Raw genomic sequence first — 71519 nt, 5'->3', positions numbered from 1 at the left:
ACATACTGATTTCCCCACAGCTGCTTAGCTCGTGACCGTCCCTAGGATAAACCGTCTTTGTCTTTAATCACATTCATTCTTTTACAATTTAACTAGAGGAATCTCTTCATGTCCTTTCTCATGAAGCCATTCTGCATAAACACTCTCCACAGTAGGGTGGTAAAATGGTGATTTATTGAAGCATACACGACCTTATATAACCTACGTCCATTTCGTCTACTCCCACTGTATTACACGTCAGTAAGATTCTTCCAGAATATGGGGGAAGGGCCTGTCACGTCACATCTCGATAAGATCCCCGTATTTCGCCTAATACTACACTTAAAAATAAATAAATAAATGAAACAAACAAATGAGTAATAAAGGTCCCACCAGAAGCTGCCATGTATTCCTTCAACACGCACACAGAGAGAAGAAATTAAAGAAAAATATTGAATGAGGAAACATAAGACAGACTGCAGTAATCAGGCATTGGACAGACAGACAAGCTCACTGATCAGCCTGTTCTTCACATGATATGTTCTTTCACAGCCTTTCCTACCTATCCTACCTTGTTCCTCCTGCTGCCCTTCTGCCCTTCTCACAACCCTATTGATTATCAGAATTTTGCAGATTCTGCAGGGCCCCTCTTGGTTCAGAGTTTTATCAGCTGTGAAGTCAGGACTGGTCTTTCTGGAAGTGGCATCTATGAGTTGCTGGTGCACCAACTAGTGAGGCTTGGAAGTTTGTTTCTTGTCATTGACTCCATTTTCGCTTTGTGTGGTCTGTGTCTCAGCATTTTGCCAGTGATTCTCCCTTCTTTTCTTCTTATCAGCTCTACCCAGAGTTCCTCACTCAAACAATCTTGCTTGAGTCAACATTCTCACAGAGCATCTCTTTCCTTATCAATCAGAACAAGTGACTGGCTGTGTATCTGGTCATTCCACCTTACAAGTCTTCAGTAAGATCCTCCTGACAGAATAAACCTTCCCCCATTTTCATATGCCCTCAGTGAATTAATGTCACTGAGCAAAATTGGTTTCTATCACAGCCTCACATTCTTATTAACCCTTGGAAAAGGTTCTTGGCCAGACATTCTTAAAGGAGTGAACTCTCTCCTTCCACACATTATTGCTCTCTCTTAGTCATTGCCTCAAAGCCACCTTATTAGATATTCTGGGTGTGGCTCACCAACCTCACTGCAAAGCTTAACTGAAAGATGCAAACTGCTTGATGCAGTAACTGGCAATACCAAAACCAAAGCCAAACTCCAAAAACCCATCCCTTTGTCTCTCTCTAATAGAAAAGCAAACTGTCATCCATTTAGCATACTTCAGGTCCATTAAATCTCTAATTTCAATGCTTATGTTATGGAGAAACATAGAAGTTCCTCATCCAAAGTAAACTTCAATTATGATATCAGACTGCTATTTCCATGCTAATATACGCATAATGCAAGATGGCATCTTATATTGCAAGTACTGGGACAGAGTATTGCAGGATCTGAAGGCTTCAGATGTGGCAGTTGTTTCTCTCAATAGCCATCTGATTGTAAGTGATTTTACATTATTTAAACTGATTGAACTATTTGAGACTTAAATAAAATTGTTCGCTTTTTTTCTATCAAACTGATATGTTTTGAAAATTGAGAAGGGAAACCATAGCCCAGGAGGGAGGAGAATAGAGGGACTTCCAAAAAGAAATCCTGTTTTGAGCTTTGTTAGTACTCACTGAAAATCAATTTCCTGAACCACAAGTATTTAGCTTATGTAGAACATAGGTTTCTTCCACTCCTGAGTATTTAATCCAAACAACATTATAAAACTTCTGAAACTGGTTTCAGAAGTTTAAGCCTCATTATTAAAAAATGGTCTTTAACTCAAAATGCGATAAGTGTCTGCACACACCTTTCAATCTATTTGGTAACTGCACCAGAGATCAAAGTTCATTTTAACATGGGAATTATATGGATCATTTTATTAAAACTGTTAAAGGAGCCTAATCAAATTAAATATTCTGCACTATGTCCAGTTTGGGGCTCACCCAGAACAGGATATACATGAGAGAGACCAGTAGTGACAACCAAGATAATCAAGGATCTTAAACATTTCAAGTGTGAGCAGAGCCTGGGAGAGCTGATTAGTTCAGCATAAGGAGGAAAATCTAAAAGGAGACCTTATTACTGTCTACAAGTGCTTAGTAGAAGGGTAAAATGAAGCAAAATTCATCTTGGAAGATCACAGAGGTAAGATGAAAGACAATGGACACAAGTCATTACACAGGACAAAACAATTAGACCAATTAATATACATTTTTGAAATCATAGGAGTGGTTTTTAAAACAGAATAGTGATCTGAAGGGACTGTCATATCTTCATCTTTGAGATCCTTAGAAGCCATCTGGACAGATGATGTTGGAAATTACAAAAGCAGGTTGCTTTGCATCTCATACCTCAAATTAAAGAACTCATTGGAAATGTCCATCCAGTCTTACACAAACCTGAATTGCCCTTATACAACCATTCTAATGAAAGGAGAGCAGAGTTTGTATTTTCTAAAAAAGTGTGTTTAGCAAAGTTAGGGGTGAAGAACTCAGCTACATGCAGAGCCTCACCTTTAATTCTGTGCATGTTATGATATTGCAACAGACTTAGCAAATGCCAACTATGTTAATTAAATTTCAGCCTCTTCCTGCATAGAAGCAAACAGACAATATTATCAAACTGCTCAAGCAAAGAGGGAAAGAAAACAAAGGAGAGCATCATATCAGTACAAACTCCTTTCTTAGCTCTTCCTAGATATCCACTTGGGTCCTCTGACCAGTGACAGATCACTAGGCCTAATCTGAACCAATACACTTACTTATATCTTGACAATTTCTAGCTATGCAGGCAAAAACCTGATTTTGTCTCTTTAGTGGGGAGACTTAAGAAACTCAAGCTTTGTGCTTACAACCCACAGTAGCTCTGGAACAGGTAGAACAGGTAAACAGTTTCAGAGAATGGTTGATCTTATCACAGCTCTACTTCAGTTGTTGGAGGAAGGTACTAGTTCTTGAGCTACAAAAATATCACACAACTTTCCAGCCCACACTCCAGAGACATTAATCACCTGCAAATTTTCAGCTTAATCAGACACGTGACCCTGGGTAGAGGAGCAATGTAATCGCCTTGTCATTGTAAGCACTGCAGGAAAATAAACAGAAGTGATACTGATAGATCAGAATCTATCTCTGAAGCGTGAGTTTGCATTGAATCAAATAGTGAAGAACATTCTCACAGAATTTCCATTTTATTAAAGCCAGAAAACAGCCTTATCACTGCTTTCAACATCTGCAGTCCTTGTGCTTGAGCAAGGGCTTTTGGAAAAGCATTCTGGTCTCTGCCAACATTAATCGAGAAGAACTCACTGACAGGAAGTATTTCATTCAAGAAGCACAGCGACTGCTTGCTTGTTTGGCAGGGCTCCCTAGGTAACCCTAAAAGCATTCAGCCATTAAATTAAATTTAGGAACAGAAAAAACACTGGAAGAAACAAAGCAGGTTATTATGTTCAGAAGTTCAAGGAAATTCTTACTCTTCATACCTCATCTTTAAGAAATGTTTCAGCCAGCAAGATTCCCATTTTTACAGAGAAGAAAAAAAAAAAAAAAAAAAGTTGTCATCTACATACTATTGAGCAGAATTATCATTTAAAAGGATTAAAAAAAAAGAGAGAGAGAGATAGATATTTTTGCATATACTCGGAACACAGATATTTACTCTTGGTAGGATAAATGGCTATGATATGAAATACTGATGGTCAGACAGTGATATTAGGCCAAAATGCAATGGAAGACAAGCCTAAGAAAGAGAATGATGAAGGCAATGCTGTGTCCTTAGTGTCACCTTCTCGTAACATCTGAGCATACTGTCATGTCTAGACAGTTGGAAGAGGGTTATCAGAAATAGTCAACATGAGTTAAGCAAGGGGAATTCATGCTCAACCAAACTAGTAGCCATCTACAATGGCTGGATACATGAGGGGAGAGCAATGGATGTTGTGTACTTTGACTTTAGCAAGGGTGACGCTGGCTCATGTAACACCCTTGTAAGTATGGGACAGATGAGTGAACACTGAGGTGGAATTAACTGGCAGAGCTCAGAGGGTTGTCATCAGTGGTGCAGAGTCTCATTGGAGGCCTGCAAGTAGTGATGTTTCCCAGGGGTCAGTGCTAGGTCTGGTCTTGTTCAAATCTTCACCAAAAGTCTGGGCTGAGATAGAATTCACCCTCAGCAACTTTGCTAATGATACTGTTGACAGTTTACGGGCTGGTTTGGCCTGGTTCTGTGACTAGCAGGGAGGAGGGATTTCACAAAATCTGCACATCCAGAAAAGGGAAAGCTGTAGCCTTACAGTATTAGTGCTGAAGCAATGTGTGTGGTCAGGACGAGCAATAGAGAGGAGAGCTGAAGGGGAAAAGGGACATCAAGTGACCTTGCCAGGGGTTCTACCTCCTCTCTAATCACAAAGCTCCCTGGAGAACATAGTTCTTCTCTTATGGACAGGTACCCGGAACTGGAGCATTGACACTTTAACTCCCAGTGCACTACATGATGTTATGTGTGGAATACCAGTAACCAAAAATCATAAAACCATGACAGATACAGAGGTGGAAGGAGTGGCTGACACAGAAGAGGACTGTGTGCTGTTCAATGAGACCTGAACAGACTGGAGAATTGGGCAGAGTGGAATCTCTCTGTAGGGATAGGACCAGGAGAGCTGAGGCATAGATGGTACTGAACGTGGCAAGGGATGTGGACAACAACAAGAGGAGATTCTTTAGATGCATTGGGCAGAAGAGACCAGCAAGGGAGAGTATATCCCCTCTTACAAATGAAAAAGGAGAGCTGGCTGCCTCAGACATGGAGGAGGCTGAGATATATATATAACAAGACCTTTGCCTTGGTCTTCATGGCCAGTCAGGCTTTTCACACCTCTCATGTTCCAAAACTTCCAAAAGGAGGTTGGGGAAGCCAAATCCCTCCCAGTGCAAGGGCTGAGAAAGTCTGAGAACAGCTCATGAGGCTGAATGTGTACAAGTCTATGGGGTCAGATTATATGCATTCTGGGGTTCTGAAGGAGCTGGCTGATGTGGTTGCCAAGATATTAATATATATGCATATTTGAAAAATTTGATGACCTGCTAGTACCAGTTTTGACTAACTGAACAGATTCAGTAGCATTGGTATAGGCTAGTATTAGGGTGTGAGAACAAAGCAAGAATTCAAACTGAAAAATGATTAACACATAAAATCAGGACAAAATAGTCCAATTTAACTGGTTTTTGTTGTTACCATCCTTCAGAGAGCTATAATAATATGCAGTCCAAGTACAAAAGAAAATAATGTATTATCTGAGAAAAATCTGTTAGTCTAGCCCACTAACTTGATAGTAGGTGCCGAACTGTGTCACTATGTGTCACTAATCATCATGAGAAGATATGGAATATTTTAAAAGTGATGAGTAATATGACAGTTGCAAACAGCATGAGTCATGGGGACATTGGAAATGCTGTCATCAGTTTTCCTTGCACCTCAGGTCGTTGGCAGCAATTAAGGAGTAAGAATATAACTAGTGCTTGGGTTTATATCGTGAGGGGCAGCTTCTTTCAGTCACAAATGTAACATAGATGAGACAGAGCAACAGAGTAATTCAGTAGGCAATGGCCCTATAATATTGAGCACCTCTGTAAGCACAGTGCATTAAGTTAAATTTAAATGTGGTGCGGAGAAGGCTTGTATATGGACTTAGGACTAGGAGTCAGTTCAAACCAAAGAGCTGAATAAAAACAGAATCAACAAAATCTGAGAGAGAATAAAGACGACTTGCACAAACATTAAAAAAATATGCAGAACAAAATCGTCACTGGTCTAAAATTGGTAGCCATTGATACACTATATCTAGAAAGGTTGTCAGGACCCTTTGGACTACCTGGTCCCACTCCTGCTTCCAGCAGGGACACCCAGAGTCAGATGCCAAGCCCACATCGAGGCAGCTTCTGGTGATCTTCAAGGAGACTTCATAGCCCCTGGGCAGCCTGTGCCAGTCGTCCATCACCTGCACAATTTCCTGAAGTTTAGATGGAGCCTTTTGTGTTCCAGTTTGTGCCTGCTGCTTCTTGTCCTGGCACTGGGCACTGCTGCAGAGTGCCTGGCCCTGTCCTTTTCACCCCCGGTGTGAACCTCAGTGTGAATGTGGGTACTGATTTGGCTCATTGAACTGGATGTAAAAAGTAGTTGGGGATAAATAAAACCTGGAGGGGAGCATTAAGGTTGGGATTAGGACTGGAGTTAATAATGAGCAGAGAGCAAACAGAAGAGTGATACTGAGAACTGCCACGATGGATGAATCACTTTATGTGGAGGTAGGGAGAATACTTTGGACTGCAACTGTTAGCAGCGGTGGCATATAAAGTGCCACTGGAAAATAAATCACAACTTCAGACAACTTGGAAACATTATTTGACATGTAACAAGCAAGCAGAAATAAGTTCTGAAATAGCATGATACCTAACAGTCCCAAAATGTCAGCCACAGTTAGCAGACTGATACATTTCATAACAGAGAGTTTTAACAATCATGTTAAAATCATGAGAAAAGATATTACCAATCACAATAACAAAAAGTAGATGTTACTATTAGTATCTTTAGAATTAAAACAAAACAAACAAACAAACAAACAAACAAAATTTGTTACAATCATTTGAAGGTGCATTTATGAGAAAGCATCCCTGCTGTCTTTTCCTTCACACCTGAAGGTGTGAAGTCAATGTGCTACTTGCCTATATCAGCTGCTTTGTACTCAGAATCCTAGTGTCAGTTAAAGGACAAGAGGAGTGGAAGAGAAAAGAGAGGAGAAGAAAAGGAAAAAGGAAAAGAAAAATGGAAGGGAAGGGGTTGGGAGGGGAGGGAAAGGGTTGGGAGGGGAGGGGAGGGGAGGCATCCAGGTGTGGGGCCTCCAACACAACAAAGGCATAGAGATATTGGAATGGGTCCAGGAGATGATCAGAGAGTAGGAGCACATCTCCTGTGAAGAGAAACTGAGGGAGCTGGAGAAAAGAAGGCTCCAGGGCAACTTCCCTGCAGCAGCTGAGTAATTAAAGGGAGTACTTATATACAGAATGGAGACAGGCTTTTTACACAATCTGATGACAACAGGACAAGGGAAAACAGTTTTAAACTGAAAGAGAGGAGATTCAGATTAGATATTAGGAAGAAATTCTTTACTGAAGGCATGAACACAGGCTGCCAGAGCAGCTATGGGTGCCCCATCCCTGGAGGCACTCAAGGCCAGGTTGGATGGGACGCTGGGCATCCCAAGCTGGTGAGGGGCAGCCAGCCCTGCCCATGCCGGAGTGGCTGGAAAAGGATGATCTTTAAGGCCCTGTCAAAGACATACTGTGATTTAACTAGCTTATAAAGCTATAACAAATTACAATAGTTGAGAGTCATAGAAATGAACCAAGACCATCAGGCATATTCTGCAAAGCTGACTATGAAGACCTCAGATTCATACCTTGTGAACTGTATCTCTCTTGAAAGATTACGGTGCTTAGTTATTTATTCATGCAAACTTTATAAAGCAGGTTTGTTATATCGCTTTGAATATCTACAGGACCATATTACTCTGTACTCATCATAGAAGCATTACTTCAATCAAACTGTTTCCAAGATTTTTGACACCTTGCCCAGTATCATAGTCACATAACATAGTCTACATCCCCAGATTAGCCAAGGAAATTTCTTTCCTCTGAAAAGGGTAGGTAAACTTTTAGATTACCTCATGATGGCATAGTTTCTACAGCTTACTCAACTTACAGACTTGCATCAAGCTTAGCAAGACTCAAATAATTTCTGTAATTATTTGTTTTATATATTTGCCCTCAAACTGGATCAAGTGTGCTTGACTTTCAACTCAGTAAAACACCTGAAAGCTACTGTATACAATTGTATGCAAAATTAATACCCAAATCTGCCTTATCAACTTTAACAATAAGTACCTAAATTACAAAATTTAAACATATTTTATTGTGATATTTGTATGAGTAGCAATTTAATATTCAGTCCTCTTCAAAATGCATGCTACCTACTGTATATTGTCAGTTGGTTGCATTATCCTAATTAACTATTGCCGCTTGTAAGCACATTAGTAATTTTAAAGCAATTTTCAAGATGTTGAGAATATGCACAAATGCAGATTTGAGGTTTTCCAAGTAGCCTTATTAAAACATATTCAAATGTAAGTTCTGAGACCACACCTACATGGCTGATTTTCTATTATTCAGGTGGTCTTCATGAGTTTCTCTGTGGGCACAAAATACTTCCCTAAAGCCTTAAATCTCTAAGATTCTGCAGGTCTTAGGGTTGATTTGTTTGCATGGAACAAAGACACAACTCACTAAGAAATCATCAGAGTAACATAACAGTCTAAATAACACACTACTAAATAATACACAAAAACACTCTTTTGGAGTGCATTAAGCAACAATCAAGTGCAACAGTCACTGTTGGGAAAGTTTTGCTCACAGAGGCTTGCACAATTATCTTTATCCCCAAAAAGAGACAGTCTTTAGCTTTCTTTATTCAAGTAAAGGGAGGCTGCACTAGGACATACCCCTGAGGGGTCTCTCAAAGTATTGGAATTCATACATTCCCTTTTACCCTAACTTCTTGATTGCACTGTCCCTTCCTCCTTTCCTCATTTGCTGAAGTATTCAGAGGCTACAGAATTCCCAGTCCACCCAAAACACATTCCTCTTTAATGCAACCTACTATGCCTGCAGTAGTCCAAATTCCCTATGTTCAAGTTGTCTACAGACCTTTGTAAGGTGAGAGTGTACATACCTCAAATGGAAAGGAATATGCAGGCTTCTGCACAACAACTTGTAAACAAGAGCATCTCATCCACAAGTCTCTATGTAAATGATTTTATTAGCAAGGGCATCTCATTTGCGAGCCTCTGTATAAATGATCTTATTAGCAAGGGCATCTTCAAACTTCTTTTATCTGCCACAGTTCAGAATCAGATAATAGTACCTAGCTCTCTTGAAAGTCAAGGGAAGATACATGTGTGTGTGTCCTCTAGCTTTTGAAGCTAGGTGGCTTAACATCCTGCATAAATATTGCAATAATACACTTTAAAAAAACAGGCTACTTTCATACATAAATTGAGATTTGCCATTGCTGTTGCTTGTTTGCCTATGAAATATGGAAAGGGCAGAAGGGAGATCAGTAGAACCAGGAGACAGAAACCATGACTGCATTTCTTGCAAGGACCCTACAGACACTCACCCACAATACACTCACCAAAAACTGTAACCAAGCAAACCCTCCAAACCAAACTATAGTCCAGAAAGCTGACAGTGGTTTATTACAGTGCTGCACACACAAGAATCTCACCACAAAGCATCCACAACTCAGAGCCAAATCACCCTCATTAAATACCTTTAACATATGAATATTCATATAATTTCCACAAAGTTTCCACCTATTTCATACACACTAAATCTAATGTTGTGCCTGTGTCTGTCAGTCGGGGGATTCTTGCAAGGGGCCTTTCAGCTTGCCCATAGATGGCATTGATTATTAGGTGCATAGATAGCTCTTTGACACTTCCTAGTCTTGTAGCCTGTCATTTGGCACTTCCATGTCTCTTAGATCTTCGGTGCTTATATCTCTGATATCTCTTTGGTGCCTCCCCATGATGTCTACATGAAGGGCCATAGAATCACAGAATCATAGAATGGCTTGGGTTGGAAGAGACCCCAAGAATCATGCAGTTCTAACCCCCCTGCCACAGGTAGGGCCACCAACCTCCAGATCTGGTAGTAGGCCCGGCTGCCCAGGGTGCTCCGTCTGGTGCATCAAGGGAACTATTCTTTAAATGCTAACTAAATTGTTCAAGCTTTTTGGTATCGGTGCTGCTCACGTGAAACAAATAATGGTGGTTATGATAGAGATTTGTTTCTTTAGCAGTAGGGATTAGTACATTAGTTTAAGAACCAATATATTAGTTTAGCAAAAGGAATCCGTAAGTGATAGCTCTAAAACTTTCAATTTCAGCTTTACTGAGTGAATAGTCTCGTTTTCCTCGATAATTCTGTACTGAGAACAATAATAAAATACTTCTGTCTTTTGCCTCAATGATTTTGCCTCACACAATAACATGCTTTTACCTTTTGCCTTGAAATGTGCGTGGACATTTTCCTCAAATTCCACATACGTTGCTTTTAAAAAGCTGTTCACTATGGCCTAACAAGCAATAGAGATCTTCCAAACTGGAGAAACGTGGATGGAAGTGGGTCAAAGATTTCAGTGGTGAAGCTGACGGTGAAAAAAGGGGAATAAATATGTGGGCACTAGACCACCCTAGATAGCACTGAGCATGCCCGAAGGGACACGAGCACGTGTACGAGTCCTTGAAAAACAATGAATATGTATACTACTGTACTGCATATGTATGTATTAACTGTTCAGGTGTAGGACCTTAACTCTGAATTCAGAGTGCATGCTTGCTTATCAAGTCGCCCGGTAGGTTCCGTGAGGAATAAAGTAATGCCACTTTCTAACCACGGTGGAGTTAGAGACTTTTATTCCCGGCTACCGGAAAAACGCAGCGGCGTTTATAGCACACTGCAGCTGGTGTTCCCGGGGAGGCTCGACAAGCACACACCACACTTAACCACGGCGCAGAGCCGGGTTTGGCTCTCTGGACGGCAGCCCCGCACCCAGGGCCGCCTGCCCACTCCGAGCTCCGCCGGCCGGCAGAGGAAGCAGCGGCGAGTCCCACGGCTGGAGCCGCCCGAGGCGGGGCCGGGCCCGCCCCTCCCGGCCGAGGCCGCACGGCACCCGGCGTCCGAGCCGGCCCGGCGCCGCGCCGCCCCCCGCCCCGCTCCGCTCCGTCAGCGCCATCCCCGCGGCGCCCGCCGCCCGCTGACCCGGAAGCGCTCTGCCCGCCTGGCGCGGCGCGGCACGGCACGGCACGGCCGGCTGCGGAAGATGGCCGAGTCGCCGGAGGAGGTGGCGGTGCTGGTGCAGCGGGTGGTGAAAGACATCCGCAACGCCTTCAAGCGGAACCCCGACATGTGAGCGGGGCGGGCGCCGGGCGGGCGGGGCAGAGGGGCTTGGGGCCGCCCGGCGGCGGGGCCGGGCGCCTGGGCCAAGGTCAGGGCTTGTGGCGCCGGGTAGCGAGCTGCCGGCGGTGTGTGGCTGTGCGGGAACGGAGCGGCTCCTGCTGGGTCAGGTGCCGAGCGCGGCAGCAGGGAGCGGTGTGCTGATGTGAGCAACACCTGCCAGGAGAATCCGGGCTGGGGCGCTGTGCGGTGCATCGTGCGGCCGACGTGGGGTGAGGCGGGAGCGGAGCCCAGCACAGACAGCACTTTCCTTCGCGTTGGACGGAGGCGAACACGGTGACTGTGTAGGTCGGAGCAGTTACTGCTGTCTTCCGTGAGCCTGGCTTATCTTCTCTGCTGAGCAAGAAGATTCATGTTTCGTTTTCAGTCCTGTTGCTGACCCGTATAATTACGTACCGCTCCCGTTTCCGTTTGCAGTCGTTTAAGATGCAAACTGCTTAGGGAAGCGTGGTGCTATCGATCCAGACTCCATATTAGTTGTAACAAATGAGGCAGCGGGTAATGGGTAAGAACTTTGTAACGTAAATGCAGGGTTTTGTGTCAGATGGAAGAGCTGCGGTCTCCAAGGCGATGGCCTATTAATCTGTTCCAGAAAATAGCACGCGAAGCAGTTATTTGGGAAAACTTTATGCACAGTTTTTAACGTGTCATTTTGCTGGAAGGAGAGGACTAGAATAAGTATCTTCATATTTCCATAAATGTAGCTAACCGCTCGGGTAGGTGGCCAGGTTTTAAAATACAGCATATGGGTACTTTCTAAAAAAGAACCATGTTTTGCCATGAAGTTCCATTTTTAGTCTCTGAGGCATAATGTGCTCCAAACAGCCAGTGTTTGTGAATGAATCCGCTGACTCCTTTTGGTTCCTACTCGTCAAAATTGTTTCCTGATAGCAAACTTAGAGCCTGTGCTTTTGAAAAATATGTGGCTGGTGTTTTCTTTCATTCTATCTGAGAGATTAAAGAGTTGTGTGCCCTGAAACTGGTGCACCATATCATGTGTAGTGTGAGAAAGGATGACCTGCTGCTGGTTTGCCTGCTGAGATAAAGAAGATGGGAATTCTGCCCGCTGGATTCCTGAACTCCAGTATTTGCGTGGCTAGGATGGGCTGCAGGCCATTGGCTACCACACCTGTCTGCATCTGGAGCAGCAGGCTGCAGCCCTTACCGCCAGGTGTTCTGGTTGATGTGAGGTATCTTGTATTCCTGCTATTGACCAAGACAGCTGTGGTCTGCCACAGTCCCTAGTAAATGCTACGTTTTTAAGGCAAGTTCACTTCTAGTTAACTATGCAGCGCTGGTTTAATTTTACCTCACCTGTCTGATCACTCCATTTTCTTCTGCAGGATAACTGTGTCAACTTGCTAGTTTTCAATTTTTGTAAGGCTGTGAAATTTATTGGTACTTGTACCCAGTCCTACCAGCACGGATCTGATAAAAGCATTTGCATGAGCTGTCCCACTGGAGTTGAATGGATTGTAAACACAGAATACATCAGTGCATGAATTCTTTTTGAACTTTGCTTTTCTTTTGCTTATGAGGCCAGTGAGAATAAAAAAGACTTACTTGTCAAAAAAAGTATGTTAATTTTATGGGCATAATTGGAAAAGATAACCCAACACTTGTGTGTGAAATCTGAGGATGCTTTATCTGGTTTGCCAGTATCACCTTAGCTCAGATCACTTTCTCTGTCTCAGTTTGTAGTGGACCAGGTTGCTCAAAGCCCCATCCCACCTGGCTTTGAATGCTTCCCGGGAGGGGGCATCTACAGCCTCACTGGGCAACCCGTTCCAGTGTCTCACCACCCTCACAGTAAAGAATTTCTTCTAGTATCTGGTGTAATTCTACCCTCTTCTGGTTTAAAGCCATTTTCCCTCCTCCTGTCACTACCTGCCCTTATAGAAAGTCCCTCCCCAGCTTTTCTGTAGGTTCCCTTCAAGTACTAGAAAACTGGTATGAATTCCTCCCAGAGCCTTCTTTTCTCCAGGCTGAAGAGCCCCAGCGCTCTGTCCTCGCAGGGGAGGTGCTCCATCCCTCTGATCATCGTGGCTCTCCTCTGGACCTGCTCTAACAGCTCATTCTTGTGTTGAGGGCCCAGAGCTGGACGCAATACTCCAGGTGGGGTCTCACAAGAGCAGAGTAGGTGGGCAGAATCACCTCCTTCAACCTGCTGGTCACACTTCTCTCAATGCAGCCCAGGATATGATCTGACTTATGAGCTACCTGCTCATGTCGAGTCTTTCATTGGCCAGCACTTTCAAATCCTTCAAGCTGCTTCTCCTTCCAACCTGTATCTGTAGTTGAGACTGCTCTGACCCAGGTGCAGGACTTCACACTTGGCCTTGTTGAATGTCATGAGGTCCACCTCTCAATCCTGTCCAGGTCCCTCTGTATGGCATCCCTTCCCTCTAGACTGTCAGCTGCACCACTCAGCCTGGTGTTGTCTTTCAAACCTGCTGAGGGTGCAGTCCCACTGTCCATGTTGCCTATAGGGACGTTAAATAGCATTGATCCCAGTGCTGGTCCCTGATGAATACCACTCCTCACTGGTCTCCACTTGGACACTGAGCTGTTGATCACAACTTTCTGAGTGTAACCATCCAGCCAGCTCTTTATCCAGAGGGTGGTCCATACATCAAATCCATTTTTTTTCCAATTTGTTGACCAGGATGTCATGTAGGACAGTGTTAAATGCTTTACACAAGTCCAGATAGATGATGCCGGTTGCTTTTCCTTTATCCACTGATACTGTAATTAGATCATGAAAGGTCATCAAGTTTGTGAGGTATGACTTGTCCTTGGTGAAGCCATGTTGGTTACCACCAATCACCTCATTTTTATTTTCCATGTGCCTTAGTAGGGCCTTCAGGAGGATCTGCTCCATGATCTTAACAGGTGCAGAGGTGAGACTGCTTGGCCTTTAGTTCCATGGATCTTATTTTTTTCCTTTCTTGTAAATGGGGGTTATGTGTCCAGTCAGTGGAAACTCTACCAGACTGCCATGACTTTTCAAATATGATGGATAGCAGCTTAGCAGCTTCATCCACCAGTTCCCTCAGAACCTATGGATGGATCTCATCATGTCCCATGGACTCATGCACCTTCAGGTTCTTTAGATGGTCTCGAACCTGATTTTAACTTAAAGTAGCCAGATCTTCTCCAAGTTCTTACCTTTGCCTTCTGCAGTTTGGGCAGTGTAGCTAGAGCCCTTCTTGGCAAAGACTAAGGTAAAGAAATCATTGAGCACTGCAGCTTTCTCCGTATCTCTCGTGCCCAGGTCTCTAGTTTCCTTCTGGAGAGGACCCACATCTTCTCTACCATTCCTTTTATCACTGATACACTTGCAGACATTCTTCTTGTTCCTTTTTATGTCCTTGGCTAGGTTTAATTCTGTTTCAGTTTTTGCTTTCCTAACCTGATCCCTGCTGCTCATATAATGTCTTCATAGTCCTCCCAGTTAACCCATTCCTGCTTCTACTCCCTGTAGGCTTTGTTTTTGTGCTTAAGTAAGTTCAGGAGCTCCTTGTTGATTCACAGTGGCCTGCTGGCATGAAATATTAGTGGGAAGGTTCAGCCTTTACTGCCATGCCACCAGCATCTGCCTCTGATGTCATGGACCAACATAAAATAGAAGACATTACTTTAAAAGCAGCCATCATAGATTTGAAACTGAATCAAGATTTCGTTTGGTGTGATTGCAGATTTCTCCTCTGGGAACCCAAAATGAAGCACACTTCATTAAGTCATTAGCTAAACATGAAGTTTGTTTTGCCAATATTTTTCCCTTTAAATTGTTAAATAACTTATTCAGCATTGATACTTAATGAATTTGCCATCTGTAGTAAATATAATTTGTTTGCAGTACTTAGTGAGAAGGGTAATCAGTGCAGAACTTTGAAGTGAAGATTAATGTGCGAACAAGCAAAAGGAAACTCCTAGATAATGTTAGTCCAATATTTATAGCTTCTTTGGAAACAAATATGAGATAGAAATAATTAGGATTTCAGTAGTATCTTACTATTCTTTCATTTACGAAAGATTTTGGTTGTACCAGTAAGTTAAAGACCAATTAACCAGTGACTAATGGTATTGATTTATTATTTAAAATTCTGAAGTGGAATCTACAGAGTGAAATTAAACATTAGTTTAACAGTAGGTAGTGTATCAGAAACACTAATGGGAGATACCACAGAACAACAGCCTTCAGTTGCCATTACCTTCAGTACTGTGAGCAGCGTGTACCTGAATATGAGCACCCTAAATCCTACAATTGGTTTGTGCAGTCCTATCAATATAACCAGGCACTCCTATGCTGGATCGCTGGGCTGTGGAGAGTTACATGACATGCAACAACTGTAAGTGTCAGGTCCTCCCCTGGGGTCACATCAGGCTACTGCAGTGATACGGGCTTGGGGAAGAGTGGCTAGAAAGCTGCCTGTCAGGAAAGGCCCTCGAAGTGCTGGTCAGCAGCCAGCAGTATGCCCGGATAGCCAAGAAGGCCGGTGGTAGCCTGACCTGCATTAGAAATAGCATGGCCAGCAGGAATAAGGAAGTGATGATTGCTTCCCTTGTATGTGGCATTGGTGAGACTGCACCTTGAGTATGTGCTCAGTTTGCAGCCTCTCACTAAAAGAAGAATTGCTCTCAAAGTTGTTCAAGTGTGTGCAGAGAAAAGCAACAGAACTGGTGTGGAGGCTGGAAAACAAGCTAGAAAGTGTGAGGCTGTTCAGTCTGGAAAGAGGCTGCAGGAAAGGAGGATATAGATTTCTCCGATGACTAGTGATAGATAGATAGATAGATAGATAGATAGACAGACAGACAGACAGACAGACAGATAGAAGGGAACTAGGGAACTGTCTCAAGTTGCACCAGGGAAAATTCAGATTGAATGTTAGTAAGAATTTCTTCACAGAGTGGGTGGTCAAGCATTGGGATGGACTGCCCAGGAGGTGGTGGAGTTACATCCCTCAGAGGTATTTAAGAGATATGCATATGTGGCACTAAGGGCCATGGTTTGATGGTGGGATTCAGTAGGTCAAGTGGATGATAGGACTTGATCTTGAAGGTCTTTTTAGGGCGTTGGAACTACATGATCTTTGAGGTCCCTTCCAACCCGGGTCATTCTGTGTGATCTGTGATTTTTTAACCTAGATGACTCTATGGCCAGAGGCTACTAGCGCAAGATTTAGGGTACTTAAGTAATTTAATTTTAAAAGGAATATTTGAGTGACTGGTGGTGTCTGTGTGTGAGTCGTGCTGCAAAAACATTTTTGGGTATGTGATGATGCAGAGGCTGCAAGTGTTCTCAAGCATAATGTACAGGGCTGACAAAATGAATGACCTATTCCATTACTTGTTCCTGCAGACCCAAGAGGCCTTCAGGAGTGATGCTGGTTTGCATGAATTGTTTAGAACATGATAGGCACCCTTCTTTTCTAGCATTTTGAATCATAAATGCTGTTCCTTCCCAGAAACTGAATGCTGTGTAAGGTTTATGAACCACCCAGAACATCAGAAACAAAACCAAAGTGTTGTAGACAGTGTTTCTACCACATGACAAGCGCTGGTCTGCATCTTGGGTAAGATGCACACATTTACCAGATAAACATTTTTGTGTTGTATTGTATCTTTATGGTTCTCATTAGGCAGTGGTATAGTCCTCTGCCTCTTATGGCTTGCTGAGCATGTCCTAGAGTTGGGGCGTTTGACTTGTCAGCTCTTTGCAAATCCTACCGATCGATTGTCATGGTGTATTTAATGCTGTGTTGTGAAATTAGCTCTCCTGAGTCAAGCTTCTGTTTGCTAAGAACTGAAGGTGTGGGTGTTGGGTTGTTATTATTTGCTTTCCCTTGCTGTTTGCCTTTGCTGTACTATCTGTAAGCATCAGCTTGTAAATTTTTGTGGTAATTCACAGAATTAACTAGCAAAGCTGTGTGCTCATTGCGTCTGAGGCCCTATGTGTCACAGCATGCAAGAGCAATCAAGAGTTTGGATGTGGACTAGATTTAGCATTTCACAGAATCATAGAATCACAAAATGGCCTGGGTTAAAAAGGACCATAATGATTATCCAGTTTCAACCCCCTGCTATGTGCAGAGTTGCCAACCACCAGACTAGGCTGCCCAGAGCCACATCCAGCCTGGCCTTGAATGCCTCCAGGGATGGGGCATCCACAGCCTCCTTGGGCAACCTGTTCCAGTGCATCACCACCCTCTGTGTGAAAAACTTCCTCCTAATATCTAATGCAAACCTTCCCGGTCTCAGTTTAAAACCTTTCCCCCTTGTCCTATCACTATGCACCCTCATAAACAGCTGTTCCCTTCCTGTTTATATGCTCCTTTCAAATACTAGAAAGCCACAGTGAGGTCTTCCCTTTGTAAAGGAAATGAAGACAGCAGGAAGCACAAACTTCAAGCTATAAGGCACCATATTGAAAGCATCAGAGCATCAGTCTGTAATGTCATTATAAGTCTAACCTGAATATCTTTGTGAAAGGCTTAATTTTTTTGAGTGGAACAATATAGGTGGAAATCACGTACTGCTTGCAGTTCGGTAGGTAGTAAAATTGAGTGTTTCCCTCTTTTTTTTTCTTCTTTTTTTTTCCCTTTTCTCAGATGAGTAGAGATGGAAGAGATGGGTAAGGGACCTGGGTGTGTGTCTAGAGACAGAGCCAAGTAATTTGCAAGTATCTTACCTCAGGTTATTTGTGCTCTTTTGCTGTCTGACATATTAAATCAGTTTTCTGAGTAAGCAGGTATACTTGTTCTTAAACAAACACATGGTGTCATTTTCAATTGCTTCACTAATAATCCACTGAGGACAGTGAACTAAATCAGTACCCTCAGATTATCCAGTAACAAAATTAGCATGTGGTAATTGGGTTGAGATTACGGGGTCAACACTTGGGATGTATCTATAGACCTTGTACTGAAAAAAAATAAGGTTCATCATCATTCCAGTTTTGTTCCATTGAACAGAATTTGATGGTGAAATCACACATGGTAGAAAGTGTAGAATTGTATTCCTTTTTGTCCAAGTGAGCGTGAATAATTGGCAGTCTGTTTTTGACTTTTAAGAACTGCTCTTTCATCATCCGTGTATGCTAAAAGCTAAGGAAAAAAATAATATAGCCCCTTGAAACTAAAAAGCCTGAGATGCTTCTGCTTTGTTTGCAGGTATGAATTTTAGTTGCCATCCTTTGTTTATTTCTAGATGGTTGATTAAAGGTTTAATATAATAAGTACATAAAAAGGACCTTCTCTGTTCAGGATTTTTGGGGAAACCTTATATAACATTTCTGAGTAAGTAGAGAAAGTCCAGAATCACAAAAAAAATTTACATGGCATTTAAAGGACTTTGAATTCATGCTTGTTTATTTAGTAATGATCATTACATTGAGACTCTTCAGCATGTCTGTAAGTGTTCCTGTTTTTCTCCTTTTGCAGTACTGGAGACATAATACACATTTTGCAGAGACTCTTCCTAAAACCACAGCTACCTTTTATGTTGTATCTGAATAGATTGTAAAGCAATGTAAAATATTATGGGTTTTCTGTTGGTTTTGGGTTTTTTTGCTCAGATTAGGTCTTTATTCAGACCAAAATGTGTTTGCATCATTTATTTGCTGAGTTAATTGACAGCACAATTATGCAGGAGATTACTTTCTAAAAAATGCATTTTATTGTACCTGCAAGTCTGAGTAGAAGCAAGAAAGATGAATTGAGAATAATGAGCACAGATTTTGGTATAAACAGGGGGAAAGGTGATGGACTGACAGCTGAAGTTTTGAAAAACATAATTGTCAAATACTGGAAGTAAATTTAATTGCATTTCTTTCTGTTATTTTTTTTTTAAGAGATGAAATTGGATTAATACCCTGTCCTGAAGCAAGATACAATCGGAGCCCAATAGTCCTTGTGGAAAACAAACTTGGTGTGGAGAGCTGGTGTGTCAAGTTTCTTTTGCCCTACGTCCACAACAAGCTTTTACTCTACAGACAGAGAAAACAATGGTTGAACAAAGATGGTAAGTTACCCTGTTGGAAATTAGTACCTGATTCTTAGCATACTTTATTTACTTTTATTTGACATTAAATTGGACTTTCTTAAATGTAGTTCAACCTGCAGTGAAAGAATTGAATGAAATCTTAGGGAAAGCTGGCTTTGTGTTGTGTATCACCAGGGATTGTTTATTGTTTCTCATTTGAAAATGCAAACAAATCCTTTATCTTGCCCAAGCTGGAAGTGTTGGAGAGATGACTTACTCCCATGAATGATTAAGGAAAGTAGTGTTACTGTTTGCAGAAGGAATGATGATGTCCTGTGACAGGAAGGCAGCTGTGGTAACATGTGGATCTGAAGTAAGAAAGAAGTTCAGTGTTTTTTTGGACCTAGGGGTACCAGAAGTTGTTTATTGAAGCACTTTGTTAATTGTAAAATTCTATCCTCTTTTTTCTTTCTCTGTTGCTGATGTTCCTCTCTTTCTTTTTAGTTTGTTTCACTTGCATGAAAAATACTTCTGCATGGTTTTGTCTATTTTGAATTATGAAAGGTGTGGTGCTGGAGATACTTGTTTACAAAGTAACTTTGTTTAAATTGAGAATGAAAAGGGTAACTGTAGTTTAAGAAACTTTTTGCTGGTGGCTTCAGGTCCCTTCAGCTTAAAAACTTTTCTTTCTGTAGTCTTCTCATTTGGAATCTCATTTGTTGAGACAGTGACTCTTTTAGGCAGGTTTGGGTGTTTTTGTTTGTGGTGACACTGTCTGTTACATTCCCGTCCATTCAGCAGGAATGGCGAAGGTATTAGGGCTGTTCAGAAAGTTTTTCTGCTTCCTTCCCAGATGAAGAATTTCAGATCCTCCCTTCTGGAAACATAGGTCATAAAACAGTGTCAGGAAATAACAGGAGTGGTGTGAAACTTAGCAAATGGCGTATTTCTTTATTGAACATCTCTGAATTTTCTTCCCTTGGAGAAAAACTGCCCTTTCCTTTGTATTTTTAATTATTGAAAGCCAATGTACCTTGCTTGAGAAGAGATGACCTACAGTATTTCCATTGCTACCAAGTCTTTGTGTAACTACTGGAAAACATGTTGGAGACCTCACCATATTAGTAACATGTTTGGAAGCGCTGTACAGCTTACAACATTTAATATGCTTTACCATTAAATTGTAGTAGAAAGTGAGCAATCGTGGTGGAGGGCATGACAAGAGAGGTATTTTCCAGATTGACCTACAGAATTGCTGTTAACATAGTTTAAGCTCTTTATATTAGAAATATATTATCCTCTGTACTGGGACAGATGTTTAATTTTATCATGGTTTCTTTTGGAAGTTTGATTAAGAAGGTTTCTTTGAATCCCAAATCATGACTTTTGCTGGTGTTCTAGTTTATAAGTTTTTCTCCTTTCGTCAAGTTGTTTTAATTTATGAATGCAGACTATCTGTGATGACCCAAGACAGTAATCTGAAATTGCTACAGATATCTTTTCTTTTTGTGCAAAATGCTGTTCTGCCTTACTTCCTTAAGCCCGTACTTCCACCTTTAAAACAGCTTTCTGAAAAGCATGCTAATGTGATCTATGTAAGTTTGGATACAGTCATGTTTGGGGCAAAAAAAATAAAAAGGAGCTAGAAACCTGGTCATACTTGCCCTCCTCTGTCTGGAGAGACATCTTATGTCCAAAAGGATACCTGCATTGTAAGCATGTAGGATGCTGTATTTTGCTTTTTGAATTTCAAATGAAGTACGTGTTGAGTTTTGTTACTGACACAGAACTCAGTGGCAACTGGTAACATGTGCTAGATCTGTCATACAGCTTTCTATGGAAAAAGGCTCAGAGGTTTCTGAAATTCTGTCATTTGTCATCTCTGGCTTAGAATTCAAGCTGTGTGAAATCTACACCTGCTCTTTGCTGCACAAAATTACAAAGAAGATCAAACTAAAGGAACTAGATATTTCTATGAGGGTTTCCTTATCTGCTTTTTCTTTTGATAATATTCAAGATACAGTGAATTTATTTTTGTACTTATTGCTTCATTCCTCTCCAAGCACTTATATATAACAATGAGGTTGATAAGCTTCTGCTTAGATTGGGTATGATTTTGTGCTTTTGTTCCAAACCTTTGACATTACCATAGTCACATTACTGGTTAGTCATGAGTTTGTGGGACAAACTGTATTCTTTACATAGAATACATGGGGAACCATAGTCTCTGAAAACTCTTTCTGCTAAGTGTTTGAAAGATTGAACTAGGCTGTGATAAGCTTTCTCTTAATGTATCCTGTCTGCCCTAGGTTATGTAATCATGGTAGCTAATGATTACTGAAATCATTAAAATCAAACACTGTGTTTTAATTCAGAACTGCTGTGCTGTCTTGTAATGCTATTCTTTGTCACAGCACTTTGTTGCTTCTCTGTTTCTTATCCTGCATTTTGAAGTTTACCTTTCACTCTCTTTCATCATAATTCATATTTCTTCACTACCTTTCACCATATAGGAAATGTGAGTATAATTACATGTGATTATACTGCCCTCATGTAATGACATAACATAGTCCTCCTGGGCAGGAGTCCATGGAAACACGGGATACACAAAATTACTTAGTCAGGCATGAATAAACAACCAAGCAAGCAGTAATATGCAAAGATATTCCCCTTTTTCACACAGTTAAGTATTGTATTCCTAGAGAAATTTCTAGGTTAAAAGGTAAGTGAAATTGCTCTCCTGTACTTTTTGATGTAATATGTTCCTTTATTGTTGCACTGGTAGGTTTTTTAAATGTCATTTGCAGCCAGAGAAGCAGGTAGAGATTATTTAGTTCCATCTCCTTCCTTTCCATTCTTAATTTCTCTGACATGTGAGTCATCTGGTGGATATTACTTGGAGTACAGTTTATTTAGTTTCTTAAATACAGAGTGTTGAGGAGAGAATGTAGCCAAACTTTCCTTGGCAATAAAAGCCTGTATATCTGTGGTGACAGTGACAGGGTAACTGATCTGAAGCTGCATATACTCAGAGTGGAAGTTAATGGTAAGCAACATAGTGGTAGTCTGAAGCATCTCAGGGTTAGGTGGAGATGTCTCGAGGATCCCTGCTGTTACCCTGGTGGAAACTCAAACTACTTGGTTGTTGTGGTTTAACCCAGCAGAGTGCTGTGGCTCACAAAACTGCTTGCTCACTCTCCCTGTAGGAGAGAACTGGAAAGGTGTGTTAGAACTTGTAGGTTGAAATAAAGAGTTTACTAGGTAAGGCAGAAGCCATGCACACAAGCAAAGCTAAAAAAGGAATTAATCTGATACTTCCCATCAGCAGGAAGATGTTCAACCCCTACCAGGAAAGCAGGAGCTTAGAAAGACAAACATTGTCACTCTGAACGTACCTTCTTGCATCCTTCTGTTCTCTAACTTTTATTGCTGAGAATTACTTAATATGGTATGGAATATCCATAATACAATAGTCTGAAGCAAGGCTGTCAGTTCAGAGTGAACTCAGAATTGTTTTCTGTTACATGTAAGTGCATGTGGATAGCTAAATTATATTGTGAACCTAATTCATTGTTATTTTTTTTCTAGATTTTCCTAGATATAATTTGCTGCAATATTTAGTTTTGTTTGGTTTTTTTTTTTTGGTTTTTTTTTGCAACTGCATTATATAGTATAAAAGTAGCACATATCTGTAGTTCAGGGTTGTACGGAAATAATAAGAGTATACATTTAATGTTACTATCTCAGTTCAAAGTTGTTGGATATTCTTTGAAGAGTTCATTTTAATGCATACAGTCCATCTGCAGTTTAAATCATTGTATACTCAAGGATTCAGTGCAGTCATTGTCCATCTCTGAGGCTATACAATACATGTGAGTCTATCTAACTCGATAGATGCATATATCTCTAAATAGGTATATATATGTATATCTATGTGGATGGATAGGTTTACAGGTGTATCTGGATACACAATTAGGGGTACAAGTGGTGGTCTGAAATTTCCATCTACATTTCCATTTCTTAGACAAAAGTTGTTAGCAAGATAGAACTCTTCCAAAATGAGATATAACAGTGTTCTGTAGAGATGGAAGTAGATATGGCAATCAGGCAAGGAGAGACTTTAATGAAGGGTGGGATTAAGGGAGTGCAGAGAGACCATTAGACCATGTGAAACATTGCTAATCTTTTAGTTCTCTCATTTTAGAGCTGATAGACACCACATGTACACTGCTGCTGCTGAATCCAGACTTCACCACAGCTTGGAACGTGAGGTGAGTTGCACTCAGGAAATGACATCAGAATGACCTGGGCCTTAATGTGCAAGTCAGCCATAAACTCTGTATTTAGTAGTAACTAAATACTAATGGTAGAGCTTTTCAGCTACAGAGCACTAAAGGAATGCTGAACATCTCTTCTATCCTGTATGTGCTTCAGATAATTTTAACTGATTTAGTTTTTCTTTTTTAGTACAGGCTAAATCACACCTTACTGCATGTGAATACATGTTAGGTCCTTATTTTGTGTCAGCTGGAAGTGTCACTTTCCTTGCCTCTGTCAGTTGAGTCAGGTTATTTATAATCTTCAGGTGGGCCTATCATTTTTGCTGAATCACAGTATCCAGCTAATGTCTGCTCTCTGTTTGCACTGTTTTAGTTTTGTCTCTCATTGAATAATATATCTGAGTCCTTTAGAGATAACGGATCAATTTAGTGTTGTTATCAGTACAGTTTATCAAAGCTGAACTGCTCTCAGTAGATACACTGCAAAAGAAGAGAAGGAAGCTGTATTCACAGGGTTCTGAAGCAGATTGTTTTTGTGTATATCTCCCAGGTTGGGTAATGTCTGACTGCGACTTCTTAATATCTAGGAGGACTAATTTAAAAAAAAAAAAAAAAAAGGGCTTGTTGTAGTTTATGTTCATTATTTCTGTAGGTAAAATGAACAAAAAGATGATGGCTGTGGATAGCCATCAGCCTTGATTGCAAATTCAGATTTTTTTGTCTTTCATTGCTGGTGTAATGCTGAACAGTTCTGCTGGGTTTTGTACCTTCTGGTGTCTTGGGCCTAAGAGAGGCAGGTGACAGTGACAGCAAAGGGCTTACTGTCCTGAAAATGTATACCCCTGAGTAGCTTTCGAGTAATAAAAAGGATTTAGCATGCATAAACACTAGAGTTTTTAAAGTAATGTAGTTCTATGGTACCTAAAACTGATTTCAGTTGTTTGTATAAACATAAATGCATCCATGATTAACAGTCTGTACTTTTTTTTCCTGCCTGAAAGCTAAAAGAGCTTGCTCATTGCTTGTTCTTACATGTGCAGTATATACATGTAGTTTAAATTGCAAATAGAAAAAAAATGTTGAGGAATATAGATGAAGAATGTCTTTTATGATTTGTCAGTGTGCAAATGACTACAGAGGAATGCCCCTCCAGCTCTTGACAGGGTGGCTTGGTTGGTGGTGTATCTTCGCAGCATTCAGAATGAAGGTGATGTAGGTAGCAGCCATTAAGTAGCTGAGGAATTTATAGCTGTGTTTGCTTTAGCTGAACAGCTGGTGTTCTGAACCTGAACCCGTGCTGGCTGAGACTGCTGCTGGGCGGTGGCTATTTCAGGGAGTGGGTAGGTACATAATGGCAGAGCTCAAACTGAAGAACCACACTTTAGCCTCCTTTAAGTACACTGCAGGTTAAGTTAGCCAAACAAAAGTGGTATGTGCAGACGCACCATAGAGGGCAGGCTATGTTCAGCATATTATCTGTTGGAGATAAATTTGTACTGTGATTTACTCTAAACTAGGAACTAATTATGTGGGACTTGCTCTCTGCTTGCAGAACATGATGGATCAGTCATGGGATGGTTGTTTTCATCTTGCACAGAAGATGTTTGTTGTGCCAGATTTATCTTATTTTCTTGGCACGTAAATTCCCTGTTTTATTTGCAAGGGGAAAAAAGCAGCATAGATTCTAAGCCTAAAAATAAAAAGATTAACAGCAGCAGCCCTTCCCATGAGGTGCTTCCTATAATCTAATAACTGCTAATAATCTAATAATCATTTTAGGTTTAGATAATCCATGTTTCCTGTGTTGAATAGGAAATGTTCTTCCTTGGAGAGAGAACAGGGCTTGGCAGATCATGCCTGGAGTGGCAGAATGGAAGGCTTATGAGCATTTGAGTGGAACTGGCAATCGTAGAAAGTTGTTTGTGGTTGGTGAAGGACTGGAGAATATATAATTTGAAATGTATTGCTGTCTAGGAGCCAATCTCTATTCTGAACATTACAATATGCCCACAGAGGTTAGGTGTTTATTTTAATTAGAAGGAACTGGGAAGCTGCAGGGGAATAGAAACTAAGCGAAAGAGCTGTGCAAGAGCTTATTGTGTGGTATAGGAAAGTGTGCTAAGAAATAACAGACGTGTAAGTACCGTTTCTTGAACTGAGATGGAAATTCCTGTTTTACAGAATGTGCAACAAGATGCTTGCAGTCACTGGTCATAATTTATCATCTGCTTTTGGAAGCTGAAAAATCTTTTAAGCTAAAAATGACCAAAACGTGTGTAAATGATTGTGAAGTAAATTTCCACAGATATTACTGTTCTTGTTGAAATGCTTTCTGACATCTGTAAGTGATCAAAAGGCATTGGATAACAAGAAGCTCTGAAAATTCAAACCTTTCCCGTGAGGTATCAGTGACTTCAGAGCTGTCAGTAAAAACATGAAGCACATGAAAAGTGTTTCAGATTACCTCCTACAGGGCATAGTAGGTAAAGTGTTTTTTTTTTTCTTTCATAGCGGTTTTATTTCCTTACTACCAGTTCCTCTCCCTCCTCACCAAGAAAATGGGTGAAACACCATTCACAGTATAGTGCACCTCTCATTTAACCTGTTGCCATGAAGATTGTTATGATAGTGCCATGCATGTCATTGTGATGAAAACTATGTGGTCTAGAAACAAAAATAAAATACTAACGTTGCTACTGCTATGCTTTTAATTCTAAGTGCTAACAGTTCTGAGAAAGGCATGTTTCCCATAATCATATGGAAATTTGGAATTCTCTCTTTCTTTACTTCAAAGCATCTCTGATTTAGCGGAGGGTTGTTAGAGTTAGGGTAGTATGTTTGTGCCCTGGTTGGACTCAGTGACCTTTAGAGTCCTTTCCAACTTGAGTGATTCTCTGATTCTATGATTTTGAAGTAGTTTGGAGTACAGGATGTGGAAGGGATCATTCTTGCTTTATCCAGTGACAGGATAATGTTTTCAAATACCTTTGGGAGAGGCAGGGAGATTTCTAAATCCAGAAAAACAAACAATATGTGAAGCAGGGAACTCTGCATAAAGAAGGAAAAGTAGCTAAAACAGGGACTTTCACTCTGCTGTGTATGCGTAGGAGGTGCACTGGGAAAGCTCATGTTGAATGAGCATTAAGTTGTGCTAGGGTAAATTCTTATTTTAATGTTTAAACAGGAAGGTGTTTTACACATGAGTAAACTTTCTGATTTCTGCCTTTCTAGTCATTTTGAAAAATATTCTTCACACAGAATATTCCTTCCTTCCTTCTAAATTCAGGAATTCTGGATGCTGTGTCTTGAGCCATATGTAAGAACTGACCGTGAAAAAGTTAAATGTGTGTGGGGAGGCTGTCTGGAGGAGTGGAAGTATTTCCAAATTTGCAGAGTGTTCTGAAAGCTGAATTTCAGGAAGGATGTTTAAATATATATATATGCAGCTCTCTTAGCTGTCCTTGTGTTAATGAGAAGGAATTTGTGTAATTAAGATTTTTCTAGAGCATACCACTAGAAACAACATTATTGTTAGCAGGCGTAACATGTGGCCCAACTGCAGCTTTTTTGTTGGTAACAGAAAATGTGATAGAGAGCCACGCTCAAAATAATAATAATTTAAAAATTGACTTAGTGATTTTTATTATTAGATCAACTGTTAGAGTAACAACAGGTTGAATGTATTAAGATAAAGTTATGTGATTGGAATTTATTTTGCTGAGTGTGGTTGAATAGCAGTGCCTGTGTACAGCTGAGTCCTATGGATTGATTAATTCACCAAATTCTGTTATATTAAAAAAAATAATAATAAATCCATGCTGTGTGGTATTTGTGGTTTGTTTTCAGATTACATCCTTTATTCATACGAATGTATTTTATCTTTTGTAGGAAAGAACTAATACTTTCTGGCACTTTAAGTCCACTTAAAGATTTGCATCTTGGAAAACTGGCGCTAACCAAGTTTCCAAAGAGTCCAGAAACGTGGATTCATAGGTTTGTTTCCCTTGCCTTACATTGCTTCCCTGGAGTTAGACATTCTTCCTAGTGGGTTATTTTATTATTATTGTGTTTTTTTTTTTTGTTTTGTTTTGGTTTGGTTTTTTTCCCTCTTTGTTTGTGTTAAGGAGAATACTGGATGTAGGAGGACACCTAGAAATACAGTGGAGTGTTTGAGCCAGTCACTATGAAACTCAGTTCTTTGGCTTTTGTAGATGCATTTCCGTATTCTGCTTCTATAATTCTATTTCTGTAATTAGAATTAAAATCATATGCACCTCTTTGTGGAATCTTTTTTTTTTTTCCAATAAGCTCTGGATGTGGGATAATTTTTCCTATGGATTTATCATATCTTTCATCACTCTCAATTCTCATCCAGAGATTTCTGATTTCATCAGTAGCAGGTATTAGAGCAATGTGGGTTTCTCTTCTCTGCTCTCCCCCACTTACTGCTGTGTTATTTGTTTTTAGACATTTCAGAAATACAAGCATCTGTAGATTATTTTTACAACCCAAATTGACATTGTCTTCCATTTCTTTGCTTATTTTTTTGCTTCGGTAAATTTGTTTTTATCATTTCTAACATACTCAAAGCCATTAAATTACCAATACTAAATATTAAGGCAATGGAGTACATTGTTGTACTCAAAATCAAAAACATGAATGAAGTTTCAGTCTTGCCAATAACATGAATTTTTGGTCAAGGGAGTTATAGATAAACTCTTCTTTTTGAATGAATGGGCTTAATAGTCTTGAAGTTTACACAGAAGGCGATAAATGAAATATTGCTAGGTGTTATCTACCTTACACAGTATTATTACCTTAGTTTACGTTAATTTCTATCTTGGTAGTATCAATTCAGCAACGGCATTAGAATATAGAAATTTAAAAATATGTTGAACAAATCCAGCTCCTTACAGGTGGCAAATACGCTCACTAAAGATGCCATAATATCTGCCATGTTTTGCCACTTTTGGTGGAGTTTCATATTTATCTTGTGCATATAAAGTTAGCGTACATGTTGACTACACAGTTGTCACTGAATAATCCTGCATTCATTTTCTTCAATTCTGCAAACTGGAATAATGATATTAATAGAACATGACCCAACAAATCAGATCAATTTTGTCCAAATTTATTTATATTTATATTATTTTTAAATATAATTTATTTATTTATTTATTTATAACTTCCAATAGTTGGTTTCCATGATAGCCAGCAGGTAGCAAGCACCTATTTTAAAGCTTTTCTAAGGTTGTGCTTGTTGTCTTTCCTCCCATGAAAAAAAGTCAAGAAAACAGCGCAGATTACATTTTCTCTTTTTTTGTTTTTTTAAGCCACAGAGACTGTGTAGTCATTTTTTTTTTCTGAATTCATTATTTTATAAACAGTCTTCATTTTAAGAAACAGAAATAATAACAGTATTAATATCAAAGTGATTCGTCTATTATTTTCCATTGATAATTGATCTTATAACTGATATGTGAGTTGGTACAAAGCAGAAAAACTCCATTGTTTCACACTGAAGGATGTCCAGCTTTCCAGGCTGTTCCACATAGTCCCATTGCTATTCTCTGTACATGTGCTGCTGCACGGATATCTGCCATTATCAACAGTTTTCAGTAGAGCCTGCAGATATATGTTTTCTGCATCACTGGGAGTACCTCCCATAATGTAGCTCTCATCTAAAGATACTAAATCAGTCCAAAATAGAATTGAAAAGCCCCATTGTAAGCTGTTCTTCTCGGTGACTTCAAATCAAATATGTATAATTCAGTAGTAAAGGTACTTATTTTTTCTGTTTTGCTTATAGTTTCTGAGGCCTTCAGTGTTGTGCATCTTCTTTCTGCTGATGTACAGAAACACGTTTTGCTTGTAGTATTCACTACTGAGAAGTGTGAAAATGTGCATAAAGTACAGTTCATATCTTTCTTGAGTCATTTTTTTCTGCCTCTTTTTAAGTATTACTTTAGTACTGTACAAACCTCTAAAAGAAGAGCTCATGAGAAGTGACATGCAGACTTTGCATTATTTTTGTAAATTTGTTCTTTGTTTTTTTCTTTTAGCATGCCGTAGGTAGCCATGACTACCAATAGTGCACAAATAAATACAGCTGAAGTTAAATTATTTTGACATGTGATCCAAGGTCATAGTTTTCAGTATAGGAACAAACCAGATGCTTACGTTTCCTACTTTTTCTTATTCCACATTTAGTTACAGCATAGTTCAGATAATGGTAAGAAAAGCTTGATTTTTGTTTTTTAAATATAAATTAAAAAATAATGTTTTTCTCAAAGAATTGATCTCTCATCATTAATGCTCTACACTGTTTAACCCTAACCAGACGATGGGTGCTGCAGCAGCTAATTCAGGAAAACTCCTTGCCCACTCTGGTCAATAAAGGAAACCTGGGAGCAGCACCTGTGGAAAGAATTCACCAACTAGTGCAGGAGGAAATGGATGTCTGCTCTGAAGCTGCTGGGAGATATCCAAGCAACTACAATGCCTGGTCCCATCGCATCTGGGTTTTACAGCATGTGGGAAAGCTGACTGTCAAGGTAAAATACAATAATGAATAAAGTCTTTCATTTTCCTTGTCTTAAAAAATAAATAAATAAAAGAAGAAGAAAAAAGTACTTAAAAAAAGCAGTGTGATTTGCCCAGCAGATCCCCTGACATGGATGGATTACTGTTGATCTGTCATATTAGGTGAGTGCAGGCAGCTAAGGTGTGCTTTCTAAAAATGGCAAAATATTGCATTGTATATTGGTTTGTGTTTTTCCTAAGTGTAGGCAGGTTTTGTTCTGCAGGTAAGAAAGAGATCTTTCTTGTCCATGTACAGTAAAGTTCTGTTCACCTATTAGTACTTAATGGTGGATGATAGATACAACTATGTGAACTAAAACAAGGAAGAAAAAATATATTTCATGACACTAATTTTGAATTTCCTAATAAAAGGATTGTCTTGGGTTGAATGATCACATTCTAGTGATCATCTAGTTTCAGCCCCCCGGCTACATGCAGGGTCGCCAACCACCAGAACAGGCTGCCCAGAGCCACATCCAGCCTGGCCATGAATGCCTCCAGGGATGGGGCATCCACAGCCTCCTTGGGCAACCTGTTCCACTGAAAACCCCAGTGGAGAGGTGACCTCAATAAAAAAACAGTGGTAATAGATTTCTTCTGCACTGTGGTTGATAACTTGCTGCTTTTTGTTTCAGGTTCTCCTTGATGAGCTTTCTTCCACTAAATACTGGGTTTCCATGCATGTCTCAGACCACAGTGGATTTCATTACCGCCAGTTCTTACTCAAATCCTTGATAGGCAGAACTGTGAATGATGATAATACACTGATAAAAAATCAAATGGGAAATGAGCAAAATTCTAGCCTTCAAACAGAGGAGGAGTGTGAAGGAGCAGAAGCTGTTTGTGTGGAGGAGCAGAATGTGGATATCCCCCGCTATTTAGAGGATGAGTTGGATTTCTGCACTGATCTGATCAACACTTACCCAGGGCATGAAACCTTGTGGTGTCATAGGTAAGAGGACTTTGGCAAAAGAGCATCCTTCTGGTTATTGAATTATGCTTTGCCTGGAAATCCAAATTAGTTTTTGTTGTTGTTGTTGTTTAAAAAGGTATCACTCAGTTAACAATTTCTAAGCTACTATGTCTTGAGGCTTTGGAAAACATTCAGGAGAATAATCAGAGCTTTTGAATGGAAAAATTGATTTAAGTATCTTGTTGGTATCAGCTCCACTTGTCCCTATAGGCTATGCAAGTGCCTCCTTACACTTAAGATGTTTTAAGAGCAAAAGATGTAGCAAGAAACATGAAGAAGAAGGATGAGCTGTAGAAAAATTCTGCTTTGCCAGCTGTTTATATATACCTGACGAGGTAAAAGTGAGTTTGCCAAAGTGACACTGGTAATTTTTTTTTTTCTCTTTTGCTACCGGAACATATGACTATATGTGTAATTTTGGCTGTGATCCACTCTGTGTTGGCTAGCAGGCTTGGCTCACTTAGAAAGCACAGTGGCAAAGCTGAACAGGATGAATGTGTGCTGTTACAGTAGTCAGAAATAAAGAAACGTTAAAAGCACCTTTTCCAATACCTAAATCTGTCCTTTTTCTTAAAATCCAAGACCAGCTGGTTTCAGGGTAGTATTCCTACCTAATTTTATAATTACAGAAGATATCCGTGGGGATTGCGGGGGTGCAGCGTTTATAAGCCTGCGAGCATATACTTGCAAAAGTTGCTTTCCAGAATTAAATTCCTGCTGGCTTTTTCAAAAAGTTTTGTCTAGGCTGAACAGAGAGGCTTGTTTTGTAGAGTGTGAACTGTGACGGCAGATTTTGTGCAGTGGTACTTGTTTGTGAGTGAAAGAGACGAAGTCTGCATTTTATTTAACAGTGCATAAGGAATAATTTGCTGAATGGTAATGCAAATTTTATTACTGAGATCAACACATTACTGCAATCAGTACAATGGTTAATTTTCAGTTCTACTTGAAGTTATCACCTTCACTCTATCTGCATTCAGTAAGCTGTTTTGCTGTGTATTAAGTAATATGGTGTGGTGGCAAATTCTGCTTTTCAGCGGCAACAGCAGATTATTATCAGCATGTGCTTTTTTCTTCTCTTCCTTTTCCTCTGAAGGAGGCGCGTGTTTTACCTTCAGCACCACTTAAGCAACAAACGTCCTCTGCTGAGTGTGGTGGTCTCATCTGTGGACAGCAGTGATGAAACTGTGCATAATTCACACCCCAGTCCTGCAACGAGCCACATGGCACAGGCTATGGATGTTGATGGGTTGAATGAATCCAGCAGCAAACAAGGTTATAGTCAAGAAACAAAACGTCTGAAGCGTGCTCCAATGCAGGACTCTCTCGTTCAAGAAATGGAATACAGGTTTATAGATAAAGTTTTATCAAGTTGTAGAGACGTGGACCAAGCAAGGTTTGCTACTGCTTACAGGAAATGGTTAGTTACTTTTTTAGGTCAGTGAAGGAAGAATTTAAAGCCTTGAGAGTTCTTTTAGTGCAATATTCTTTTTTTCAGACACAAGTGCATGTCTTGGTTGCAAGTGTTAGCTAACTATGTGTTTCTCACTCTTTTACTGGTCAGTCCTAAAACTTCAGAGTACAATTCTGTCACTTTATTTATTAAAGAACTGGCATATCTTTCGTTAAGCAAATGCCATTGGTTGTTCTTCCATCTTTTTAAGAAGTCACTGGTTTTCTATCTATGCCAGCTTTCTACCATGCCATTGTCTTAACTTCTGCATTAAGGTGGACTCTGAAATGGTGTGGCTTTCAAGAAAAGGAGAGGGGGGGATGGGTTGTCTGCTTTTGAAACAGTGTCTGGAGAAAGAATAAGATCTGCCAGTGCCATTTCAGCCTGGTTCCAGGTAGTTCCTGTTCACTGTACTAGATCTTACTCTTACCTTAATGGATTCAGACTATATTTGGTGACTACTATTACTTTTGTATTAGCTACCTTTGGAAGAACACCAGGCTGCAGAGTTTCTTCCTTAAAGAATTAATAGCATTGGAACCATGCTTTTTATTATTGTGACTAGGCTACTGTTTCCTTATTAGTTGTTAAGTGAGTTTGATAAGAAAGTCTCTGAAGCTGAAATTCTGTATAGGAGATGCGGGAAAATGTAGTATATTCTGTCTCAAACACGCAAATACAGTCAGAGCTATATTTGGAAATATTTTGCATAGAGCAGACTTCTTTAACTTCTTTATTTGTATTTATTTATTTATTTTACCTCAACAATTCAGAATTAATGACACTTGATACACTTTTCTGAATGTATTATGTACACTACGGATTCTCAGCCTGCTGTGTCACACATTGATAACATATGCTTAACCAAGACTGTACAGACCCAGTAGATGGTGAGTGCAAAAATAATTCTGCTGACTGGTTGTTGAGACTATACAGTTCAAAAAAGGACAGCTGGACAGGACTATCTCTTTGCTTTTGTTCTTCTGCAGGGCTTCTGTGACTCCTTCTTTGCACTTCTCCAACCGTAGGACCTCTCTTTATGTAACTATGAATTTTAAGGGGATTTAATACACCTTTATATTCCAGTGAAATTAAACGTGAATGGTTTGTTTTGTCATTTCCTTTGAAGTTGTCTTTATAAGGGACTTTTAAGGGAGGAAATGTTGTACAACTGTGGAGGTTTGTACAATAGCAGCATTATCTCTGTTCCAAACAGGGAATATTAACCAAGGGGATGAGATTTTCAAGCTAGAGTCTTTGCCACAATTGCTGTTTATTTCTCTTGCCCAAAGTGCCTCCTTACCACGATGAGTTTCAAGCTGCTGTTTCTGTTGGGCAGAGAGAAGGATCAAGAAAGTGAAATTAAAAGACACATGGCCTGCTCAAAAACTTATCACTTGAAAAGAAGAAAAGCACTTGAGATGCGTGGAATTCCAACAGTGCTAAATAACTTGGTGGATAAGATTAGTCTTGCATTTCAAAATGAAAATCGACCATCTCTAGTCTTAGAGAAGTTCACAATTCATTTCAGCCACACAGTAGCAAACAGATGTTTCTAAATATATGCTCTCATGTTTATAATACCTATATAAGACTGAATTAGGATGAAGAAGACTGATTCCATGCAAAGCTTTGTTTCCGTGAGCAATTACACCTTGCTCCTGTAGCTAAGTATATATCATATGGCTTCTTGTGTTGCATCTTGGTTGCTCATTTTGGTTGCAGAAGAATGTAACTGATGTGTGAATCAGGTGTGGGAATGGCTTAAGAGGATTATTACACCATAAGGTGTTTTCTGCATGATTGTTGAAAAATGAGTAGGTTCAGGCGCAGACTGGAGTCTAAACTAAACTACTTAACTGGGGCAAAAAATGTACACCCATCCCAGAGGGCACAGTGTGTTTTGTGCATTGAGGGTATGTTAAGGCATGTGTAGTTATCTTGGTCAGCTTGATTACAGACATCCCATTAATGACTAATACGAACTTGGAAAGTGTGATGTCAGGTGGCAGGGCCATATTTGTGGTCATTGAGTAGTTAGAGAGTAACTTAACTGTGTTTCCTTTGTTTACCTTTGCAAAAATTACCTTTTGGTAAGAATAATAGAAGCAGGCAGCAGAAGACTGGGATGTGGGAGCAGGATACGTAATATTTCTTGAACTGTGGAAGAAATGCTTTTTTCTTGCACTGGACCAACTCATATTTTTAAATGAGCTTGCAAGATTTATGCTAGAATCCAAGTTGAAATCCATTATGTAGTTCTGCCAGACTCTAATCTGGAGGCTTCATTAGCTTTCTTAAAGCTATGTCATGAAAAGACTGTGCTATTGAATTTGACAATCTTTCTGACACAAATACTTAAGATCAAACAGGTGCCCTTAAATGCCTGTGAGAAGTTCCTGCTTTTGTCAGCAGCAGCAAGGTTTGGTCCTATATAAGCAGAGTTGCATTGTGCAGTCATACTTGGAAAATGTTCTGAGAATGATGATTACAGATGTCGTTGATATTTTTATTACTTGCATAAGAAAACATCAGTGGCTGTAGTATGAGTCCAGAGTTAGAAAACCTATGCCTGATTGAAATGCTCCCAACTTTTAAAATCAAGTGAATTGCTGCTTTTAGAGGTGTTTTCAGACCAGACTTTCCTGCACAAAGAACTAAACAGTGAAAATGAATTTAATTGAAATGAGTCATATTTTCCATGCAGCAACAGTAAGCTGACAAAAAAGGCTTTATTTTTCATTTTTATTGTAAGTTTTATGAAAGAAGAAAATAGATTGCTAAATGATTTCATGCTGACAGTGTCCTGAAGCCTCTCACATGAGATGACTAAAAAGGTACTGTCAGCAAATTGTATTAAACTCAGAACTGTAGGATGCTCTAAAACTGTGATCTTTGGAACATGCTGATTCAGTATTAGTTCAGAGTCTGTCTTGGACATGACTTGAAAGAAAGAAGAGCAGCTCAGGACATTGGTAGTTAACACACATAGATGTTGCTGGGTACAGATTAAGGGAAGTGTTTAATTCACTTTGTGTTTCAGAAGTTAGGGTATTTTATGTAGTCAATAAACGTTCTCATGGAGAAAATGTCCAACAGAAGCTGCAGAATATAAGGCATTAACTCTCTGTAAGTTCCTTCAGTTAGAAAATAATTGTGTGCAGTCTTTAAGCATCCTCTTACAAAGTTCAGCATCTTTACTGATGTTTTTTCCACTCTAGTATGTGCTTTACATTGATGCCAGTTTGTTTTGTACACTGCATTAACTCTTATAGATTTTTTTTCTGCTAGAAAAAGGGTTTTGAGGAACAAATGTAATTTGAAACTACAGAAGTTAGAATGGGTGTAAGAATGTGTTGAATTCTCTGCTGCTACTACATTAGCTATTATTTCACTGGCATTTGTTATCTTGTGTGTTACAGTCACTGGAACAACACATGCAGCATTAGATGTAACTTCGTAATGCTATGTAAAGTTAATGTTAGAACACATCACTGCCACTGCTCAGATTAGTATTTGCTAATCTCCTCCTACCTGGTTATTAGTGTTTTGTTGACTTATTACACATTCTTTATACAATCAAATTCTTGTGACATTTAAATATGGAGAAAAGTAAATTGTTAATTTATGCTGTTTAATTAGCTTGTTCTGAGATGAATAAGCAAAGTGATAACATAGTAAGGACGCTTAGAATCTGTCATACAATCAGAATTTCAGCATTTCCAGTTTGTGGTAGTCCTACTTTATTAGAATATGTAGCTAGAATCTGTGGGCAGGAGTGAATTTTTTTACTAAGTAACAAGATAATCTTAAACAGTATTGTATAATACAGATGAGCAGAAGCACAAAGGGTATTAGAGAGCTTGTCTGCCTAAGCAGACTCAGTAAGCATATTTCTTCAGAATGACAAATCCTACAATGCCTAAAATGTGACTACTACAGAACAATTTAAGCAGTGAGTCTTCGGAGATGTGATGGTTGAGTTTTTGTACAAGATTCTGTGGGGTTTTTTTGCTCTGTCTTGCCTTCTGCGAGGGAATAATGTTCTTTAGGGTTGTTTTTTTTTTTTTTGTATCTGGTGGGAAGCGAGTCATTGCACTTGTGTGGGGATGAAAAAAAAAAACAGTTTTGGAAAACAAGCAATGAAGTGGAATGTAGATGTGATTTTTAAAATATGTTTGTCTTGTTCATCTGGGGATAAGAGTTCTTCACAGTAAGAACTTTTTAATGTTGTGTAAAGGAAAGAGGATAAATCATCTATTCTTAAATGCACTTAACATTCAAGTTAGCTTCAAAGGAAGGTCAGTGTCCCTGGCTAGGATGATTTTTCTTCTTTTTTCCCATGTGTTCAGAGTGTGTTTCCTTCCAAACTTATTGTCTGTTCTTCCAACCAGCAAAAGAAGAATGTAGCAGAGGAGCAGTGAGGTGGCCTCATTTCATGTTTAGATAACTCCGACTACCTCCTGAAAAGTTCTCCTGTTATTGTCCATATGGGGAGTTCATCACGCTCAGCTTGTTTTGAAGCCTCATGCTAGGCCTAGATCCTCTTCCAGAGGTGGAAAGCAAGAACTTTACCTACAAAGCCATCTAGTTTCCTAGAAGAGTGTAAAGTGGGACAGAGGGTTGTTTTAAGAAAACTTTATATAGGGGGAAAAAAAAAAAAAGGCAAAAAAGAAGCTTCAAGCTGTTGTTAAAGTTGGGAAAACTACCACAGTGTGTGCTTCCAAGAAATACCCCTGTAGTCAGTTAATGTTTCTGAAGTACAAACCTAACCCTTTTAGTGGCTTTTATTTAGTGTGTAACGTTACTTCTCAGGGCGTAGTCAATCGTAGTGAGTTAGGGTACAATTTCACAGCTTATAATCATTGATTTAAAAATAAAACATAATTGCTAAACATGTGATAACTGTCTAGCATAGTGTTTTTTATCTACCCACGCACTAATACTGTACCTTAGCATCTCATCTGCATTGTATTTTTATTCTGTTCTTAAATTACTGTTGCAGCCTTGCAGGCAGCTCCTGGCAGTCGCTGGGTTTTGTCTCTATGCCTCCTAATACAATTCAGTAAGCAACTCGGTATCTCACAGGGACATAGTTGAAATAACGGGGATGCTTCTTACTCCTATCTGTGCTGACACACGATGTGGCTCTGATTTTTATTTATTTATTAGCTTCTGTTAGAAGTCCATACTAGAATTAACAAAGCTTTTAGTTACTGACAGAATATGCTTTTTGCATGATGCGACTGTTCTGAAGATCATAGCTTCTACCTGAAGTTTATTAAACATCTTTATCTGCACCATCTCAAACCTGCTGCTAATCCTCCTGTAGGCGGAGGTGAGAGTGAGCCTGCAGCAAACAGGAGGGTGCCTATGTCTGTTCACAGGACATTTTCTGATTAGGACATAATGGTGGTAGAACAAAGAGATTTTCTTGGATGAGGCATCCCTACAGGTTGCTTTTGAAATTGGTACATCACTAATTCAGTCAGATTCCCCAAATGGCTGTATAGAGTGAGTATATTTTTTAATTAAATGCAAAAAACAACAAAGTACTGAGTATGCTATTACATATAGAAGAGTCACATAAATTAAACAAGGTACCAAAACTTGGTTTTATGGGACAAAATATGTTTATATCTAATGTGCTCGTTTCCTCTTGTTTTAGTTTTTCTTTTTTGAAATATCTGTGTTTGAAACTGGGTGGTCATCTTGTGAAATGTGATTGGGAATGTCTTGTAAATTTCATTTAACAAAAAGCAATGGATGTCTTGAATGGTTTTAAGTAGCATTAAGGTTAATGACTGTGATAGAACTATAGTATTTAAGTATGCTATTAAACACTAATTTTGTAGTGCTCTTATGTACATCAAAGTGCTATTCTGTGTGGGGCAAAAATGTTTATTTTATCAAGATACATGAAAAATAATATTTAATTCTCATAGCTTTCATATTAGGAAAAAGAACAGTTTTTAAACAGTATTTTGCAAAAATTTTTTTATTCTCAGATTCCAGTTGTGACCTCTGTAAAATTTAAGGAGATCTCCAAATTAGATAAATACTGAGTTTTGTAGCAGAAAGGGTAAGAGAAGGGTAAGACACTGGAAAACAATGTGGTAAATGACCAGTGCTCTACAGGAGGGTGACTTTAAAGCAGTAAGTTCATTTTTCACGGGTTCTGTTTTGTCATAGTTTGGGGGGTTTTTGTTTGTTTTGTTTTGTTCTTGTCATCGTTAAAGATTAATTATATATATTTCTGCATGGTGAGCATGTGTATGTACAGGTGGGTAAGTGGAGGAACTGTGTTCATGTGATGTCTGGGCAGGAATGAAAAATGTTCCACGCACAGCTACTTAGATGCAATAGTGGTGATCTGTGAAGGTACCTCTTCTGTCTTAAGTCTCGGAATCTAGAAAAGTCATTGCCAATGTCAGAATTTACTGAAAGGAGCTTCCCTTCTGTGGCACTTTGCCTTCCTTCCACAATTGCTGGGCAAATGTGTGCATATATGGACCAAATGATTTGTAGCGGTGTTTCTAACAACTGCTTGTAGGTAAGTTTTGAGACAGTGAAAGAACTGGTCGTGTCCTGCAAGTTGGGAGGACTGGGGAGTGTTCAGTTGGTGTCCTGCTTGCCTGATAACTTTCATGAGTCTCCCAGGAAGGAACAGAGATGGACTCAACTCTGATGAAGTACTTCAGCCTTAGAGAAGACTAGGAAGACATGCAGGACACAGGCCAGCAGTCAGAATTTGAATATAAATATGATGTAGTTATTTTGGCATGCTATTTTTAGTATTTTCTCATTATTCTTTTCATTAAAATAAATTACTTTTTTTCCCCCCCCATCGTTTTGAATGCTTTTGGGTTTTTATTTACTAAACTTGGGGGGGTTAATTAGATAGGCTTAGTATGAGCAAATAATAAACTTTAGACTCCTTTTGCAGAAACAGTTTGCGGGATCAACCAGTTTGTTGCAGGTTTGAGTGCTTTATTTTAGAACAAATTGAAATAGTTAGGGTCCCAGCTGCCTGACCAAGTTAGGAGTGTCCAGAAGTTAGAGCATGTTGTTGAAGGCACTGTCCAAATACCTCCTGAATGCTAGGAAGCCTATTCCAGTGTTTGACCACTCTCACAGTAAAGAAATTTTTCCTAATGTCCAGTCTGAACCTCCCCTGGCACAGCTTTGTGCTGTTCCCATGTGTCCTGTCATCGGTTACCAGAGAGAATTGATTGATTGAAGTTCTGTTGAAATGACTGATAAAATTCCTACTGACAAAAGGGTCAGACCTTACTGAGGGAAGGATATCAGTAACCATATGGTAGCTCTGAAGAATTTACTGTGATGGATTGTAAGTGACTTCTGTCACTTTACAGTCTAGCATATGGTCATATTTACAACTTCGTGACAAAAAAAAAAGCTGATAATGTACATTCATCAGCACTGTGGTTGAAGAGAAACTATTATGGTTCTGAAGTATTACAGGTTGAAATGAGCAGCTGGAAACAAACATGGGTACTGTGCAGGTATCAAGAGCTAAGAAAGCTTTTTGGTTTGTGTTCTGTTTGGAAGGGCAAAGAGTTTTGGAGGTGTTACGTGTGAAGACGTGTGTGGCTGAGTTTCATGCAGGATGCTTAGGGAGGAATGGTAAGTTTTAAGGTGCTGTGTAATAACTGGTATAGCACTGAATGAAGAAAGTCTTAATAAGTATCAAATGGCTTAAGTTCTTCTGTTCTCAAAATGTGCTGTATACATCTATGGTGCATCAGTAAACTGCACGTTTGTCACTCTGTCATCTCACAGATGTCTATAACTAGGTAACACCTAATCTGCTTTTTAAAATGCATCTACTTAATGTTGATTTGAGATGTTCTAGAATTATTTGTTGTTACTGTTTCCTCCACTCTTTAATCCTTTTGTAGTGGAACCTAGCCAGATAATGATTTTCACAGTTGTAAACCTAGCTTGGCTGTAAAGGGAAGTTCAAACTTTGCCATATAAAATGTTCAGCCTAGTTAAAAACATAGGAGGGCACCCAAACAATGCTTTCCATTTGTGCACACTGAATTTTACCTTGTTTATCTCGAATATTTTGTATTGCATGTTGATTATATTTTTACATATCCTAGTAGAACAAAATATATTGAAAAAAAAAAACACAACAAAAATAAGAATACCCCTAGCATCCTAACCATTCTATGCAGATGTCTTCCAAACTTTACAGGTACAATTTTAGTGGTGGCGGTTGGTAATTATTTTTTCCCCCCTCTTATTTATCAGCAGACTTGTTTTTATATGTATTAGAAATAAGTATACTAAGCACAGCTGTAAGTTATTGTATTTCTGTAGAAAATGGAAAATAGTGTAAAATTGTTTTTTGTTAAATGTTGGCAGTTTTTAAATAAACTTTTCATCTCCTTAAAACTGTTCTCTATAGCAGTGTATTTACCCTGGAGTAGAATTTCATTGCTAGCAGATAGCCTTCCTTATTGTTCCTGATCTCTTTCTGTTGATAAGCTTATTTTAACAAGAACTGTGCTATCTTATATGAATCTAGTCTATACCAGCAGATATGTTAAGGTACTTGCAAGATGAGGAGGTGATCCAAGACAGCCAGCATGGCTTCACCAAGAGCAGATCATACCTGAACAATCACACCTTATTCCTGTCATTGCTTTTTGGCAGTACGTGCATTTGTGAACAACTGTTTTCAAGGATGAAGCACAGGAGGAGTAAAATAAGGTAAAAAAAATTATTTGATTAATGAAGTGAAGTAGATGCTACTTGGTTAAAAAATAAAATAAAATAGGAGATACAGAATTAAAATGCTAATTTCTACCCTGTGTGTCAAAGCTGTCTCTACAGTGAGGCATTTTTAGGAACAACTAAACAGAGCACACATCAGTTCCTTGCTAGTCCTAGTGACAATTGTAATCTACCCTTTGAGATCTACCCAAAGCCTTCTCCAGTCTGAACAAGGTCAGCTCCCTCAGCTTTTCTTCAGAGGAGAGGTTCTCCAGCCCTCTGGACATCCTCATGGCCCTCTTCTGGACTTGTTTCATCAGCTCCAATCTTCCTTGTGCTGGGGGCCCCTGACCTGGACACAGTACTCCAGATGGGGCCTTACAAGGGCAGAGCAGAGAGGGACAATCACTTTTTCCACCTTGCTGACCACCCCTCTTCTATGCAGCTCAGGATGCAGTTGACCTGAGCTGCAAGCATACACTGCTGGCTCATGTCCAGCCTTTAATCCACCAGGACCCCTAAGTCCATCTCTGCAGAGCTTTTCTCAAGGAGTTCTTAACCCAATCCATACATTGCTGGGATTGCCCTGACCCAGATACAGCACATCTCTGATGTCTTCCAGTACCACATTGGATTATACCTATAAAAGTGACACAGGAAATGTCAGGCAAACTCTTTGTGCCCTCGTCTAATGTAAGGGACTTCTTAAAAATATTAGCATAAGAATCTATGAAGGAAAATGCCCATGGAACTGGAGTGTTCCAGTTCTGCAGATTAGGGACAGGTTTAATACAAGACACAACTTATACACAATATATAACAACTATACCAAATGATGACACAGGTACATCCCAGCCTTGAATTCCACAGGTACGACTCTGAACTCCTGACAGCTATTTTAAAACAAACTGAGAAGAGGACTGGATGTGTGGAAGATTTTGTGAATATCATTTGTCTTCTCATTAACTGGACCTGGATATTGTGAAAGGAGGAGGAGTTACTTTGAAGGTTTTTCTTTCCAGGAAAAAAAAAAGTAAAAATAAAAATGACACTCACTGGTCTAGTGTCAGAATTTGGAAATGAAATTTCCAGTTCTGAAATACTTTTAACATCAGGAGCGCCTCTGAAACAGTCCTTGCTATTCTAGCAGCAGACGTTCCACAAGCGCTCTTCAGAGATTAATGCTTTTTGACATATGAAAGCTGTAACTCCAAGCTTTCAGACTGTAAAAAGCACTCATTTATGTCCCTAGCCGATCTTGAGCTATCTGACCTTAAAAATATGTCAAGTTTCCACTGGTCTTTTCAGTCTGGGAGAGCTGTTTTGTCTTTGGCCTAAGGCTGAAAGTAACAAGCCACAGACCTCTGAGCAGTGTGATTTCCAGATCCTGAAAATACATTCAGGTCGACTAGATTACTAGAGCAATGTAGCAAAAAATGTTTGAGCTGCCACAGCCGAGGTTTTTATCTAGGCTAATGGATATATCTATAGACCTGGAGTGTAAACATGCTGAATCCAATTAATGCACTTTACAGAGTGCAATTTTGTTTCTGAAAAGAGAAGCATTCAACATGACTTCCTCTCTTTGAAGTATCCAGAACCAGTTAATGAGATGTCTGTGTGAAAGCTGGGCCAGGTTCTTCCCCATGAAATAGATGCTTTGCTGGCACTCACACAGCAGCTTGTACCTAATGAGTCTCAAAAGCCATTGACACACTGGATGATGTTAAGTGTCTGTATCTAAAGTAAATACAAGGGGGAAATAAAAGCTCTTAGAATGAAAAAGTTCAACATAAATAGCACTACCTACATTGCAAGTGTGTCTTGAGTATTTCAAACCCTGGCTGCTTTACTTTTGTGACTGATTACCACTGTGATTTAGTAAATATAACCTAACGAAAATGCATCACAAGCTAGACATTAAGTTACAACATTATGAGATTGAGTTTTCTGCGTTTAAATGTGGTCTGGATGGTTCTAAAAGGGCAGTTTACTCTTGTCCAGGAGATTAATTCCATGTTAGTGTGGTTTTACAAAACCCAACAAGTGTTTCTACATTTTCAAAAAGAGCAAATCTGTGTTGCATAAATCAAAGCTTCATCTCCAAAATAAACAGATCACAACTTCCAGCATTCTAACTGGGAAAAAAATATATATAGATATATATTGACATAAATAATGACTATCAGATTGATAACGTGGGAGGTAGAAGGTCAATGAGAATGCAAGAGCACTGATTCTGCTACATAAGAGATGCATCTTTCCAAATTCACAAGTAACCTGTGCCCGAGAACACCTGTCATTGATGACAGTGAGACAAATGGGAGAAAAATGAAACTTAAGAAGAAAAACAGATTTATAATATAGATTGTTTTTACCTTGAGCATAATTGAGCAATCATGAAAACTGTGATGATTAGTCTTTAATAGTCATAAGACTTCAGTGGAGTCACCGAGGTCGGAAGTGAGCTCTAAGGGATGTCTGTCCAGAGCTACATCTCTACAGGAGGGAAAACTTAGACCACATTCAAACCTTACTGCTTGATTACTGTGAGAGAGGGCAAGAAGACAGAAGTGCTTTACGTAATGCAATGGTTTGGTAACGAACAGCTTTGAAAGCCTCTCAAGTCTACACCTGCTAAATTGTAACCGGGGGCTGTAGCAGGGCCATAAAAAAAAGAGGAAGCGCAGAGCAGAAATCTCCTTCTCGTTTTGTTATTTTCACATCAAAAGCCACCAGGCAGAGAGATGTCTCCGGGATAAGAAAGAAATCAATCAATAAAGACTATTATCAAAGGAGAAAAAAATGAGGTGTTGCGGTGAAATAAATATAGAGGAAAGGGCAGCAGTTGTCTAAACGGCAGCAGTCATTATTTTTTTTCTCCTTCTTTAGCAAAGGATCTTTTTTGTACTCTCATTTTCAGAGTTTGCACTGGTGGAGTACTGCAGCTCTTTGAATAAGATATGAAAGTATGGCTGTGCTTACAGAGTGGCCAAAGCATATCACAGGCCCTGTGATAGCACAAAACAAAACAAAACAAAACTGGAAGCCTCTTCTGTGTATGTTTTTAGGAGGCAGGGAACATTCCAAATGAATACTATTATCATAGGTGCTCAGAGCTCTGTCCAGCCTGGTCTTGAATGCTTCCAGAGATGGAGAACTGACCACCTCTCTGCGCAACCTGTTACAGTGCTTTACCACTCGTACTGTAAAAAACTTACTTATATCCAATCTGAATCTCCCCTCTTTCAGTTTGAAACCATTTCCCCTTGTCCTATCACAACAGACCCTGCTAAAGAGTCTGCCCCCTTCTTTCTTGCCGCCCCCTTTAGATACTGAAAGGCTACTATCAGATCTCCTTGGAGCTTTGTCTTCTCCAGGCTGAACAGTCCCAGCTCTCTCAGCCTGTCCTCATAGGAGAACTTATTTTAGTCATTACTACCTAGCCAATATTGCTTTAAATACCACACATGTAAGGCATTCTCTCAAGGACTTGAAGGAACAGCATGGAGCTGTGTTAGGAGAATGTCAGGCTGGGTGTTAAGGAATGGTTCTTCACCTTATGCTGGTGTGGTCTGTGGTTACAGCACCAAGCAGACAGAGTTCAAGGAGCATCCAGACAGCACTCCTAGCAATACATGGTCTAGGTTTCAGGTGGTCCTGCGTGGAGCCATGAACTGGGACTCGATGATCCTTAATGGTTCTCTTTGAATACCACGATATCCTCCGACTAATGCCACGTTTGTATGTGTGAACAGGGAATAAGCAGCTGCGTGCAGCGAGCCGCCCTGGTGAGCCCTCCCGGCAGGGCAGTGGGTGATGGGCCTGGCAGCGCCCCGCGGCCTGCCGGACGCCGCCGGGCGGATGCTCGATGCCGCCCGCAGCGCGCCCTGTCTCGGAGCTCTGCCCGCCGCTGGGCGGTAAGGGCTGCCCCGGGGCCTGCCGGGCAGCCACTGTTTCCCCCCGCGGCAGGGTCGGGCTCCGGGCCGGGCTCTCCCAGTCACCGGAGGCGTTCGGGGGACCCGCTGAGCGGACATGAGCCCGGCCCGCGGCCACCATGTCCTCGGCTCCCACCAGCGCAGCCCGTCATGGCGGCACCGCCCCGCACCGCCGCGGGACCAGGAGGGCGGCGGCCGACGCGCTGACGCGAAGGGCGGCGCGGAGCGGCGGGAGGGGCCGTGCCGGGCGGTGCTGGCGGCGGGGGCGGCGGCCGGAGGAAGATGGTGGCGGGAGGAGACGCTGCCTGCCGGGCTGTCCGCCCCGCGCTGCGCTGCCAGCCCCGCCGGAGCCGCCCTGCGTGGTGAGGAGGCGGCGCGGACCCGCACCAGGTGCGGAGGGGCCGGGCCGCGATCTGGGCGCGGGATCGGGACCCCGTTTGGCGGTGCCCATCGGCACGGCTACGGGAGGGGCCGCCCCTCCCTCGTGGGGGCTCCGCGAGCGAGGAGCGGCGGGCGGGTGCGGGCTGTGCAGCCGGCTCGGCGCTGTGCGTTCCGCTCGGGCCGAGCTGCGGGGCCGCCCCTCCTCCCCCGTGCGCCGTGCCCGGCGGCAGGGAGCGGCGGGCGGGCTGCGGTGCCCGGGGCTGCGGGTCGGGGGAGGCGGCGGGCCCGGATATGGCGGGGTTGCGGTGGCCCCGCGCGTTGCGGCTGTTTCTGGAAGGATCAGCGTTAGTAGGGACGGTCCGGGCAGCGCTGTGCTGTGCTGCCGCCCTCGTACGTAAGCCTGCCTCGTAGGAGATGCGGGAGCTCGGGCCTCGGCTGGGAAATCTGCAGCGTTTTTGCTCTCCCTCCTGCAGGGCTGTAGGATTGCAGTTGGTTTCAGACCCGGCTGCTCTCGCCGCTGCTGAGCAACCAGAGGGATGTCCGCCGGCTGTGCGTGCGCGGAGCTGCTGTGGGTGTAGGGCAGGCCGGGTACTGCGTTTCTGCTGCCCGGTGTGCGCCCATCGCGCTGTGCCCGCTGACGGGAGCTCGCCCCGTGCCGCAGCGATTTTGCGCCTGCTTGGCGGATGCGGCCTGCGGTCCCCAGCAGCTTGCCCTGGAAAATATCCCTGTCACAATACCTCAAGTTCTGCTGCATTGCTGTCAAATCCGAGACGGCTGCACCTGCCTCTGCAGCCCCGTGGCTGAAACAGGCAGCAGCACCCTGTTTTCCTAGACGCTGGTGCTGACAAAGAACCTGCTTGTTCTCCAGGTGTGTTACATCTTAGTGATGTGCAGATAACAAAAAGCAACGGACACATTCACATTTTTCCGTGTTAGGCAGTGGGGAGGAGCTGCCCAGCAGCTCAGTGCATGAAAGTGATGGGTGGCAGAAGGTTCTTTGGTGCATTAGTGCATATTTAAACCCAGAAACTGAGCGTCATGCAAGCTGTAGTGGGAGACCATAGAAAAGACAAGAGCAGAAAATGCGTCGTCGTGATGCACTTTGGGTAGGGTACTGTGCATGTTTAGTGGCTGAAATAAGAAACAGAGCAAAAAGCAGCTTGCCTCCCTCCCTTGGAACCGTGTAACCCAAGTTGGGGGATCTGAGAGATTTCAGGTTAACCTGATTTTCACAAAGTAATGGCAACTCAAGGTCGGCTGCGTGGTACGGGTCGTGCAGTTTATTGGTCTGAGTTTTTCTTGGGCGCTGTGAGTTGCATTTTGAAGCATTTGTCTTGCATTATAACACTGTCTTTACTTAAAATATAAATGCTTTTCAGACTGTTGAGCTGTTGCAGACAGAAGGCTGGCCCCTTACAAGACTGTGGAAATAGAGATAAGCACAGTATTGGTTATAAATGCATTTTAGTTGGTCAAGGAACTGGCTTCTGATTTCATTGATACCATTTTGAGCCACAGTCATGTACAGTGATGCACTCTTAAACTCAGAAAGCCTGCAGTATGAAAGCTGTGTCCATCTTTAAGGTACAGTTAGCTTTTGCTTCTTAGAAGCAGCTTCTCTACCAGCTGCATAAAAGACATGCAGGTACGAAAAAATTTTTGCTGAGTTTCTTGTTTTGTGCTTTTAATAGGTCGGTGAGATTGTTCATGTGCGGTATTTTAGTTACTTGGTTTGAGATTGTCTCAGCGTGCATTAGTATTTGTGGCAAACAAGACAGGGAAATGGAGCAGTAAGTCCAGAAATGTTGGCCAGGAAGGTTGGCACTGGGGTGTTACTCTGTCTGTGTACATTCAGGGTTAGTATCCAAACCAGCAATCCCTTCAAAAAAATACAATAAGCTTTGGAGTCATGAAGGAAAACCAAAGCAAGTGCTCAAGCTTTCTGCTTGTATCTAGTTGTCTCAACATTTAAAGATCTGATTCGGCATCTCTTTGCTCAGCACACAGATTGATGGCTATTGACAGTATCTGTTCTGGATTGATGCTAGATTATGAATTAGAAGAATCAGACCTTTTCTTTTCCCCTCTACCTCATCCCCCCCCAAATTAAAAAATATTAATAGGTTATATAATATTAACTTCAAACAGTGTAATAAACATTGCCCATAAGCAGTGCAGCTAGATTAATTGAGGCTTAACTTTGAACGAGATCCTATTACTGTCGATTTAAGTCAAGCATTGATGTTCTGGTAATGCATTTTTAAATGTGGTTCTCTCATTTTACGGAAGATGAAGATTTCTGCTTAATCAGAGATCTAGCAAGCAATCCTCTGCTCATTATTTCTAACAGATTGTGTGTAATACGTACTGTGTACAGGTTAAAGGTTTCTGTGGAACAGATTGATTGTTTTGCTTCATACTATTGACTGATTTGATAAGCCAGCTGCTCAGAGCAGTGTGATGGTATTTTTCTGTTTCCACTGCATGAGACCGTGCTCTTTAAAAAGAACAGAAAAGAATGTCATATGTTCGTTGTTTTACTGGAAGGATCTGGGGAATAATCTTTGTTTGCAGCTTTCACATAGACGGCCATTTTGGTGATCCCTGTCCCAGTTCTGATCAGCGCTTGCCATGCATATGGGAACTGAAGCAAGGAGCAGTTGCAGGTGGCAGAGGACTTCGTTCAAGGTGCTCCAGGGCTCCAGAACCTTTTTTTGGGGGGAAGGATTCAACCTCATGTAAGCAATGATGAAATGAGTCCAGTTTCCAAGGAGCCTGAAGGATGATGCTGTTGGGAAAAGGGGCAGAGCTGTTATGTCCACTTATTCCATCTCATTGTAGAGACAGGATCGTGTCCTAAAAGGTGTTCCCTAGATGATGATCTGTGTAATTTTAGACATTATTCTTAAGAATTTTTCATCTTCTGATAAGACTGTATGAAGAGCTGTTTGCTGATAAGCAGTGGGGTTTAGTACATCAGAAAGGAAACTAGTGAAAGAAATGGATTATGGGTATTTAAAGCAATGAAAATTCTAGTTGAGGTAGACCATGGTGGGAACTTCTGGTTTTCTTATAGCCCAGCAAAATGAGATGATCTGTGAAATCTATGTAATTCAGAATGTTTAAAATACAGGGGATGTTTTGAAGTCTTTTTTAGATACATGCCTTTCTCCCGTACCATCATATGTACTCAGATTATCTGTCTGGTCTATCAAATCTTGCTCATAAGCCAGCAATTAAGTATTGTTAACTGCTCAGTAAAAACTGCTCTCTGTAAGTCAACAGCCACCTTATCATGCGTGAGATCAAAATGAGAGGTAAGAGTGAGAGACGTCATAAAAAAATCTGTTGGTAAACATGGTATATTCCGAGGATGTGGCAGCACATCCTTGGATTTTTTTGGCTGAATCCTTTTAGGGCTAATTTATTTTTTCAACTTCTTATGATTTTCTAAACCTCTGTGACATTCTTTTTGAGCATCAGGAGCATCCCTGCTGAATTTGATATCCATTCTTTCAAGTCTAAAAGTTAGGTACGGGTCAGGAAGACATTGGGATGGCAGAGCCATGAAGTCGGTAAAACGTGATCATCTGCTGCCAAGATCAATCAAGCAATTACCCTAAATTAACTCTCTGTTTATTTCTTTCTGTGCTTGCAATGGTACACAACGGGAAGAATTTTTTTTTCTATATAGATTCATACCTGGGAGGAAAAAAAAATGTCCTGCATTGATCTGGGTAGATTATTTTCTTCTTTGCCATTATTTTTGTTTTTGCAGAGAAGACAGAATGTTTCTGATTTTCCACGTTTGCTGGTGGTCATTGAGGTATTTTTTCTGACAAATGTTGTGCCTGAAGAATGGTGGGTATTGGGGTGAGCAGGAGCTTGGGCACTGAGTAATATAAGGTGTTTGTAAACAAGGACAAATCATCAGAACATAATGGTAAGGTTAAAGGACATACAAATGTGATTTTTTTCCCCTAATATCCCTAGGTGGGTTTTTTTTTTTGTTTGTTTTGTTTTTAATAACTCATTCTGAGATGTGAGTTGCAGTTTGTGATGACAGCATTACTATCACTGTGCGTTTCTATAGTGTGTATTCTGATGGGACTTTGATGAGGTTTGAAATTGTGCTGCTTAAGCAGAATCACACGGAATCACAGAATCTCAGGGCTGCAAGGGACCTCAAGAGATCATCGAGTCCAGCCTCACAGATAAACCTTAATTCAGAAATTAATTCAGAAAGAGTATTTAAAAAATGAACAGACATCCATGTTAGTTGGTGGGGGAGGCATTAGCTGGCAGAGGTCTATGTCAGGTCTTCCATGGGCTGAAGTAAATGTTCTCAGTAACACGCTTTAGATCCAGTAAGCAGACAGAAGCAATTGTTTTCAGTACATCACCTGAGACAATGGATTTGGGGAGAGTGGGTACTATCTCTGCTGCCGTGGTGGGAGGCTGGCACTGTCTGTGGGATGTGTGTGGGGAACAGTGGGTTTTTTTACTTTTTCTCATAACAGCTTTCTTACACCAGCTCTTTTATGATCGTAGGTATAATATAAGCTGGAAAGGATCCCTGAACGTCATCTGATCTAAACTCTGCTCAAACCGGGTGACTGAGACAGAAGGTGTGCACACAGTGTGTGTAGGGCTTGGCTTGCTCGTGTCTGAAATTGGAATTGAGGTGCTGCTTCTCTGGGGGATTCAGAAATAACAACAATGTACAGAAGGTTCTGCTTGCAGCCGGTGAGCAGGAGGTTGTGCTGCTGAGTCTGGGCTTTCTTTGAGCAGGCCCAGCTGGGCGCTGCTGGCTGTGCTGCTGCCACTGAGCCCAGAGCTGCTGCAGAGAGTGCTTGCTTTGTGTAGGAAACAGCGGTCACCTCAGCTGGGCTCTGTTTTTCAGCTCAGTCCTCCTGCATTTGTTCCGTGCAGGCTGTGATGCAGGTTTATTTGCTGCATTACCTGATCTCATCACATGACACCGCCTGCTTTTTTAAAATTGGACTCACAAGACTATCAGAGTGAGGAAATAACCTCCCAAAATTCAGGAAACATTTTTGTTTTCAGTAATGTTGTAACACGCTAAAAATTTGATCACTGTTTTTTTAAAATGAAAGATTTATTAAGATGTTTTCCTCCTCATTGTGTTTTGTGCAGTTACCTTCCAGCCGATAACGAAAATCTCCTTCAGTAGTTTGCATTAAGTAGAAGATCCTATGTAAAAATAATATGTAGTTTTGTAATCTCCGTATATCTCTGTGGACATTTAAAAAATCCATTCATATTATTTATGTTTCTGATATTCTCAGCTATTGTACTCTTTGTTTTGGAGTGATAAATAGGGATAAACTCCAGGTTCTGCTCTCACTCAATTATTCTCTTGCCTTGCTGATAAATGATTAATGTAATCCACTTAGAAGATTGCCATGACATCATTCAGATTTTGGCATGCTTAATTTCATTTCATAAGAACGTAACAATGAGCAAATCCTAAAGTCCTTGACAGGTTCTTCCTACAGGAAGGTGCTTGGGCTGTGAGCAGTGCAGGAGAGCCTCCCGGGCTGAGCCTCCAGCCTGCCTTCAAAGCAGGGAGAGAGCTGCTCTGTGCCTGGTGTGGTGGTTCTGCTCAGCTTCAGCATCTGGGCTTTCTGGACCCTGGCCATTTTGCCATTACTTTACATCTGATCTGACAATGCCTGGGTGATTTAGGCTTTGTTTGAAATCTCACATTAGTCGCGTGGTTTTCACCAGTAGCAGTGCCCAACCTCTTTGTGCCATGCTGGCTTTAGGTTCAGCAGTTTTATCTGTAGGTGGAAGTGACGTGCGAGTTTACCCTTCCTCATTGGGAGGAAGCACTCAAGCAGTTAATTACCTTAATGCACACTTGGATGACTTTTTATTTCTTTATTTAAGACAACTATAAAGGCTGAATGATAGTGTTTCAAGTTAGGCCAAACTGGTTTTGAATGTAAATGTAGATATAATTAAGACTACAGCAGACACATCTGTGTATCATCAGTTAGACACGTTTAATACTTCAGTGTGCAGTTCATCAAAATGTTCTGGATACACATCCAACTATCTCATTGAAAATAACTATTATTTCTAGCTAACTACTGATCTCATTATTTTGGTCAGTGGTTTGCAGCCAAGATATCTCTTGAACAAAATTTCTGGCTGAAGGAAATAAGCGAGCAGATCTTCCTAAAATAAATGTGAAATACACTGTCTGCCTGTATCAGTGCTTATATTAGATTGGAGAGTCGCACTGATGTGTGAGGTGCCTCTGAATTACCTCAGAGATGTGGGATGTTATGTCACGTCTTCTGGTGCATTGGTAGTGAGACTGCAGATGTTTCTGAGATCTAGTTCTTAATCATCTTAATAGTTGAGGGACATGCTCTACTGAAAACTATTGGTGACAGGTGGATGGTTGGACTGGGGGGTCTTGTAGGTCTTTTTCAGCACTGGTGATTCTGTGATAGTCTTTAACCAGTAAATAAAAGAACTTTTCTCAGAAGAGATCTGTGTAAGCACCAGTGGGAAGAACTGCCCCTTTATGGTGGATAGAAGCATTTTGAACTGAATGGCAATGTGGAAAAAATACATATTAAAAGATTACTGAAGTACTAAGGAGTATGTGCTCTTCTTTAGAAGGTGTCTTTCATCTTGTATCAGAGGGAAGGAGTTCACAGCTTTATGATAAGAAATTTTTTGTGATGTTAGAAAGAGAAAGATATATTTTCAGTCTGTTGGTGGTTAAATGGACACAAGTTGAAGCTGCATGAACGAGCTCTGATATTATTTTGTATTTATAATATTCTGTGTCTCTGTTATTACGGCTTAGAGCATTAAAAAAGCCAGACACAGCCCTGAAAGATTGAACTCCTGTGGCTGGATACACTTCTGCTGTCCCTTTGTTCACCACACTTATTGAGGTCTTCATGTTTCTCTGACCCATGACGGAAATCTTGCTGCTTTAAGGCATTTCGCAATATCTAACATTGTTGTTATTGTATAGGATCACACAAGCCTCAGTGGCTACTTTTCTGGGTTGGCTTTTTAGCTGTAAGAGGGTGCTGAACAATGGATGTACTGGATAATTCGGGTAAAACTCACTGTATTAGTGGATCCAAGTCAGTATTCAATAAAGCCCAAGTCTGTGTGTGAATTTCAAGGCAAGGAGAAGACACATTTTTATACAGGTGGTCATTGGGTCTTCCATTAGATAAAATAATTAGGAGAATGACCTTCTTTTTCACAGAGAGGGAGAATTCGCTCTGAAAATCACCACCACGCTTTTATTTTGCAAGGAGTAAGTCTGCTTATTTAAGTTTTTTCTTAGCAGAAAATGGATGGATTACCTGTTAAAGTTCAAGGATGCATATCTGGAACACATTTTCTGCTGAGGAGACTAAAGCCTGAGGATTTTAGTCATCCTGATCTGTTGCTCATCAGCTGAAAGTATTACTGTGTGGTGTTCTTTCCTCACAGACAGTGGTTTCTGGATTCTCCTGCTAATGGTTCCCAGATCTTTTCTTATTGATGTTCATAGTTTACCAAGCACTGACACAGAACTGATGAGATTTTTGACACTGTTGCTTGTCAGGAAGCATTTGAATGCCAGAAGCAAGATTGCAATGAAGATATACTGATTTCACCTTGCTTTTCGTGAGATGGCAGCAATATTGTTTTCAGTTTTGTTTAGGGACTTGGTGGTAGAAATGCTTTTGTTTTTGTTTCCAAGGTTATCTTTAATCCTGGTTCCTTCGGTCTCAGGTACCTGAGAGGAAAATTTCTTGTGTGCTTGTTATGATTTTATTTTCCTGTACTCAACTGTTGCACATGAATATGGAATTTCTTCTTGTAAGGCATGATAGCACTGTCATCTTTCAGATTCACCTGCTCATGGGTTATGCTTGTGGTAAGGTGTGTAAGGTGGTCTCACAGATGCATCTCATTCTGTGTCTGGCGCACCTGTTCATGTTTTGCTGTGGGTACTGTGTATTTTAGGTGTGTTTGGATTGCGTGTGGTGGGGATTTAAACTTCTTTTTTGTTTTGTTTTGTTTTTATTGCCATCCATCAATATCTGGCTTGTAAGTTACGTCATAATTATGTCCACTAGTTCCTTTTTGCCCTGAGGGGGCTAAATCTCACGCTTAATAAATGAAGCTCCATTCATGAGTTCCTGGTGAATGTGATACATTCAACAAGAAAAAACAGTGACATAATGGTGGATTTTATCTGCAGTGGTTCACAGTTGAGAGGCGCTGCTTTGAGCAGGGTCTGCTGAACCTGTGGAGGAGACATGGAAAGAACATTGTGTGAGTTCACACATCTGGATGTGCATTTCACCTAGAAGCATTTGTTTCAGAAAAATACAACAACTTTTATCTCTTGGCAGTTGTTGAAGAGTCATGAACTGGATTAATGGGTAAGCCTTGTAGCTTAAAAATTGGGAGGTGCTTCACCATTATGACAGGAATTGCTTCACAGTCTGCAGTTAGAAGCCCAGCGTAGCTAAATAAATCTCTGTCTTTTCATGCTGAAGGATCGACAGCGTGTGGTTACTGTTCTGTGTAGCTCTGATACTGTAAAATGGGGGAAAAGCCCTTCAGTTCCCTTTCCCTGAATTTTTCTGAATTTACTATCAAAGAAATCAAAGCATTTTGTAATCAGATTTTTTTAACAATGCTGAGTGGTATTTGTTGGGATGGTATCTATTCATACATGTTGCATCAATAAGATGATGTTTGTTTTTTTTCTTTCCACAAATAAAGGTGCTCATTGACATGCAGAAATACAGACCTCATTGTGAGAGATGTGGGCACAGTTTCTCTTGTTAAGAACTACATATTCAGTACATGACACTTTTGTATGCTTGGTTAGCAGGGGAAGTTCCTCTGTCATTGTGGCCGTGCTTGTGCACTGATACGTGCAAGAGCTTCTGCTGTTTTGTTGATTCTCTAAGGGCAGATGAGATGTGTTCCTGGACTGCAGAAACAAGTTTTGTCTTTTGTTTTCTTTATAATCTTTATAAGCTGTCAGTAAAAGAATGATACTGATTTTGGGCAGAAATCGGGTTTTTAGTCTTCCTTCAAAAATTACATTTAGTTTTAACACTAGTAAAACCATTTTTTTGTTTTCTTTGAAACGAGATGTATCAGAAGTCCGGGTATGGTGCTTTCAAAATGGCCTTTGTGAGAAAAATAACTGCTTTTGCTAAATTTTGACCTAAGAGAGACAGCAAAGAATGTAGGGTGAGATGTTAGAAGGTGATGTTAGAGTCTTAGTAGCAGGTTTCCAGTCTTGGAACATAACTTTTCATTAAAAGTTTAGGATCTTAAGGATTTATTCCAATGCCATAACACTAGCATCTGCCACTGATGTCATGAGCTGACATAATGAAATGGGAGGCATTACTTTCAGAGCAGCCCTTGTACCTATTTTTTTTTTTTTTCTTTTGTGAAATGATGGAGTTGTTTTTGTGATTGCAAGGCATTTTGCTCTACTTAGCTATTTTGGTCATCTGCTTGTTTCCCTGTAGGTGTTCCAAGCAATACCTTTTTAGTTCTGAAGATCCTTGTTGCCTTATTTCTCTCTAAAAGTCTATCGTTGTGGCAAATGCTCATTAGCAACTGGAGAGTGATTATCATTATTTCTGTCAGTGTGGCTGTCTCATTAATCATGCTGAATTTCATGATAATTCTTTGTAATACAACTCTATTTTCACATTTTGCCCATCACCTTTATGCCCTCAGCAGGCAGTGAACAGCGTGGCCAATTAGGCCATCACAATCTGTACTTTCCCAGACAATAATCAGACATCAGGCTTGACTGCTGAATGGTAAGAGCTGCAAATTGCAAGTGGTGTTATTGCAGCTGCTTATAACTGGTATTGTGGCCTCAGTACTACTGAGAATTGAGGAACTTATTGTATCTCATTGAATTTACTAATTTCCTGAATGTACTAAAAATGGAAATGCTTGGTTTTTTTTACTTGTGAGTATTTAATGATTTAGCAAATCTAAAGTACTATTCCTTACCTCCCTCAACTTTTTAAATTCATTTTTTTAACCAAGAAAGAGCCTAAGATTTGAGTCAGAACTGAAAAACTGCAATCTCACGCAACAGAGTGGATCAGATTCTGTTACATTTTGAGATCTTTAGGATTTACCCTGCTTTTTAAAGCTGTGTGAAATCCATTACTTTGCCAACTTTTGCAGACGTTTGTTACTGGAAGAACAGTGAAGTAGGGTGGAGAAGACAGCATGGTCTTAGTTGCCATGTACTGCGTATGCATCACTTGCTCTGTTGAGGTGACTCCAAAGGCTGTTGTTTGATGGTGTCTCATGTGGGAGCCTGCTTGCTGAAACAGGGAAATTACATGCTTTGCTGATGGTGTGCCTGTATCCTGTACTTCATGGTGACTGTGCTTCTGCCTTTTGTTAGTAGTTGTAGGTGTTTGAAGACACACTGAAGCTTCATGGCTTTGAAGTTCAACAGCAACATCCTGGGAGTCTCCAAGTGTGAGCACATTAACACAATATGGAAATAGTCATTTTTTCTGCATGAATTTTAATTGTGACTGGAAGATGAGCCAAGGAACTGTCAACTTTTGTTTTTGTTCTCTAAATCTGATAATTGCTGTTGTTGCTCCATTGCAACTCAGATTAGAAATCATTGTGACAATGGGGGGAGGTGCATTTGCAGTTTTATGTTGAATGGGCAGGCAGCTCAGGCCTAGAGTTTGTGACTTCTGGGAACCTACAAGGTTTAAAGTAATGTAAACATTGTCTTTTAATTACATGTTTTGTATTTATTAAAAGGACAACTGCCTGATGCCTAGAGCTTGTTCTTAAAGAACTGATAGTCTTTTGTGTCTTGGGTAAATCCACTGAAGCTTATGTAAAGACTTAGCTTCGGTGTGCGTTGTGTGCAAAGTGCTGCAAATGCTTGGAAGTTGGAAGACATTCTGAATGTCCTACGTGTTTCTTTCTATGTGGAATGACCAAAAAGATTAAAGTGCTGCTTTGTTGTTAGGGAGTAAGGGTAGAAATAATGAATTGATAATCCTCTCTACATGTAGGAGATTACCTTTTCTGTTTCAAGCGGCTCTTAGTATATTTTGATAGCAATGATCAGGTTTCAGGCTTCTGTTTACACTTGCACTAATTGCTCCCAGAAGTGTCCCATAGAGGAGCACATTACAATGCCATTTTCAGAACAATGAATAGGCTGGTGGAGGGTGACATTAGGAAGCCCTGAACAGCAAGGCTATTTTGAGCAGTGACATCCAAATATCTGAGATGGAAATTAGTGAAAGTGAAAGGTATTATCAGTGACATTCTTTCTGAGTTTAACTGTAGCTTCCTTAAGTGGGATTTTCTTCCTGCATATCCCAGGATTACAAATCCTCTGGAATATGGAACAGTACATGAGAAGAAGATAGCATCTGAGGGTCTGATCTGTTTCTAGGGTAACTAGCCAAGCCCCAGACAGAGATTTTCAATTGAATTTAGAAAAAGCAATAATTCTAATGAGGAAAGAAGAACAGCTGATTTACATCTTTGTGGTTCTGCTGTAATCATGTGAGTGATGCAAACCTTTATTCAATTTGTGGAGTTATGTATACTTGGAATCATCTGTTTGTCTATGCTTAATATTTAATCCACGTGCTTGTTACTATCTGAAGGCTTTCCTGGGGGCTAAATGGAGATGTCACTGTAGCTTTGTGGACATCCCTAAAGAACTTACCCATATTTTATTTGGAAACTATGCTGAAAGCAAGTTTCCACATTTCCTTTTTGGTACTGCTCTCAAACAAAGTCTAAGTAACTCTTCTTGTTGGAAACAATATCCCACACTCTTCTTGTACTTGCACTCTTTTAAATTCAAAATGGCTCATTTTATAAGTAGCATTTTCAACTCAGTACTTGCATTGGTGTAGCTAAGAACAAGACGCAGCCTGTATCCATGGGTAGCCTGTGGTTAATTTTGTATTCTGACTTTGTATTTGTTTGAAGGTACTGTGTAAGATGTGCAAAAGAAGTTCCAGAAGCTGATGAGCTCAGTAGCAAGGATAGCTTTGTAAAATTTTGTGAACTTGCTTGTAGCTCAGGAAAAACATCCACACAGAGAGAGGTGGATAGCTCTGAAGAGATGGTTTCCTTGACAGTATTCATTAAGGCTTCAGGTTTCAGGTAGCAATGTGACTTTATTACTGTTCTGGCTCTCTTCTTAATGTAGGTGGTTTTCCAGTATTGCTGGAAGGATTTGCTGTCAGATTTTAATTTTGATCAGGAAGTGTTTCTGTAAGCCAACAAACCAAACCCAACAATAACAACAACAAAGAGCCAACACACCCCAATCTCAGAAACTAGTCAGCTGGCACTGCACGCAGCTTTAAGGCAATGTTGGTATTATTAAGGATTTATTTTATTTTTATTTTGGAATGAAAGTGGCACCATTTAGCCTTGTTTTGTGACTGTATTTTTGACTTCTCAGAATGATTAGGTGATTGGGAAGCTACTCATTCAGGGAATTGTCTCTTTCAGGTCTGTCATTCTTTGTTTGAGGAATGCTCTTGTGCAGTTGCTCCTACAGATAATGTTCTGTCCCTGTTTATATTGCCAGGAAACAGCAAGATTCAATAGACATGTTGCAAAATTCAGAAAAAAACAGTTCTGGAGAAAAGCCAAGGAGGACCATAACTTATCAAATAAAAGTTTGCCAAGTACGTGGTCTCTGTGCAATGGGACAGAGCTACACTTTTGGTTAGTTTGGACCTTTCTGTAGAACCCCTTACATTAAAACTGTCAACAGTAAGACTGCAATATGCAGATGGAGTGTCTTCCTCTGTATGGCTGCATCGTTGTTGGTACCCATGTTGTGTTACATCCGCTACTGCCCAGGCATCTATGTTTGTCAACAAAGGTGGGCCGTGTGGAACCTGATTGTTTTGCAGGATTTCAGATGTCTGCCTTTATTTTACAGCTTCAGTTCTTCATTATCCCACTTTTCATATTCTATCCACATGTCTTCCAAGAAAGCCATGAAATCGGTTAAGCGACAGAATAGAGATAATATAAAGCTGAATGGTTGGGTCATTGTGGGCCAGTTTGTGTCTGCAGGTTGGTCTGCTGACTGATGTTGACTTTGTGTTTGTCTTATAGTAGGAGGATAAATTGGGATTGCCCATTCAGCTTGAGAAAATGCACTGACTTTGAAACTGTAGTGATAGAATAAATTTAAAAGTGTCTAGCAGTTAAAAAATTAAGGATGAGAAGTAACTGTTTTATCACTTTAACATACTGTTTGTTTATTACCAACCTCATAAGAAAACAACCTGTGTTCCAGGACAATGTAATCATAGGGATTTTTTTCACTGTAGTAAGATACACAGAATGTAAATCATAACAATCCTTTGTGGTTCTTTATCTTTTTCGTAAACAGTAATTGAAAATTAGCAATGTAATATATATAAATCTCAATTTATTATGCCTATGTGTTTATGTTTGAATAGTATCAAGTTGTGTGAAAACATCAGGTGTACTTTGCAGATGTGATAGCCTGTCCACAAAATGGCTTACTTGCAGATGTTTTTTTCACAAACAGTTATTTACAAACGAGTGAGTTCTTCACAATGGTATTTCTGATTACCGTGGAAGAGGTACAGAACTTAATGGTAACCAGATTTTTGCATGTTTTAAGTATTTTCTTTTACTGTTTTTCAACAGAATTTTGATCTATTTTGGAATCCCTGCAGTCACTAGCACTTGTGACTATCTCAATTTATTTCTGGGATACTATCTGACTTAGCATGTGAAAATGTAGTGGACAGTTTTTATCCTCAAAAGTATAATGATATGTGTTGCGTCTCTCACAAGCATTTTTATCCTCCTTATAACAGTAAACCAATGCAATTTCTCTGTAGTTATCCATACCCTAAACTGTCACGGTATTTTCAGCTACATGTGCCTGATTCTACCAGTATATTATGAAAGGAAACTAAGTATTACTTTTCCAGAGTTTTTATAAGAGATGATAATTTTAATGTCATTGTGCACTGACGTTTTAACTATTTAAGGATTTGGGATTGCTAAAAAAATATTTTTTTTTTTTTTTTTTGTGTATTTGCCTCTCTGTTTTAAGTTGACATAAACAACCCACAAATTTTCAAATGGAATGTATTGAGTTGATATCAGACATTCATCTCAGTGAAAAGCTTGGTCATGTCTCCTTACCCTTTATAAGTTTATAAGCCCTCTTTTACCAGAGAAAAAGTTCCTTGCTTCACAATTATGAGTTATTCATTTCACCGTGCTTTTTTTTGGCATTATGTACATTTGTGGACAACTGTTTTCAGGGATGAAATACAGGAAACTTTGTCCAAAATCTCTGATGAACACCTTGAGAGCCCATAAAGAACTGCAGCCACTGCCACCAAACCAGACTGGTTCTTTAGTTTCACAAAATGGAGACAGATATCCCATCAGTTTTAGGTTTTTGTTGTTCTCTTTGTTTGAATAAAAAATCCTAAAACTTGAAAGAAGTTTTGTTATCTATATACATTAACTATGCTATATGTTTAACGAGGTCTGCTCCAAAAGTAAAGCCTCCTATTGTATTATTATTTTCTGTTAGCTCACAGTATCAGTGGCAGATATTGACAGTATGGCAGTAGGGACTGAACTCCTTACCGTTATTTCATTAGATGTTGTTGCCACAGGACACATGGCAGCAGAGTGGCACCCTGTCAGAATAACATCTGACATTAAAGTGCATTTGAAGCAATTATGTATCACTCAGTTCCTCCGTGTGGAAAAAATGGCCTCCACTGACATTCATTGATGCTTCTTGGATGTTTTTGGTGATAGAGGATATAAGCACAGTGAGGCGGTGGGTGGTGTGTTTCTATGATGGTGACTGTGTGTCACCTACACTGATGCAGATTTTTATGAGTGCAACATGCAGACTGTTGTTCATTGCTGGCAAAAACACACAGCTCACGGTGTTGACTATGTTGAAAAACAGCATTTTGAAGCTGAGAATTTGCTCTGTCAAAGTGTGTTGTTGTGCTCTTTGTATCTGTTTCCATGGAAATAAGTGGGAGGGAGTACATTCAGCTCAGCCTATATGTGTGCAGACCAAGAGGTAAGCCAGAGTTTTGGACTTTGGTTGTCTAGACAATACATGGCATCAGTTCACTTTGCATACTTCAGTTGCTGATTTGCGTGATTTGTGTATGTAAATGTTGTGAGGAGGCACTTATAAATGGAACTGAGGCTAACAGTGGGATTTTTCCTGTCCGTCTCTCTGGTTTTACTTTTACTTCAAATACTGTATCCACTGATATGGAAAACAACATAGACCTTACATTGCTGTGACATAGTATTTTTGGAGAGTATGAACTTTGGGAGAAGGTTAAGTAGATTTGTGTGTGTGATAGATAGGATGTGTGTGTTCTTTTTCAGCAGTGAATAGCTTTACATGGATAGTAGGTTAAAAAAGTAAAAAAGAACCTTTTTTTCTTTTCATTTTTTAAAAAAATTGGGGGTATTTGCAAAAAAAAAAAAAAGATTTTATTGATTTATTGACTTGTGCATTTCGAATTCTGCTTCCAGAGGAAGAATTTTTTCAAGGTCAATCCTTTAACCAATGATTATTTTGGTTATGCTTTTTTTAAATTATTTTTAATTTTTTTTTATTTTGTGTATTTGTATTTGTGAGTGAATTCCATTTGGTGCTGCCCATTAGATTCATTTTTAACTAGGCCATAAGTTATATTATGCAAACCATAGAGAAGAATCTTAAGTCATTGAAGGGTTTGGGCTCTAAATTATGCTGCTGTTGACTGATGTGCACCTGAAGCGTGTTTTTTACACTGACGGCTCTGACAATTTCTTTGGAATAACATTGAATTTAGCTTTATTTTGCACTAACAGTTATTGGAGACACCCAAGTTCTGCGTCAGATCTCTACCAGACTACTTAAGTGAGCAGCATATGATCTTACAATGAGTTGTGAATTGTGAATCACTCGAACAAGCACTTTTCTCGGCTGTTGCTGCAGTCACTCTAGGGTAGGTGTTTCTGAGAAAGTTAGGGAAATAAGAGCAGGCACATGCCAGTAACTCAGTGCTGAAATGGAAAGCAGCATCAGGGGATATGGGAACTCTGGGAATTGCTTCTGCCACAGATGCATGTAGGATACTGAAAATAGCTGTGGTAAAGAGTAGGTATGCAATCTGTGTTTGAATTGACAGGATATAACTAATCAGATTCCACTGAAGCAATACAAAGCCAGGCTAGATCTTGGAGGTACTTTACTAATAGTAAGAACATTAGAACACTCAAGCCTGACTAGGAGATCGTGGGTGCCTTTGAAAATTGGTATATGTTTTGAAATGTTGGAAATGTCATTGATACTGACTTCAGGAACAGGTACCTTGATATGATTGTACCAAAAACCATCTCAATATATGCAGCTCTGTGATTGTACTGTTTTTGACACGCTACTACATAACTGATTTGGGATCTTTTTTTAGTCAGAGGGTTAGAATACAATGAAGTGAAAGAGCTGCCAAGCTCCCATTTTTTTGTAGCATGATATTATAAAGAAAATGAATTTTGTATGAGCTTCCCTTTGTATCCAAGCAGTACCCTTGCTAATTAGTTTCAGCCAGAATTAGAAGAGTTTTAAAAGTAAATCCATTTGTATTTTATGACGTTAATGATCAGATAATGAGAAGAGGCACTGATTTTCTCCTCTGAGAATCAAAGGAGCTGAACTGACTTGTGTATGAATTTGTCAGTAGTGGGTTGAGTGGGCAGGTTAATGTGCTGTACAACCATTCCTTGTGTAGCTCTGGACTCATTGTAGATTGTTCTGTTTTTTGTCTGATAAGATTTTTCAATTAACTTTGTTCTGATAATGATAGAAAGTTCTTCAGTGAGTAAACAGTCCAAACGCATAAAAATGAGGGCTTTTCCTGAGTTGTCTGAGTGTCACGGTTGCTTTAATATCAGAAGCAATAACCTCTTTCTTTGCAGAAGGAACACCTTCATCTTATGCTCATATCTATTATTTTAGTACTGTGTTTATAGCTCTTGACTTCTTCCATTATTTTTTCATTTGTACTGATTAAATTTCAGCTGTAATCTGTAGCAGGCATCGTGAGAACCATGCATGCGTCTGGAAGAAAACCAGTTACCTTGTCAGAATTGTAATTGATGATTTCCGATATGTAGTTCTGATGCTGATGTCTTACAGTGTATATCAGGAGGGTTCTGAAAAGGATGCTTGTGTACAGTGCGTGATTTTAAGTGGGGGCTGCTTCATCCAAACATGAACAGAGTTAGGAATTTTTGCTCTGTGAGCTGTGATGTGAAAACAGAGTGGATGTTTGTGAATTAATAATGTCAAGTCAACAACCAGAGTTTGGAGTAATCAGTTTTGCAGGCTGATGTTGCTGTTGCTCAGTTTTCCTGGGTGTTGTCTCTAAGACCGTCTCTGCTCTTTCTTTTTGCTTATGGAGTGATTTTACTATAAGTAAAATGTCCAAGGTAGTTGCCAAAGGAAATGAAGAAAATTGGAGGAGGTCCATTTGGTGCAAAGTACTTTCATATCTCTAAGCAACTGTGAATAGAAATATAATTTGGTTCATGTCACAAATAGAACAGTATGCCTAAGAAAGCATAAATGGAAATCACTTAAGCGGTAGGAAGAGTGAACTGCATTATACTGGGTACTATTTTGCATGTATGATCTGAAAATCCATTCTGCTCAGATTCTTCTCCTTTGTCTCTGTACAATTACAGAAGGCCTCAGTATGAATGAATAGGCAGCATAATTGCTTTATCTCAGCATTTTTCAGTGTTGAATTGCAGTTCAAATTGTACCATGGCACATTTTGTTGACCAGAATGATCTAAAGTTTCTAGAGCTTTCAGAGGGAACAGTATACTTAGTGTAGTGTAGTATAATATAGTGGAATTTATGGAAGTGTTTCCAACTGGAATTAAGTTTCTTACACAGTACAAAAACAAGAGAATAATAAGACAGATGAGTGAAATAAAAACAAATAGAGTAAATTAATTTTGGAAGTAAGTAACCATGAATTATTCTGTACAATAGTTTTCAGTGTTTCTTTTTGCTTGTTTCTTTCTTTCGTTTTGGGTAGTTACTAATTCCACAAAAACAGTTTATACTGTAAGTATTCCAGAAAACAGATTTTTGTCTGGGAGATTTCTCAGGATCATTTGCTGTCATCTGTGAAAGACTGCAGATTTGGGTGAGGTTGTCCTCAATTTGTGACAGGCAAGTCATCGCATCTTTAGAAAAAAAAAAACGATTCTGAGAACTAGTGTAACACTAGGGTGTTAATTATCTTGACTCAAGTAATGTTTTGATGCTGTGTCCAAAAGTATTCATTTATCTAGTTCAGACATTATTGTATGGGTAATAGGGAAGCGATTGGGTACTGGAACAGGTCCCCTGAGGTAGTGATCATGGTACCAAGATGCTGGAATTAGTGTTTGAACAGTGCTCTCAGACAGAGGGCTTGATGTTTGGGGTGGTCTTATGTGGGGAATTGGGTGTAGTGATTCTTATGAGTCCTTTACAATTTGGGATATTCTGTGATTCTATGACCACCAGAAGGGTTAAAGACAAAAACAAAACAAAACAAAACTGATTGCTGGTTGGGCTTATAATTCATTGTTAAGGGTCATGTCATGCCTGGAGTGCAAAATCCTGAGAGGTATCACAGAAGTGTGTTGTGGCACCTGTTGTGTTCAGCATCTTTCCCAGTGACTCACAGAGGAGTACAGAAAGCTCATCAATTTTGCAGATTACATTATTAGTTAGGAGATGAGTCAATCTGCTGTTGTTCAGAGGAATCTAACCAGGCAGGAGTAGCTGAACAGGAACCTGATGAAAATTAAAAAGAGCAGAGGCTGAGACCTGTCCCTGTCAGTGTGTCAGTCTCTGGCAGCAGTGCAGGGCTGTGCATAAGGGGCCTGGGAGCAGCTCTGCAGAGATGAATACCTGCCCAGTGATGGTTTGGTGAGTTGACCTTGGCTGGGTGCCACACATACACCCAGCTGCTATTGCAGCCCCCCTCCAACAGGGTGAGGAAGAAAATAAAAAAGCAGATGGGCTCTAAAAAGGAACAGGGAAATGACTTACCAGTTATTATCACAGTTAAAGCAGACTTTGCTTGGAGAGGTTTTTTAACTTCTTTTGCCAGTTAAAAATAGAATAGAATGGTGAGAAGCAAAGACAAAGCTAAAAGACTTGAACTGTTTCTTTTCAGGATCAACTTCATTTCTCAGTTCCTGACTCTTTTTAATTTTCTCCCCAAGGGGGAGCACAGGTTGAATTGGCAACTGAGATGCCCTGCCAGTCCATAACTCTTCATCCCTATTGCTCTGTCCTCCTCCTCCTTCTCCCCTACATGAGGCTGGTATCCCTCAAATGGGATGCCATCCATCAGGAGCAGGCTGTATGCTCTGCAGACCAATTGGTGCCAGCAGCTTGCTCCTGTAGGGGCTCTCCATGAGCAGTGCCTCCTTCAGGCCTCATTCACTGTAGGTTCCTCCATGGCTGTGTGTTGTGATCTGCTCTGCACGTGACCATGGGTGTGGAGAGTGTTTATGCAGAATGGCTTCATGAGAAAGGACATGAAGAGATTCCACTAGTTAAATTGTAAAAGATATGTAATGTATTAAGACAAAGACGGTCTATCCTAGGGCCGATCACTGGGCTAGGCAGCTGAGAAGAAATCAGTATGTGAAAAAATGACAGCGTTATGTAGCTAAAGATGAAATATGTATCTAGAAGCAAGACGGCCTAAGGGAAAAGCAAGATGTTGTAGCAAGGTGTAGACAAAGCGTGCTAAAGAAAAAGTATCTATAAGAGCTAACCACAAGGTTCAGAGAAGTAATGTCTTAATCACCAATCCTGAGCTAACTTTTGCAATATGCATGATCTACTTTATTAGCTGATTGGTATTAAAAAGTTTTTTTTTTTCTTTTTTTTTGTTTTTTTTTTTTTTTTTTTTTTTTTTTTGTTTTTTTTTTTTTATTTTTTTTTTTTTTTTTTTGTTTTTTTTTGTTTTTTTTTTTTTTATGGTTTTTTTTTTTTTTTTTTGTTTTTTTTTTTGTTTTTTTTTTTTTTTGTTTCTTGTAAGCTTAATATTTCGTGATCCTTTTTTTTTTTTTTTTTTTTTTTTTTTTTGTTTTTTTTTTTTTTTTTTTTTTTCTGTTAACTACCTAATAATACGAGGCCTTGTTGACCATGATAGCATGAGACTTGTCTCCTCAGCGGTTACTTCCATACAAGATGGTGACCTCCTGACGTTGGATAAGGATACAAAGGGCGCCAGCGGTGAAGTAACTGCGTTGGGTTCGGTCTCGGATTTCATCTAGCCTCTGACGGACGATCACGAAAGAGTAAAATTGGAGCTCCGCGTTCTTCGAGTGACCACACAGGTGGGCTCGACCGACACGTCTTGCCAGAAGCCTGGAGGGCTGCAACAGGTACCTTTTTTTTGACCGTGAGTAAAAATGACAGGTCAAAGCAGCATATAATTTATTTTTTCCTGCTTTTCTTAGGTGGAGTACAGTTTAAGGGGAATACGACTTTGAAAAAGGAACTCCCTAACGTTTATTAGTGTATGGGTATGTTTAAAGGGTTATTTTCAGAAATCTGCATTTGAGTGCAGATTCTATGCTGAATGGTGTAAATTTGGGGATCACATATTTTTCAGGGAATGATGATGGGAAGAAATGGCTAAAAAATGCAGGAAAGTGGTGGCTGTGTTGTGTTTATTATTGATTTGTGTTTGCAAGTATCAGGCCAGGAAAGGACGTCGGAGAGAAAGTCTAGTGCTGTGCAGGGGATGGAATAAGAATTATAAATGAATGGTCAGAATTGCTCCGGGGCCCCCTGCATGTGTCCCATCGAAAGTTGCCTGCGCCCGCCCGAGCCTGGCGTTGCCAAGCGTGCTGTGGCGCCGAGTGCCCCGTCTCCGTCTCCGCTGCACGTCTGTATCAGACGAGCGCCTGCAATCAGACCATTGTCGCTACATCCAGCCGGCCCCTCGACCCCCCTTTGCAATGAGCCGTTCCCTGGGGCACAGTAGTGACCTGGGCGGAGGCCGTTCGCGCGGGAAGCAGGGGGGGCTTGGGCCTGCGCTGGCGCGGGCTGTTTAGAGGCGGGAGACGGTGAGGCGTTGGAATCTAGGGTGCCAACAGATTGGTGCTGTCGGTGGGGTATTTCGCCTAATCTGCAGGCCGGGACACAGCTGCTATCAGTGCTTTAGATTCGGGAAGTTGTTGTTCAACAATTGCGGTCTATGCGGTCAGTCCAGTATTGGAGTAAAAAAGTGAGCCAGTGAGACAGAAATGACTGGATTATATCTGAGTATCTTCAGGTTTTGTTCTGCCATCTGATTGTGGGGCTATAGCTTAGGTTGATTTTTTTCGCAAGCACGAAAACACTGCAATTTAATGCTTATCTGGAGATTGAAGATGTGCTCAACAGAGGGTGCGATATTGTTAGGCAGCCCGGAGATCCCTTGTATAATGTTCAACCGTTGAAGAAACCTTTTAGTGGAATGGGTCCTTTCTATCCGGAGCGGAGGCCCAGGCTTTATTAGGACCAGTTAAATGTAGAGAGTCATATGTATCTGCCGGCAGGGCTGTGGATAAGATCAGAGGTCAACCAAGGGTGGGCTGTTATCTTATATGGGAATCCAGCAAGGAAGAAATGAAGGATTTTGAGAGTGTTTCCTAGATAAGGTAGCTTGGAGCCCATAGAGAAGGCCTGGAGTAACAGAGTACATGAGGGAAATAATGCTAAAACATTGTGGCACTTCAGAACGTTGTAATGCTACAGCTTCGTGGCATTCTATAGTACTTTGAGGAGTAACTGGTACAATAGAGAGGCGTTAGACAGGTCAATTGAGCGTGCCCATCATGGGGCTTCAGGCTATTCACTAGTTGAGGCTATTAAAGAGCTTAGGGCATGATTAAAGGCACCAGGGCTGAGGCTTCTCCAGAATCAAGTGTCAGTCAAGCCGCTTGCATCCCCTCCAAGCTTGCAGTCGCTATCAAGCCCACGCTTCGCAGATCATGCTCCCCATGGAATTGTTTTCGTTGTGAAAAACTTGGCCACATGTCAGCGTCACGACGTGCCAAAGCCACTGGTGATTCTGGCGCAGCAAGTGTAATTCCAACCACCCACACGCTGCTGTTAATGCTATAGGAAGTCGGGAAATGATGGAGAAGCAGTCGCACGAAAAGAACACCGGGCGGCCGGCTTGCTCCGATACAGCTTGCCGTTTCCCAGCCCAAGTCGGCCGCTGCCCCCCCGACCGTTCGCTCGTCGTCGAGTGTTGTCGTCTCTACAGACCCCCCGGCCCCTATGCTTCTCCGCACGTCGTTCTCTTGCGCCTCGCCATGCCGCCCCTCCTATCTCGTCTCTGCGCGGCCTGTGTCCTCTGCAGCCGTGTTGTTAACGTGGTTAAAGACCACGATTGGACTGAAAACCAGGGTATTCGTTATTGACGCCAGGTCCAGTAGATCCAGAAAGAGAATCGGACGGCATTTGCCTTCCTGAATGATACTTTGAAGGAAGCAGGAAATGACAAATTTCCCGTTTACAGCGTGACTGTGATGTCTTAGATGCAATGCAGAGAAGATAACAATATTAAGGGGTGATGCCTGACACGTATGCAGACCTTTTCCTATTTAATCAGGTTCCCCCATTTGGAATCCCTGCCTATGAGGCAGTGGAAGGAAGCTAAGTGAAGTCAGTTGAGAACATACAGAGTTCAAGTTCAGCTCTTTACATACAATCCGTTTTGGTTATCAAAACAGTGACAACTATCGCTATGACGCTCCTCACGATTGGGAAAAACTGTGTTTAAGAAATGATCCTCTCTCCTACATCAAATCACCATGTTTGTGACAGAATATGCAAGCTACATATATTTGACTGATACGTCTTGCCTTCAGACCTCGGACAAATCCATGTGGCAACAGCTCTCTCTTCAAACTGTGTCAGACCAATATTTTCATCTCACATCTCCTTCTGAATTTGGCCATGTATAAATATGCACATATGTAACAATAGATATTTCATTCTTGCTTACATATTTGCCACAGACATATGGCACGTGTTGACTTCATCATCGAAGCACCCGTATATCACTGTTAATCTGCTTTTATGCCCTGGCTCTACTGGGCAATTTCCTACATACTAAAAACAATAATGGGCCTGCGTATAGCCTCTAAGTCACTCACCAACTTCCTCAAGAAGGGTGGTGTTAAAACATAACTACAGCCATTGCTCATTCTCCACTGACAAGCTATCTAACTCGGATCACATTTATTCACAAACACTGAATCCATTCTTATATTAAACACAACAAAGGGGGAATATGGAGATCACTACTGCAAGAATATATTAATGTAAGGTTTTTTGCTTGTTTGTTTGTGCTGAATTTTTGTGAAATCGTGTTTCAATAGGATACTAGCTGTATGTGGATTCGGCATTTTTGAGCGCTTCCCGGTTGCTAAAAGGACAGCTCTAATTGTATATTGTGTTGGAATATGGCTCATCATGACTTTTTGGGTACTTGTCGCTCTTACACTGTAACAACTTGGGTCGTCGAATATGCTCTTTTATTTCCACAGGGATCTTAGTTCCCTGTGTGGGTTCAGCATGATATCTTGTGGTCTCCATCTGACGGCAGAAAATACGCATCCAGCCTTTATTAGTAATTGTAATTTGTGTGTTTATATTACTTAGTGGTATTTGCTTTGTAAACTTGTCTGTGCCTATAGATACTATGATTACTAATAGTTTGACATAGTGTGTGCTTTTCTTGTTTTACCAATGCAGTTCCAAGATTTTGGTATTTAGGCATTAGGCTAGGAATGTTGTGTGCTTTCCTTCTATTTTAGTAGTATAGATCAGAATGTGTGATTAAACGGATTTGATGTTAATTCACTGCGTAGAACTTCTTACAGGAATTCAGTACTTTATTCCTGTTTTTAGTACTGTTTGGGTTATGATATATTTTAAGCCTATTAATTAGCTTTTCTCTTAATTTTGTGTCAAAGACAAAAACTGAATGTGAAACCTCCAGACCAAATGAAGATCGACCCTTGTTCATATAACGGATACCATATTTTACTATCCATTAATTGGGATTTGAAAATATTAACCATTGCATCATTTTTATGACAAAAAGTGCACGCTAAGATTAGAACTGAAATTTTGAGATTAGTTTATTCTGTTTTCTTCCAAGCAGGTTGTGTTCCACTTGGCTCTTATATACTGCACTGGGCCATTGCGGTTGTTTTATGGTGGTACAACTGAAGAAATCCTTCAAAGTACACCGAATGCAGGACGAGAACTGTGATTGATGAGAGATGGAAATCTGCACCTTGGAATGCTAGGGACGCCCTGCTGCAGCTATCCTGTTTCTCATCCAGCTCACAACACAGCTTGCTGTGTTCTCAGGGTCAATAAGTTATATATTGCCTAGTGGATACTTCTAGTACATTTGTCCTCTAAAATTGGTTTCTATTTTGACATGCTACTTCCAATAAAATTGCACTAATCATTAAACATTAATTGGCCCGGTATTAAACTCAGTTGGTAGAGCATTGGTTATGAAACAGTCTTAAAAGATGCATTTATTGCACAAATTTTATGTGGTTCATTAAAATCATATATAATCACGAGTATATTGAAAAATTGAGATTTTCCTGATCAGTTACAGATTAACACAATGGATACCTTCTCAACGGATTTTATTTTCCAGGTTGCAGAAACTATTAGTTGCAGTAACAAACATGTTTGGTTCTTTTTTTAGTGGTTTAACAGTTAATGTTTGTTATGTGTTATTTGATCTGGTCTCTTTTTTTCCACTTTTTAGAGTATTGTCCTATATCGGGTCTGATTGTAGTTTTATACAATAGTTAGTTTTAATTTTAAAGTATGTGTTTGTTGACTCTATATTGGCAGAATTCTTTGAAATTTGTGTATATCAAGAATGAATTTTATGTATAGCTAGCAGTCATTGGATCGTAGAATGAGCTAAGTTCACATGTGAGCAGCAGCTATGGTAGCAGTGTATAAACTACATGTGAGAAACTAATTGAACAAGGAATTATTGGTCGTGAACGCGGTCTAAACATAAGCATTGCTTGTTAATATTGATAATTCGGTCGTTGAATTCTGATGCCTTTTCATATTTTAACAACGTAAACTGGGGGACAATGCTGGAGAGTGGTTTATGCAGAATGGCTTTCATTGAAGAAAGGTGACATTGAAGAGGAATGTCCACTAGTTTTAAACTTGTAAAAGAATGAATATGTGATCTAAGAGAACAAGAAAGACGGTCTATTCTCTATGGCCGATCATCTTATTTTATATTGTGGGCTAGGCAAGCTGAAGAAGAAATCAGTAATGTGCAAAAGGACAGGTTATGTAGCTTTAAAGATGAAATATGTTATCTAGAAGCAAAGGTACCGGCCTATCAGGGAAATAGCAAGATGTGTCAGTCAAGGTGTATGTACAAAGCTGCAAAGTAATATTAAGTATCTATAGTTAGTACTTATACCACATAAGGATCCAGAATGAACGTTAATCGTCTAATCTTTTCTACCAATTGCCTTGTAGCTTAACTTTTGCAATATGCATGAACTTATTACTGATTGTATAAATAAGATGCTGTAACACCTAATAAACTGAGGCTTGTTGACCATGATAGCATGAGACTTGTCTCCCGCGGTTACTTCCAACACATGGGCTGCAGGGAAACAGCCTGTTTCTTCATGGGCATTTCCTGGGCTGCAGGGAACATCCTTTAAAAGCAAAATGATGGCAAAACTTGGTGGGTAATATCCTGCTACAGTTTCTTTTTGTCCTTTCACAAAAAGTTCCTGATGTCTTGGGTAGTCTCTTACATAAAATCTTGGAGTTTTCAGAACAACTAAGCTTGAAACTTTTTT

General features: G+C 40.2%; 2 protein-coding genes across 5 annotated transcripts in view; both read left to right on the top strand.

The window, feature by feature from the left end:
- The first annotated feature begins 10939 nt into the window (after positions 1-10939).
- PTAR1 (protein prenyltransferase alpha subunit repeat containing 1) lies at positions 10940-40579 on the top strand. Its single transcript, XM_015849091.2, has 7 exons — positions 10940-11103; positions 19004-19173; positions 23339-23405; positions 27303-27407; positions 29755-29968; positions 30632-30948; positions 32066-40579. The coding sequence occupies exons 1-7, from the start codon at positions 11018-11020 to the stop codon at positions 32412-32414; spliced, it is 1308 nt and encodes a 435-aa protein (XP_015704577.1). The 5' UTR covers positions 10940-11017; the 3' UTR covers positions 32415-40579.
- Positions 40580-45342: 4763 nt separating this feature from the next.
- Positions 45343-71519, top strand: part of APBA1 (amyloid beta precursor protein binding family A member 1) — an 82881-nt gene continuing 56704 nt past the window's right edge. For 3 of the 4 annotated variants that reach the window (XM_032441525.1, XM_032441524.1, XM_015849085.2), the window contains exon 1: positions 45343-45495. The gene's annotated coding sequence lies outside the window, so the exon portion shown is untranslated. The remainder of the gene's footprint in view (positions 45496-71519) is intronic. The other variant, XM_032441523.1, reaches the window with a different exon arrangement.

Source organism: Coturnix japonica, chromosome Z (genome assembly GCF_001577835.2).
Source record: "Coturnix japonica isolate 7356 chromosome Z, Coturnix japonica 2.1, whole genome shotgun sequence".
Taxonomy (NCBI): domain Eukaryota; kingdom Metazoa; phylum Chordata; class Aves; order Galliformes; family Phasianidae; genus Coturnix; species Coturnix japonica.
This window is presented reverse-complemented; position numbering and strand designations above follow the sequence as displayed.

What these genes read in the sequence shown, in the direction of transcription:
- PTAR1 (XM_015849091.2), top strand. Translation starts at nt 11,018, where the DNA reads ATGGCCGAGTCGCCGGAGGAGGTGGCGGTGCTGGTGCAGCGGGTGGTG. An exon ending in CCAGAAACGTGGATTCATAG is followed by an intron (nt 27,408 to 29,754) that starts GTTTGTTTCCCT and finishes AACCCTAACCAG; the next exon opens with ACGATGGGTGCTGCAGCAGC. An exon ending in TGGGAAAGCTGACTGTCAAG is followed by an intron (nt 29,969 to 30,631) that starts GTAAAATACAAT and finishes TTTTTGTTTCAG; the next exon opens with GTTCTCCTTGATGAGCTTTC.